At 37.0% G+C, this 72,089-nt stretch overlaps 4 protein-coding genes across 9 annotated transcripts; 3 read left to right on the forward strand and 1 right to left on the reverse strand.

Annotated features, from left to right (window-relative positions):
* Positions 1-9,933: 9,933 nt before the first annotated feature.
* Positions 9,934-16,222, forward strand: LOC104238717 (COP1-interacting protein 7-like). Of its 6 annotated transcripts, none has more exons than XM_009793173.2 (11): positions 9,934-10,023; positions 10,558-10,655; positions 11,054-11,239; positions 11,338-11,449; positions 11,540-11,573; positions 11,897-11,937; positions 12,051-12,085; positions 12,161-12,313; positions 13,010-15,453; positions 15,656-15,733; positions 15,848-16,222. In XM_009793173.2, exons 2-11 carry the CDS (start codon positions 10,585-10,587, stop codon positions 15,913-15,915), a joined length of 3,222 nt encoding a protein of 1,073 aa, XP_009791475.1. In that variant the 5' UTR covers positions 9,934-10,023; positions 10,558-10,584; the 3' UTR covers positions 15,916-16,222. The 6 variants fall into 6 exon arrangements, with proteins under 6 accessions (XP_009791475.1, XP_009791479.1, XP_009791480.1 ...); XM_009793177.2 differs by having other exon boundaries at positions 15,659-15,733; XM_009793178.2 differs by having other exon boundaries at positions 11,900-11,937.
* Positions 16,223-18,142: 1,920 nt separating this feature from the next.
* On the forward strand, positions 18,143-23,868 carry LOC104238718 (ATP synthase subunit delta', mitochondrial-like). Its single transcript, XM_009793179.2, has 2 exons — positions 18,143-18,539; positions 23,112-23,868. Exons 1-2 carry the CDS (start codon positions 18,282-18,284, stop codon positions 23,454-23,456), a joined length of 603 nt encoding a protein of 200 aa, XP_009791481.1. The 5' UTR covers positions 18,143-18,281; the 3' UTR covers positions 23,457-23,868.
* An 8,663-nt stretch (positions 23,869-32,531) lies between these two features.
* Positions 32,532-33,382, forward strand: LOC138868955 (uncharacterized). Its single transcript, XM_070146536.1, has 3 exons — positions 32,532-32,738; positions 32,939-32,988; positions 33,127-33,382. The coding sequence occupies exons 1-3, from the start codon at positions 32,532-32,534 to the stop codon at positions 33,380-33,382; spliced, it is 513 nt and encodes a 170-aa protein (XP_070002637.1).
* Positions 33,383-44,471: 11,089 nt separating this feature from the next.
* On the reverse strand, positions 44,472-47,505 carry LOC104238719 (superoxide dismutase [Fe], chloroplastic). Its single transcript, XM_009793180.2, has 9 exons — positions 47,291-47,505; positions 47,165-47,211; positions 47,013-47,081; positions 45,971-46,159; positions 45,376-45,547; positions 45,194-45,267; positions 45,058-45,084; positions 44,897-44,920; positions 44,472-44,808 (listed from the first exon to the last, which is right to left on the reverse strand). The coding sequence occupies exons 1-9, from the start codon at positions 47,352-47,354 to the stop codon at positions 44,719-44,721; spliced, it is 756 nt and encodes a 251-aa protein (XP_009791482.1). The 5' UTR covers positions 47,355-47,505; the 3' UTR covers positions 44,472-44,718.
* Positions 47,506-72,089: the final 24,584 nt, after the last annotated feature.

The following is a 72,089-nucleotide window of genomic DNA, read 5'->3' on the forward strand; positions in this document are numbered from 1 at the left end:
ATAAAAATATGTCGCATTTGCATTTTATATTTAATATAGTTTGTTTTACAAAATGCAAAAATCATAAAAATAATGTACGTTGCATTTTTAGCATTTAATGTCCAAATTGTGTGATTTTATCATTAATCGCTATTTAATTGTGTGTTAATTGTTATTAAGAGTTAATTAGTATTTCCAGATAATTTTGGGTTTTATAATTTAATCTTAGCATTTTAGCTTTATTATTTAAGAAATTGAATAAAAAGAAAAGAACAAAAATAGAAGAAGACCGGATTGGGCCTTTTCTTCAATTTTAAACCACATGCCCAAAGATACCCAACCTTCCCCTACGACCCGGTCCATTTCAAACCGGGTCAACCCCGTCCATAACCCCAATGACCCAACCCCTTTCTTCGTTTTTTATTTTTTTCATTTCCCTAACCTAAAAACCCTAACCATCTGCCCCCTCCCTCTTCTTCTTCTCCAAACCAACCCCAAGCTCCCATGGCTGCCCCTTCCCCTCCGTTCACCACTGTCCAGCCCCTCTCCCCGTCGCTGGTCGACCAACCACAGCAGCCATCGACAACCAACAACATGGTTGCTACTCCTTCTTCTTCAACGTTCAGCTCCTTCCTCCGCTCACCACTGCCCAAATCACCATCATCTTCTTCTTCGTTCCATGAATGTCGCCTCCATCGACCAACCAGTCCACCAGCTCCACTGTCCCGTCCAGCAGCTCGTCCAAACAACCAGTTTCATCTCCATCGTCGTCTTTTCCGATCCCGTCGAGCTCCATGTTCAGCAGTAGCAGCTGCTGCTGCTTCACCGCCTCCATAGCTGCCCTCCTCCATCGAGCTCCAGCTAGGCGATGCAGTAACCGCCCTCCCGTCGTTGTTGCTGCCTTCTGCTACGTCCAACCATGGACGACCACCAAAACAGCCACTGCTTCATCTTCAAACGACACCAAACGACCATCTTCTTCGATCGTCCGTTCGTGGTCATCTTCGGCGTCGAGTTATTTTGGTACGATAATTGTTTCCGGGCAGATTTGTTTTCGTTCGAGTTCATCGTCGTTCTGATCCGGTTAGTTGGTTTAACAAATTCATGTTTATCGTTTTTTTATTTTCTTCAGTATGTTTCATTTTTTCTTGTTTATTTTTAGGTAGAAATTGTTAGTTTAATTATAATGTTGTTAGATTTAAGTTGAAGTTCAATTAATTATTTCTTCAGTTTGTTTTTATTAATTTAAAAGGATTTAGTTTTAATATAGAAATATGTTAGTTTGATAACTTGAATCCTTCGTCTTGACTGTAATATTGTTAGATTTAGTTTGAGGTTCAATTGGTTATTTAATTTAGTGATTTGAATCTGTTTATTTGTTCCGTTTAAGCTTAATTTGAATTTAAGCTCAATGATTTGAATATACTTGTTTGTTATTGTTGCTGAATTTGAAAGTAGATTTGTTGTTTAAAAATATTGTTCAGTCAAAATAATTCCAGTTATTTTTTTGTTGTTCATCATTTAGTTTGAATTTGTTGATTGAATTCGATTAGGAATTGGTTATAGCGGCTATATTTTGGTTAAAATTGATAAGATGAATTGGTTATAGCTGATGGGGGTAGAATGGTCAATTGCAGTATTTTCAGGGGTAAAATGGTAATTTCAGTAATTTTAGAGGGGTATTCTTGGAATTAAAAATTTGAACAATTATTTAATAGGAGTGCTCTGTCCACTAAGTATTCGATAATATTAAAATAATATTAAAATAATACGTAGTGGGGGACAAGACATAATGGTGGAGAATTTTTACATTGTTTAATATAGTGGGGGACAAAGCATGCGGTAGTGGGGCAATAAGTGATGTGTTAATACATTGTTTAATATAGTGGGGATAAAACATTAGGTAGTGGGAAATTAAAGGGGGATGGGTAGAAGATAGTGGGATTTAATTTTAAAATGCTGAAAGTTGGTAATAAATAGAGGGGCTGGATATTGAGAAAAGGAAAAAAAAATCCGAAAATAGAGAGGGGATTCCGAAAATATTGAGAGAAAAGAGGAGATTTTCAGAATATTAAGAGAGATTGGAGAACAGATTATGGAAGGAACTTTGAGAAAATAAAAACATTCTGGAAATAAAAGGAGAGAGTAGTATACATCCGATATACACTCTGAATACACCCGATATACACTTTGAATACACTCGATATACAATTTGCATACACTAGATATACAGAGGGGTCAAGATTTAAGGGTTAAACATTAACTGGTCTTTCAATCTAAAAAGATTCACTTTGTTTCTGCCCATTGATTGTTGTTGGTGTTTCAGGATTTTCATTTGATTTGTTTCCTTGAGTTTGGTTGGTTATTTGCTACTACTTCAGTGGTTGTTGCTGGATTTCTGCTCGGTTTTTTAAATCTGTTGCTGGGTGTTGTTGTTGTTGTTGTATGTTACTGCATTTCTGCTGATCTTCCTCTTCTTTTGCTTCCAATATCAGGTACACAACTGACACGCTGGTTACTGTAAACTGAAACATGAAGCATGAATATGAAATGAAGAGTTGAAGTTCTGAATTTATCTTAGTTATGTTCTGAATTTTATTTGTATATATACATTATTTAGCTTCCTCTAATCAGAATCATGTAGTTGTTTAATATATATAATGGAACATCTGACAGTAGCTTAGCGGACGAACTGTCTATGTATTGCCTAAAAAATAAATAAATGGTGTAGTAACTTTGTCCAGTTAGTTCGTTATTGTTGGATGATTATCATGTCTCAAAAAGCATGTTAGCTGATTTAGACTATTCTTAAACATTCAACAGTTAGCTCATTAAACGAATAGACCATTTCGGAACTTGTAGGAATATTGTTTAGCTAAATACTATTGGTTAATTTCAGCATGTAAATGATCTATGATTAAAATTAGATTGCCAAGTTTTTTTTTTAATTTGACAAACTGTGAGCATGCCTAGTATAATGTAACTAGGTAGTAACATGTGAATGAGATAGCCCAGGTCCAGTTTTGTGCCATACACGTTGGGCCTGGATCCACGTTGGTCAACGAGCTGTCCATATTGTGTTTACATTCTGATTTAACAAATTGCATTCGGAATCCGACTATAACAACTCGTAAGCATGTAAATAAATTAGGATCTTTTATCTTTCATTTTTAGAGACAAATTTAATAGAAAAATGTAGGCACTTTAGGATTATCTTTTAAAAATAATGAATGAGACGAGCCTCGACAAACAAGAATACACAAATTGCGGGGCCCTCAACGGATAGTTATTTCGAATGCTTAGATTTCGAGACAGGCCGCATAGCGAACTTTATGGCTTTTCTAAAAAAATAACAACGCGTTAGTCTTTAGGCGCGTATTTAATAATGTTATTTTCCTAAACTCGGGTGCACATTTATGTGACTCAAATCCAAATCTCAACGAAGTTGGAACATATCAAAAATTGCGGGTACATTTATGTGGCGCAATTCGAGATGCATTCTCACGACGTTGCAATTCTTTGAATAAATAATAACAAAGCGGTAAACAGTTAAAATTTGCACGTAGGTTCATAATTGTATAAAATCAGATAATCAAGCCGAATATGACAGTTGAGCGACCGTGCTAGAACCACGGAACTCGGGAATGCCTAACACCTTCTCCCGGGTTAACAGAATTCCTTATCCGGATTTCTGGTGCGCAGACTGTTAAACAGAGTCATTCTTTTCCTCGATTCGGGATTCAACCGGTGACTTGGGACACCATAAATCTCCCAAGTGGCGACTCTGAAATAAATAAATAAATCCCGTTTCGATTGTCCTTTAATTGGAAAAAACTCCCTGCCGCGTTCCTTTGCGGCGACGCGGGCGAAAAAGGAGGTGTGACACCACCCATTTGGAAAAGTAGTCAGTTAAAACTAAAAGGAAACGTGTCTTACCTCGCCCCACTGGGAGGGGTTCGACGATGTCCATTCCCCATTTGATGAACGACCATGGCGAAGTGACAGAGTGGAGGAGTTTGCCCGCTTGATGTATCATAGGTGTATACTTTTGGCACTGCTCGCATCTCTTGACATAATCTGTGGCTTCCTTTTTCATAGTGGGCCAGTAATACCCTGCCTGAATGATGCATCTGACGAGGGCTTGGTTGCCTCTATGGGCACCACAGTGAGCCTCGTGTACTTCTTCGAGCATGCGCCTTGTTTGACTCGGCCCTATGCATTTTTCCAAGGGGCCACCGAATGTTCTCTTGTACAGGTCGTGATTTATGAGGCTGTACCTGGCCGCCTACATTCGACGATTTTTGGCTTCCTTTTTGTCTTATGAGAGTGTTCCCTCCTGCAAATATGTCACGATGTGGTTGCGCCAGTCCTAAGTCAAATTTATGGAATGTACCTCGAGTTGGTCTATTGACGAGTGGAGGAGGATGACCACGTTTTCTTTAGTTATATTTTTGGTGGCGGCTGCTAGTTTGGAGAGGCCATCCGCCTCAATGTTTTGAGCTCAGGGTATCTGGTCGAGTCGTCATTCATCAAATTCTGGCAGTAGTTTGTGAATTTCTGCCTGATACTTTTGTAGCCTTTGCTCTTTGATTTGGAAAGTCCTTGTAACTTGGTTGACGATGAGTTGTGAGTTGCATATGAGGACGACTCGTCGTGCTGCATATTTGAGAGCTAGCTTTAACCTTGCAATTACGGTCTCATACTCGGCCTCATTATTAGTCATATCACGACACCGTATGGATTGGCGAATAACTTCCCCTATTGGGACCTCGAGTACGAGTCCCAATCCAGACCCCGATGCATTGGATGCACCGTTGGTGTAAAGGACCCAGAGGTTGGGTTGCCCAGAGGAAGTATGAGAAGCTTCCTGCTCGACCTCAGGCATTATTTTGGCACTGAAATCGGTGATGAAGTCGGCGTACCTGCGATTTTATCATTGTTCGTGGCTGATAAGTTATATCATGCTCGCTCAGTTCTATGGCCCACTTGGACAATCTTCCCGACAATTCGGGTTTATGCAGGATGCTCCGTAGGGAGAAAGTCGTCACTACCGATATTGGGTGGCACTAAAAATAGGGTCTAAGCTTTCGTGTAGCTATAACCAATGCTAAGGCCAATTTTTCGAGGTGGGGGTTCCTCGTTTCAGCGTCGACCAGTGTTTTGCTAATATAATAAATTGGGATTGCGTACCTTTATTCTCGCGGACCAGCACCGCACTTACCGTGACTTCTGAGACGGCCAAATATACTAAGAGGAACTCGCCGGGCTTTACTTTGGCAAGTAGTGGGGCGAGGATAGGTACGCTTTTAGTTATTTCAAGGCATCGATGCATTCTGAGTTCCACTGGAGCCCGTTGTCTTTTTTCATCACGTTGAAGAATTTGTGGCATCTGTCGAATGACCGCGAGATGAATCTTGATAGAGTGGCTATACGGCCAGTCAGTTTTTGCACCTGTTTCTTGCTGGTCAACACCTCAAGTATCCCTTCAATGGCTTTGATTTGATCTGGATTGACCTCATGCCTCTTTGTGATACCAAGAAACCGAGAAATTTGCCCGAGGTTATGCTGAAGGCGCATTTTTCGAGGTTTAGTTTCATGTTGTACCGCCTCAGTATACAGAAGGCTTCTTTCAGGTGATCGATGTGGTCTTCTTTTCTTTTTGATTTAACCAACATGTCATCGATGTAAATTTCCATTATTTTGCTGAGTTGATCTTTGAAAATCTTGGTGACCAACCTTTGGTACGTTGTGCCCGCATTCTTCAACCCGAACGACATGACTATGTAGTAGTACATTCCCTAATGAGTGATGAAAGTAGTTTTCTCTTGGTCCTCTTCCTCCATAAGGATTTGGTTGTAACCCGAGTAGGCGTCCAAGAAGCTTAGCAACTCGTGTCCTGTTGTTGCGTCGATGAGCTGGTCGATGTGCGGCAATGGGAAGGAGTCTTTTGGGCATGCCTTGTTTAGGTCTATGAAATCTACGCACATCCGCCGTTTCATATTTTTCTTTTTTACTATGAATACGTTGGCGACCCATTAGGGGTATTTTGATTCTCGTGGAACCGTTGACGAGGAGCTTATCCACTTCGTCACTTACGGCCTTGTTGATTGCAACATTGAATTTCCTTCTTATTTGCCGTATTGGCGGATAGAGTGGGTCGACGTTCAACTTATGAGTGGCCACGTCTTTCGGGATACCCGACATATCTGCATGGAAGAAAGCAAACAGATCGGTGTGGTCAATTAAAAACTTGTGAAATTTACCTAGTTTTGAGAGCTTATGTCCAATATAAGCCTTTTTGCTACTTCGTTGTTGTTTAGTTGGAAGGGATCGAGATCTTCTACCATTTAATTAGCCGCTTCCACGATGTCGGGGTCCTTGATGACGTCTGTTTGTACGTCGAGTCCGGTCCTCGACTGTGGAAATTGCTATGCCTCTGCGTTTGTTCCCTTCATCTATTGGGTGTGCGTACAATCTTGGGCAATACGATAGCATTCTTGGGCAGTGCGTTGTTTGCCCCGGATACTGAATATTCCCCATGGAGTAGAGAACTTGATTACTTGATAGAGGATTGATGAGATGGCCCTCATGGAGTGTATTCATGGCCGCCCTATGATGGTGTTGTAAGTTGTGTCTTGGTTAATGACATGGAATGTTGTTTCCAGGGTGATGCCCCCGACCAGAACGGGTAGCGTTATCTCCCTAGAAGTTTGCTCAACTGTATTGTTAAAACCTATTAGTGTTATGCAACACGGTATTATCTTGTCCTCGAGTCTCATTTTTGCGAGGACTTGAGGGTGGATAATACACATGCCGCTTTCGTCGTCTACCATTATTCTTCTTACATCACTGTCTAAAATACATAAAGCAATAACAAGAGCATCGAAATGAGGGAAAGTTAAACTGTCGGTATCCGACTTATCGAAGATGATACTGTCTCCGAGGTCATCGTACCGTTCGTGTGTGATCGACCATTTCAGTTTATGCGTAGTCGTGAACTTCACATGGTTAATCGTTGCTTCATCGCCTCCACCGATGATCATTTGGATGGTGCAAGCGGGAAAGGGTGGCTTTGGAGGTCCTTGGTATGGTTCGCGTCCGTGGGCAAAGTTGGCTCGTCCATGATCGCTCATCAATTCCCTCAGGTGGCCATGGTTTAACATTCTCACTACCTCTTGTCGCAGACTTATGCAATCCTCGGTTTTGTGACCCCGTTCCTGGTGAAATTCACAGAGGACGTTCTACTTCTGAGTATTTGGGTCGGACTTCATCTTTTGTGGCCATTTCACCTTCGTGCCGAGCTTCTCTAGTGCGTACACTATTAATGAAGAGGAAACACAAAAATTGTGAGCGGATAAGAGTGTAGGCATACCTCTTTCATTTCGTTGAGTCCCTATGTGCGGCATGGACGACCCTTCCGTATGTCGAGGAGGTGGTGGGACGGCTGTTCTGACGTAGGGCTGATTCTTTCTCGGCTGAGACGAGGCCCCGACTGATCCCTTCAACCGTCGTTACGACAATCTTTTCTCAATTCTGCTTGAACTAACATCAGCCGTTGGGTCGGACCGTTAAGGTCGTCCTCATCGGCTCTCACCTCAGTGCAATATGCATTGTGGATTTCTTCCCAAGTAGTGGGAGGGTATTTCATGAGCCCGCTTAATAGTTTTTTGGTTGCTCTCGATCCGTCCCTGCTCAACCCGTTCTAGAAGGCCGCTGCCGCCATCCCTTCTGATACATTTGGTAGGCTCTTCTCACCCTATTAAACTGGGCGAGGAAGTCCCTGAGTCCCTCGCCAGGCTATTTCCTAATGGCGAATATGTCATTCACCCTGGCTTCCGCCTTCTTAGCCCATGCATGGGCGGTGACAAACTTGTCGGCCATTTCCTCGAACGTTTCTATTGACCGTGTTGGCAGTTGTGAATACCAGGTTAGGGCTCCCCCTGTTAGGGTTTCACCAAACTTTTTCAGTAGCACCAATGGTACTTGCTCCTTTGAAAGATTGTTGCCTTTCACCGCTGTAGCGTAGTGGATGATATGATCTTCTGGGTCTATAGTACCGTCGTATATCTTCAGGTATGGTAAAATTTTGAAGGTTTTGGGAATGGCGTGTGGAGCCACTTCTTCGCTGTACAGTTGTTCGACGAATCGATCAATATCTCATTCTGGTAGTAACTTTGGGGCGTCTGGTGTCTTGTCGACCCTTTCTTGGTGTTCTTTCATCTGGTCGCGGAGCGCTTTGTTTTGTTTTTCATTTCTTCCATTTTCTTTAGGACGGCTGCGAGCGCATCATTACCTGCATCCACAGTGGGTTAAGTGTTACCTGTTTGAGGAAGGGGCTGCTCGCCAGTAGTTATTACGATATCTGCTTGCGCGATGTTTTCGTTCTCCCTTTGAGCAGGTCTGTCGAGTATATTGTTTAGAGTGATTGTCAGCCATTCTTCTAGTAGTTTCTTCACTGCTAGTGGTGCTTCTTCAGTTGTGGATGTGGAGTCTCCCTTTTCGCGTGAAGCCGTCATGCTTTCATGAGAGGGAGGTGAAATACTTCGCCCCGGCGTAACCTTTGGTGTCACATTCTCGTCGTCTCCCCTGCCATCTTCGTTGATGGTGTTCAAAATGTTGATAGTGACGCTTGCTATAGCTTTCAGTCTCGCATCTCCTTTTCCTGCCATCGTTAGTTTGTGCAAACGTGGAAGAGATGCCTTTTTTTTATGATCTAGAAAGAACTATAGTTTTAACTAAAACTTCCCCACAGACGGCGCCAAATTGTTTGAGCAAATAAATGCTAAACCAATTAGTAATAAGTTAATGGAGGTGAATCTCAGTTGAACTTAATAAATCCTAGATCAAATAGAACAAAACTCTCTTATAACGAGTAGAGTTTAGGAGCATTAAAAAGTGAACTTAATATGCTATGATTGACGAAATATGTAATAAATGCAAGAAATGACAAGGGTTATAGTGTAAAGGAATTGTCACCCAATGATTGTATGATTGGGTATTTCCTTTCTCTGATGACGTGGAAAAGTAAGCAGTCAATATGTGTATGGGATCTTGAGATTTATGAATAAAGGTTGAACAACATGTGCTTGAATAAAATGAATAAGACAACTCTTTCGTATATTCTTCGCTCAACTTTACTATATCTCTTAGTTCTCAAAAAGGCAGATCCCACTTTCTTTTCTATCTTTTACTATTTATAAGGGATATTCCCCAAAAAATCCTAAAAAGTACAACATAAAGAATATCCAATGAAATATTCTTTAGGCTTACTTCTGAATTTAAGTTATCGTTACTGTCTTATCTTAGCTGCCCGCTTCTAGTGTCGACTTTATGAGGACGACCTTTAGTCGTTATGTCATGGTCGACCTCATCTTTTGTCTTGCTAATTCTTTGTCGTGGTTACTAAATTTGGACCTATACAGTAATGTAATGGGATTTTGCTTTGTTTCTTTCTTTTTAACACAACACATTAAGGATTACACTTGCCACTAATACAAAAATTACTAACCCACAAGCAGAAGGGAAGGAAAAGGTAATAACAACAAAATCACATCACAAAAACAATATGAAGACGAGAGGAGCACTCAGTAATTTAATAATCAAACTAAGTTTGAAAAAAATCAATAAAGAAATAGGAGTAGTAGTAGTAGAGAAACGTGACATCACGAGCCTATAAGTTCGGTGCAATAATAAACACATCAACATACATTGACTGCTTTCTTTGTCTTTCATTCTTTTGTACTAATAAAAGATCACTATCCTTTTTGCACTTTCAGAAAACGTTTGGTAGCAAATTAAATCTAATAATTCGAATTTTGAATTAATTAATCATAATTTTGTAGTAATTCCTAGTTTAAAAACAATGATATGCGTTTTGATTTGGTGCAAATGCTTAATATTTTCAAATCAACACACACACTACTGTTCCTCAGCTAACAGCTTTACCCTTTTTATCTTCTCCCTCGCACTCAAAGTATGTATACATGAGAATTGAGATGTTCATCAAATTTATAAAATCTTTCTTCTGTCCTCTGCTCATTTTCTGTAAGTTACTTTCTTTCAATTCACCTGCATTTTACATTTTACACACACACACACACAAGAATATTACTTATATGAGTTCATGCATATAGAACAATGTTTGACATTTGACTTCTTATGCATAAGGTGGTCCTTTTGCTGTACAATTGCCAAGTTTGGATTTTTATTTTAATTGGTAGATCTGATTTTGAATGTGGGTTGGTGGGGTCTTCATTGTGTTACCTCAATTCCGGTTTACTTACCTTTCACTGAATTTGATTTTGCTCTGCTTGTTTGGTTGTTTAAGAAATAGTTTAGGCAATCTTGCTTAAATTTTAGTTCCCTTAAACAATATTATCTTCTCTTCTGAAAATCTTGATCAGGTTATGTGTTGATTCGACAGCTATTTTTTTGTTGTTGTTCTTGATAATTAAATGAATTCTTGATAGAAGTCAATGTATGTTAGATAAGTTTCTATTTAATGCAAGTGATGAATTTTCTGTCAGATTATAGAGAATTGTTATATTGGGATAATGTAATTTAGTTTTGTATCACCAGGTTGAGTACTACTTTTGAGAAATCAAAATGGAGGGAGGTGTAGATGCTGATGTTTTGCTTGAGTATGTTGAATTTCAGATTTTTCCAAGCCGGGGCAGGTTAGACTTCTGTTTTCTATTAAACTATTTTCAATCATGTTACAGTATAGTAGTAGTTCTTTATCTGACCAAAATGTCATAGGGTCCTTCATTGACCTTTGTTTCCTTCTTGTCTTCTTCTGGTTCTTGCAATTACATCTTTAAGTGGTTTGATCAATCTTTCACTCATTGTATTCTTTGGTCAAAAACTCAAAATAAAGTGTGGATAAGATCTTAAGGCTGACAATTTATTGGCCAAGTACAACTAACTAAATTGACCTGTTGTGGTCGTATATAGAGTTACTTTGGATCACAAATGAGCTTGTTCAACTAACAAAAATGATTAATGAACTCGACATGGATGCTAATTTGGATCACAAATGAGCTTGTTCAACAATTTTTTGAGAATGTTGACGCAGGTATGAGGCACGTACGTGCTATGACAAAAAGGTAGAGGCAGCATCCTCTGGGCTTCTGGAGCAATTAGTGCTGCATTCTCCCAAAATCAAATCTTTGCACTACAAAGGATCAGATTCCAGTTTCAAATTTAAACCTCTGGGAAATCTTAGTGATGCTAAATGGTTTACGAAATCCACATTAATCAGGTTTTAGTCAGACAGCATCATTTGCTTCAAACTAATTCTTTATTAGTTCTAAGTGTTCATATTCTCACACTGCAATTCCCTTCTTTTTTTCCCCCAAGATTTCTTCGTATTATCAGTTCATCAGATATAATCGATGTGGCCAAGGCGATGGTAAATGAAATATCACAGCTTGAAGATGCTCGGAAGTTTCACGTTTCTTTATATTCAAAGGTGCTTTATTTTTTTAACATCCTTTTGCCCCTTCAGTTATTTCATAGAAACATGTGACAAGCAGAATACTAAGCTCCTTTACTCTTTTAGGGTCCCCAAAATCATGTCGGGAATAGGGAAACAGGTTAGTTTTACTAAACTTATAGCAATTTTTACTTCTTTTTTTTAATTATTATTATTATTATTATTATTATTACTTTGTTTTGTACATTATTCGCCTGAGATGAGTTTATATGAAGTAACATGGTGAGTAAGGAATCATATAGCCCACCTCAACTTGTTTAGGACTGAGGTTTAGTTGTTGTTGTTGTTGTTATCCTTTTTCGCTTTGAATTATGTCTAGACTAGTTGGACTATGTTGGCTATGCAATCTACCCTTCATAGAATGTCCCACAAAAGAAAAAAGAACCGCAGAGCACGTTACATCCTTCTTTCTCTTATTTTCAGCAGGCAGCAACTACTCAAATAGTGCGGCATCAACAGTTGATGTAATTTGATCTCTCCCTGTTCCTGAGTCATCTTTTTTTTTTCTTTCTCAGAAATTATTGCTTATAGATGATTATATGATGTGAAGCTAACATGATTACTGATTTCTATCCAGGCTGATGATCACCCTTCTTCATCAGATGCCTCCAAGTATGTCCTTGAGACTCTTGAAATTTTAAATTCTGTAATTATTCTAGCATCTCCTAAAATCCTCACGGTTAACAGGAATGAATTGTTGCGCGCAATGGACTTGAGGCTCGCTGCACTAACAGGAGAATTGGCTGCTATTTTTGACAAAGTTGTTGGCACCAAATGCTCTTTTGAGGATATCACTAACATAGAAAAGTTCTCCTACTATTTTGGAGCTGTTGACTTAAGGTAAGCTACTGGATACGAAAGGCGCCTGAAGCCAGAAGGGTTTTCTTTTTACCTATAACAAAATTATGTAGTAATTTTAATGTTCTATCACCATTTCTTTTCATTTCTATAAACTTTTTAGTTTGCTGTTCTACTTTGAGTGATCATATTAGGGAAGAAACTATTACCCTTCGATTCAATGGTCAACTAACAGAACTTAATAGTAAGAGGAAATTTGGAAGTGAAGTGCTCCAATGGTGAAGGGGTATTTTTGAATTGTCAATGTGTTGATCGGAGGTCTTCCCAACCTGTTCTAGTGACAGAGACTCATTTGGTTGAGAGGATAGACTCCCTTTGTAGAATTAAGGCGACTTAGCTACCCTTGCTCATACAAGGAAATTCCATCTTGAAGACCTTTAGTGCTTCTTAGTTTGACCAGTTTAGATTGGAGATTGTTTCTGCACAAATGTTCGTTAAGGAGAGACTGCAAAATTCTTCCTCCAAACTCTTCTGAAATAATGTGGGAGAGGGGGAAGAGTTCACTTGCTTGGGGCAATAGGACCTTGGAATGAAAAATTGAAGCAATGGATGTATTTCTTTTATATGCAGTTTAATTTGTAAATAGGCTCCTTCCACCTATCAATGAGCTGAAATTGAATATTCTCGAACCGAAATATGTGCAACTGGTAATGACCGATGATGTGCTGTCCATTTTAGGAACTGTCTGCAGAAGATTGTTGCATTGCAGCAGGAAAACATAACTGGTGCTTTTCTTGCTAAAGAACCATCTCTGTCTAACAACGATGTCAGGACTGAGAAAATTGGTCCAGAAGAGAGGGATTGTAAGACATCGAGAGCATCACAGTCAGATACAGCTGTGAAGTATAGAGCCTCGCCTGCAAAAGCTGCTCAGCTTGAGAGGCAAATTTCATCAGCAAGTGAGCAGGAACAGCCAGTGGTGGAAAGGAGTCGGACTCTTATAAGATCTGCATCACCAAGGAGGTCTGCATCTCCAATGCAAAGAGTCCAAATTGGGCGCTCTGGATCACGAAGATCCACTGCTTTAACAATAAAGAGTCTGAATTTCTTTCCTGCCAGGGAAAGGTCATTCTCTCATAAAGATGAATCTGCAAGCGATAATGATGACGGGGAAGAATGTGAGAAAACCTCAAAAAAATCTGAGAACAATGTACAAAGAATAAGCGTGCAAGATGCAATTAATCTTTTTGAAAGCAAACAGAGAGGTCAAACAGTAGATTTTCAGAAGACAAAGTCATCATTGAATGTCTCAGTTGCTAATAAAGCAGTATTGAGAAGATGGAGTTCAGGGGTGTGTGAACGTGCTAACCCTGTAAATGTTGCTTCTCGTGATCCAGTAGCTTCCTTAGCTGCCAATAAATTGGAAGATCATGAAATCGAGAGTGCTTCAGAAATGAATCCAGAGTCTCACCCAACTCCAGAAAGCTATGATGCTGAGGCTGCTGACAATGATTGCAAATCAAACACACCTCAAGAAAGAGCATCTAGTCCTGAGGAAAAGAGAGAGGAGTCTCTCCCTAACCAGTGTGAAGAAACAAGTGAGAAATTAAATGCCTCAGTTGAATGGACTCGAAAAAAGGAAGCAGAACTAAACCAATTGCTGATGAAAATGATGGAAACCAAGCGTACCAAATACCAGAACCTGGCACCTAGTGATTGCAAACTCCAACGTCTTTCCAACGAGTGTAGAGGTGGTTTCTATGATCATTACAAAGAAAAGAGGGATGAGAAACTTCGTGGTGAAACTACCAGGAAGCAAGGAGAGAAGAAAAAGCAAATTAAAGCACTACAGCAAAATCTTCATGAGAGAAAAGAGGAGATGGTCTCAAGAAATGCAACTAATGATAATAAAAAATCAAGTATAAAGAGAACACAGAAAGCAGTGAAGAACTTGTCTGAACCTGCCAATCCCAAAAGTAGAACTCCTAAATCTGCAGTCGTAAAGAAAGTTCCATTGAAACCTTCAACGTTGCCAGCAACCCGCAAGTCATGGTCATCTGCACCTTCACCAAGAGCTGCAGGGATATCACCTGCTAAAAGTCCTGCAGGTCCTACACCTACCCGCAGAATATCACAGCCGGTGCCAACCGCTACAAAGGTTGAGAGATTACAACCAAAGACCGTGAGAGAAACACAGCATGATACCAAAAAGAGCGTTAAAGGTGTAAGTGAAAAGAAGTTAGAAACTGTGACAAAAACTAGCAAACCTAGAAGATCCAAAGTTCAGCCTGCTTCTGAAGATTCTGCTTCCTCAGCGAAACCTAAGCTTAGCAAGGTGACAAAGAGAAGTAGCGTGGTGCCTCTGGAATCAAAGGAGCCAAAGCCTTTTCTTCGTAAGGGCTCAGGCACTGGATCTGGTCTTAGTCCAGTGAGAAAGGTTAAAGTTTCATCTCAGCCTGAAGAGTGTGTGGCGGACACTGTAGATTTAGTTCAAATGGAAGAGGAAGAGATGGCTTCTGTTTCATTTGATCCTGTTAATCAACTGCAGGATAGGGGTCTTGAAGATTTAGAAGTCCATGAAGATAAAGACTCTGAAGCTCAGGCAAAACCCCCCCAGATATGTGAAAACACAGAAAGGTTTGATAAGGTTACTCCAAATGACACGGATGATTTTGGACTGATTGAAGATTCTACAACAAAAACAAAGGTTGAAGGAGAACCAAACATCTCACCTAGTGCCTGGGTGGAAATAGAGGAACACGAGGATCAGTCCATTCCAAGTAATGGTGATTTCTGTAATAATGGATCTCTGGATGATGTTGTACCTGTAAGAGTCTCAAGTCCACGAGTTCGTCATTCTCTTTCTCAAATGCTGCTCGAAGACAACAGTGAAACTGACGTTATTGACTGGGGTAGTGCTGAGAATCCTCCAACCATGGTCTATCAGAAGGATACTCCTAAAGGTTTTAAGCGTCTTCTGAAGTTTGCTCGGAAGAGTAAGAACGATGCAAATTCAACTGGTTTTTTAAGCCCCTCTGTATTTTCTGAAGGAGAGGATGATTCAGAGGATTCTAAGATTCTCACTAAGAGAAGTTCTGACAATCTAGTTAAGAAGGCTACACGTCATGCAAAAAATGCTGGGCAACAGAAGTCGGCATCATCTGAAGTCTACGAGCTATCTGGTATTTTGTTCTTGCTTCACATCAATTGTTTTTTCAAGCCCCTCTGTCTTTTCTAATTGACTGTTTAAGTTGTCTGTTAATTTTAGTCATTGCACATATGCAAGTGTTAAAATGCTTTCAGATGGACTGTGGTTCATTTTGTTATGGATTTTTTGTGCATTATCCTAATTTGATAAACCTAAATGAACATTCTTGTTTGCAGCAGCAAATGGTATAGGCAGATTTTCTGCTCAGAAATTGCAAGAAAGCCATATCTCAGTTTCGGTGACTACAACAAAAGGTTACAACTTTTTTCTATTCCAGTTTGACTTACTTTCTTGCCATAACTTGTAACATTACATGATAATGATGCGTATGTTCTTTGTCCTTAATGTTTTGGTACTTTATGTTTCAGCAACAAGATCATTCTTCTCTCTTTCAGCATTGAAGGGGAGCAAACAGAATGATGCCAAACTTCGATGAGATAAATAGTGTGATTAAAAGTTGAAACTTGTAATGTGTTGCTTCTGAACATGGATAGTTTCTTTAGCTTTTTTTGCTTTTCTTGATCTTGAGCACAACTAGAGATACTTCAGTTACTTGGCCCGGGTGAGGAGAGGGGGTTAGGGGACAAGACCTAATAGAATGTATTGTCTCGTGCACATTGTAGATTCGCTGTTACAAACATATTTTCTTTTATAGTTTAAGTCCAACATTTGGTTTGTGATTTGAACACAGAAGAGTCTCTTGTTTATATTGCAAAAAAATATTACTTAAAATTTCCAGATTACATTTTTTCATTTAAATCACGCTTGGTTGTAGATTCTTTTTGGGTTAAATTCACCTTGAAAGAAGCTGATCTTGAACTTTTAACCTTTGAAGCGGGGCACCTGATCAATGGGCAAACCAAAAGTCAAAAATTTTGCCCAATAGAACAAAACTTGTTAAACTTGAAATTTTGCCTAATAGAACAAAACTTGTTAAACTTGAAATTTTGCCTATTGGTCAAGTAGCTGCTCAAAGGTCAAAAGTTCTAACATCAGAGTCATTTGTGAACTTAACCTGGGGGATTTGGCATATAGTAGCTTACAGTTATTCTCTCTTCTAATGGTTCAACCATCATCCTAGGAATATACCTCATCAAAATTATTTTCCTTAACAATAGCAAAAAATATTTAAAACCCTCCTCTCTCTTCTCTCAAAGCAACCATCATCCTAGAAATTAGGTTCCATTTCTTTCAGTAGTATCTGAAAAAATTTCCAAATATTTTTTAATTATTTTTCTAATTTTTTATCTGTATGTTCAAATATATATAATACAATAATAATTATATTATTTGTATATCACAGTGTATAACATCATAATAATGTTTATATCAAAAAAGTATGTTAAAATTTTATTTTTCTTCTTTGTATAACACATTTAAGATTGAAAACTCAAGTTTAAGACGACTCCACATGTGTATCTCCTATTGTATCCCGTGTATATCTCTATGTATATCAGCGATATCTCATGTATATCATGTGTATCTGTATATATCCATGAAAATTTGTGTTATATATACGATATACAATGTGATATACACAGGTGTCCTAAAAAAATTGTGTTGTATACACAATATACAAAGTGATATACACAGACGTCCTTAAAAGCCTGTGTGTGATATACACTGACGTACACGATATACAACGTGATATATACATGTCGCAGTTGGATTTTTAGGTCTGTTTTTTTTTTTTTACTTAAAACTAGTCTAAATCACTTCTAATCTTGCTCAAATTTTATATATAGCCTCATTTAGGTATTTTCAACCAATTTCAAGTACACCCACTCGTTTAATCTAAAAAAAAAAAAAAAAACAAAGTTGAAATGTATTTTTCTCTCTAGTTTTTACTTTTGATTTTCTCTGATGTGAGATCAACTTTACCTTTTCACTCTACTGATTTTTTACATAATCTGCAAGAATTTTTGCTAAACCATGAGAGCGAAAGAGAAGAAATAGAATACCACCTGAGGTAGTGAAAAAGAAGAGAAGTGAGCGGCGAAGAGGGGGAGGGAGAGGGGGAAGCACACGGTTTGGGTGCCAAATTGTTTGAGAGGGTATATAAGAGAGTAGTTTTTTTAGGATTTGGCTATATAATACCAATTGTTTGGGGTTGTCTACTTGTCTTTGCCAAACCTACTATAAGGCTAAAAAATAGCACGATATAACCAGTTTTCGGATTGGTTATTCAAAAATAGCCACCTTTTACCAAGTCAATGAAAAATAGCCACTATTTTTCTGCAATAGAGACCGGTTCAGCATAATATACTGGAGATTGGAGCACCGGTGTTCCAAACTCCAGTATATTATGCTGGACTGGTATACTTACTGGAACTCCAGTATATTATGCTGAAGTTCTAGTGTACTTATGCTGGAACTCCATCATATTATGCTGGAGTTCCAGCAAGTATAAGTATATGCTGGAGTTCAAGTATACTTATGCTGGAACTCCAGCATAATATACTGGCGTATTTTTCGGGTTTTGAACAGTGTTTTTGCTCAGATTTATCTTTATATAAAAAGTGACTAAATTTCGATTACTTTTGAAACTGGACTATTTTTGAACGACTAGTTGTAAATCTGGCTAATTTTGAATTTCTCCCTGTTTTCACCTAGTGCCATTTTATCCTTAACGTGTATAAATGGCCCATATCAACTTGGGCCTGTGATGCCCTTTACACTTTCCCAATTTCATACAAACTACCAGCTAAAACCGGTAAACTCCACTACCAGGTCCCTCCTTCCCAATCTCCGACCAGATTTTGCAATTGCCGCCCATCTCCATCTCCGCTTCCTAATCTGGCGATGCTTCGACACGGTTCACGACTCGTATCTAGGGCCACCACGATGAGGTGGCGCCGTCCATTTTCGACCGACCTGGCGGCGGAAGCCCCTGTAGATTCCAACTTCCTGGAGGCATGGAGGAAAGCAATTCCCAACGTAGAACCACCAAAGACTCCATCTGCGTTCATGGCCACTAGGCCCGCAACTCCATCATCCATTCCCTCAAAGCTTACAGTCAACTTCGTCCTTCCTTACTCTTCTGAACTCTCCAGTAAAGAGGTTGACTCCTAATTCCCTTTTAAAAATTTCCAATTTTTTTGACTCCTAATTTGAGCATTAATTAATACGGAGGATTTATATAGCTGACTAATTTAGGATTGAGGTTTAGTTGATTGATAGATGGATTAGTGTTGGTTCTCCCTACGGAAATGTGAAACACTAATACTGATGTCCGGAGATTTATTATTTTAATTTGACTTGTTTATGGTCTCTAGACTGTACCTGGACATATTTAACTTTTAGCTTTTTCTTACCAACGTTTTGGATTATTTTCTCTGTTTGCTTGATTATTTGGACAACGACAGAGCTTATATCTGACTTATCAATAGTCCTTTTCTATTTTTTCCTCTGATCAAAATCTATTCTTTCATCCCTACCATGTCTTGAAATAGAAATGTGGATTGGTAGTCTTTACTATTTTGGAGCTAAGGAGATGATCATAGCTTAAAGTTACGTAATTAGAAATGAGATTCCCTGGATAGGTTGACTTAGCTACTGATGCAGTAATAACATAGACAGCAGTCATAGCATTTTTTGAAGCGTAATTTCCATAGTTTCTAACATTTTTAGGTCTCTTTGCATGCTAGATTTGATCTTTTCTTTTGTCCTCGTTCTGTATTTTGTGCCTTTTTTTTTCTTTCTTTTTGCCTGCCCCTTGATCTCCTTTCTTTATTTGGGTTTGGGGTTATATTCTAGACTGCTGTTCACGCTTAGGAAGCTGAGTGAGGCAGCAAAGAGAGAATAGATTAGATGACAGAGACATATAACCTTTAGTGTAATCAATATTGACGATGCATTATCAATTATTTTATATACTCTTAGGTAATTTTTTTTTTTTGGTTGATGGCTGAGTTTTATTGCTATTGGTGTTTTAAATTTAATGCTCAGCACTAAATGTTAACTATCTTTGCATTTCAGTAGATAATTTATAAGTCATAAACTTGTATGCTGTCCCACTGCATGCGACTTTCTTTTGGACGTCCCAAAATGTTTACGATGTTACAATAATTGATATTTTATACAAACTTTTGAAGAATTCAAGTTCATTAAACTATACAAGTTTTAAGCTTTGTTGTAATGCATCTCTATTAAACAAAATTTTCAACTGCTACCTCAAGACTTTTTTTTTTAGAAGGTAACATATCCGGTATATTGATTACCTTCAGCACGAAGCTTGTGCTGGGAGCCAGAAAGGATGTTTAATGGAAAGAGTTGTAGAGTCGATTCTAAATCATCACTGTGGTCTGTTTTACACCAAAAATAACAACAACAACAACAACAGCGCAACAAAATCCCACTAGTAGGGTTTGGGTAGGGTAGAGTGTACGCAGACTTTAACCCTACTCCGGAGAGTTAGAGAGGCTGTTTCCGGGAGACCCTCGGCTTAGAGACAAGATCAGTAACAACAATAGAACCAGAAAATATATTAGCATCGTAAGAGAACACATAAATGGGAGGGCGATAATAATAATGATAATAATAATATATATATAAAAAGGTGAAACACAACAAAAACTGCTAGCAATCCTAGATAAAACATTATCAGACTAGCCGGTACAACGAGGAAAAATGCTTGACTACCCCCTATCCTACAACCCTAATGCTTGACCTCCACACTTTCCTATCAAGGACCATGTCCTCGGAAATCTGGAATCGCGCTATGTCCTCCTCCTAGTTTGAAAGAGAAAAAGAGTGAAGATGTGCAAAAAAAGATAACTCCTAACTAACCAGTCAAGTGAAAGGAGCCCGGTTACCCCATCTTCTGGAAAGCACTCTTTGAGCATGCTGAGAGAATGATTGACACTCACATCTCTTTCATTAGGATCGGGTTCTTGGATCAATAGAATTGGAAGAGGAGGATTAATCGAATATATAAGATAAACAAGTCAGGGATGAAGAAAAGAGGGAAGAAAGAATATAGTAATATTTACCTTTCCCAACTCTCAGAAATGGAGAAGGAATAAAAAATCATCTCCCCAATACTTCTTAGGCCAAAAACAAAAAGAAGAATTGCATTCTTCTTGATCTTCTGAAATATTATGTCTACCATCACTAATATAATACATTGTCAAATTTATATCTTAAATTATGTGCTTATTCAAACCTTGTCACTTAAAATGGGATGAAGTACTAAGCATCTACCTTGAAGGTCAAGTAGCTCATGATTTAGAGATGTTACATAAATTCAATTTTTTTTAGAAAAGCTTAACATGGTCGTAATTATGAAGATCCTTGAATTCGTTTGAGGATTCTTGGGATAGATAAGTTCTGCTACCATTTCACAATTCTGAATTGTTTCTAACTTCACATTTGGTGAATTGGCTGTGACAGTAATACAAGCTATATAATCACTAACACATACGATAAGATCACGATCTTATCTATTAAAGGTGAACAAATAAGGATCATGGAGTCCATGCTTAATATACTGAGCATACCTCTTGTTTTTCAGCTTGGCACTTGCTCATGAGTTTTTAGAAATATTTCTCCCTTCCCCTTTCACTCTGTCCATACTTTCACCAACCATAGCTTGGCGTGACAAAATTTAGGGAAGCTTGGTGTATGAGTTCTGTTCCGTAATGCTGTTGACTGCTTCTTTGGTCACTAAAAACATCTAATTATACTTCCTCTGTCATAAATATTTAATACCTTCAATTTTCAAGCTCATGGTATACTAAGGTTTGTCATGCGTGTCTACTAAGGTTTGTCATGCGTGTCTACATCTTACTGCTAAAAATAATGGAGTTTCAGCAAACATTTTACAGATTTGGCTTAACAGTCATTGAGTCTAAAGAAATGTTAAGAAATTCTTAGTTGGAGCTCCATTATTCGGTCTTGCATTTGTAGTATCGATTGCCATCTTGAAAATTCAAATGGGGTGACAAAGCTGTGGTACAGAATTAATTCATGATAGGTAAGCTAAAGTAGGGATGTTGGGAGGGACGAAGAGAGTTACAGATCCAGCCAGTCACTGCCGTAGTTGCACTCTTCCAAGTCCCCACTATTATGAGCCAAATTACTCTTCTAGGTAGTTCTCTCATTTGACTGCAGGCTCCTCAGTTTTGTTACCAAATATTTATCCTGAACAATCTCTTGTTCAGCCGTGTCTAGGAACGGGTTGGGGGTCTAGGCATTCAGAGATTAGCGATGGTTAATCGAGCTCTTTTGCAAGATGGATGAGGGATCTGCATGCGAGGAGGATTCTCTTTGGAAGAAGGTGCTTATTATGAAGTATGATTGCAGTCTAGAATGGTGGCGGAGATGTTGGCAAGATGGATGCTAGAAAAAAACAGATATGGGAGACTGTCCGTCTATTGGTCCATGTATCTTTTGATTAATATGGAGAGATGCATAAAAAAACTTTTGATGAGATTGAGGGTTAATACTAAAAGTCCAAAATACTCTCTTTCTCCGTTTTTTTTTCTTTTTTTTTTTTGTGTGTAAAGAAGAAATTCCATATTGTATAAAAAATGGCTTAGATTCCTAGGGTGCATAAGGCCTGCTTATAGTCAATATCTTTTATTAAAACCATCTTGGTCTACATAGAAAAAAAAAAGGAAAAAAAGAAAGAGAAGGAAAGCAGCTAGAGTAAGGAGCTTTCTTGCACAATATTCCCTCTAGTTGGTCTCACTTGACCAATTTGGAGTTTCAAGAAAAGAATTTAAATCCAGTCTCACATAGGAGTTAGTTTGAAACAGTTTTAAAATATCTGTAATTGACATGTGAGAAGGTTAGGGAAGTAAAGTAAGTTGGGGATGCTGCAATGGGAAGTGGGTCGAGAGAACTGGTGCTAAGGAAGTAGCTTCTCTTGATAAATTTGATATTCAGGGATCAATTGGATTGAAGGAAAATCTTTAGTAAATAAATTTAAGGTCCATGAAAGTTGTATACTTGAAACTTCTTATATTTTCATGTTGTATAATAATTGCTTTAAGCAGAAATCAGGGGGAAGTGTCCTTTTGAGGGGATGATTAGGTTGTTGGCAATCATCTATTCTTGGGTAAAGCGACTGACAATCTACATTTTCATTCGTATAATTTGGATTTTCTGTTGTGTCTTTTTAATTCCTTCGAGTGTTAGCATTCTACTCGAGAAAGACTTTGTGCAAGAGTGGTTTCAAAATAATAACAAATTTGGTGACTTTTCTACTTATTGTTATGCTACGAAGAATCACCAAATCAGTCTCTAAATGTTAAGTTCATTTCTGACTTTAGAGGAACATCAGTTTTTTTTCTTTTCTCAAAAGCATCTCTTTCATAGCTTTTGTGATAAACTCCGCAACAGTCACCATCAGCTCGGAAATTTGGTGCCATTATATACTTGGTTTTCAATTAGGCATATTTTGCTTAGGTGGTTATTTTCACAGATTAGTTGTTAACATATCGGAGCAGCTGACTTTAGCCCCCATTAAGTTTCAGATTAAATACTGGAACCAACCTGAATCAGAGTAAATTTGTGATCCAATGTCTCAACATGTGTCAAGGATGTGAGAAAGCTTGTGTCAGATTTAATATATGCTTATGTGCATAGACCTCAAGCTTGGTAATTCATCCTTTTAGCATTATATTCCAGGTTGACATGGTTATAATCCCCTCAACTACGGGACAGATGGGTGTCTTGCCTGGGCATGTGGCAACAATTGCTGAGCTGAAGCCCGGTGTCCTATCAGTTCATGAAGGCAACGATGTCTCCAAGTATTTTGTGAGTGGTGGGTTTGCATTTGTTCATGCAAATTCTTTTGCAGATATAATTGCTATTGAAGCCGTACCACTTGACCGCGTTGATCCCAATTTGGTTCAGAAGGGCCTGACTGAATTTACCCAAAAGTTAAGCACTGCATCAAGTGATGTAGAGAAAGCTGAAGCCCAGATTGGCGTTGATGTACATAGTGCGCTCAATGCTGCACTTACTGGCTAAACAAGCTGAGGTTTATGTTTGTCCTTGTTCAGCATACTTTCTCCTTCTTTCTGCCTGCTTGATTGTACCCTTTTGTATAAGCTTCTGGAAGAGGTATGGTACCTGTTTTATGCCTTGCATCACCTGAATAAATATGCCCGAGACAAGATACCCTTCATAGGCGTGGTTTGTCGCCGTAATCCTGAACTGCAGTTACGAGAATAGGTTTAGTCGAAATTGTTCAGTGGCACATTTCTGCTTGGGATGTCGTCTTTGCATTGCTTCCCAGTTCTCTTGCCGTCATAATTGTGTTAATTCATTTTTGTGTAGACGAAAAATGGGCTACTTCCTCACAGATTGAAGCTTAAAAGAACCTTTGGAAACATATATTTTACTACCTAATAAATGCCGTAGAGCAATAAATGTTCTTTAACTTTGTCTACCCAAGTCTCAGTTTGGTCATTCATGGGGCTTTCTTTTGCCAAGAATTAAGAGTAGATAATTCACTTGCTCAAAACACGCGGCTTTTGGACCTACCTAACACTTCCACAATCACCAACTACTATTAGCGACTCCTCCAAGTCCGACCTAATTGATTCATGAGGCTTGAATTAGATATAAGATCTTCATATTCCAGGTATGTAATACTCAAGAAAAAATGACACTGTATAGCCGCTGTAAAAAAAATAGTTGAAAAAATGTATAAATTTTTTGTGTATATATATATATATTGTATGTTAAATACAAAAATTATACAAATTATATATACTTTTTCGGCTACCGGATGTAAATAGTAGACACTGCCCCAATAAACCATCCCATATATATGGGCTTAAAATAAAGTAAAAATTGCACGGGGCGCCCTATTTGGTCGCCCCTATTTAATCTATACCTATCTTTTTTAAAAACTTTTAATTTTTACCCACTTTTTAAACAATTCCAGCCCCTTTTCTCCTTCTTTCTTCTGCTGCTGTTGGTGCTGCTGTGAAACTTTAGTTCATGGGATGATTGCCATAAGTATGTTTATCAGATTATTTTTAAAAAAATTATAAATAATTACGTAAGTTAGTAGACAATAATTTGTGAATATTTTCACGTACGGGAAGTTTAAGGTTACACTTAGTGATTCTTTTCATGATAATTCTGTTCTTTTCATGTTTATTGTTTTCAAAATTTATGATGTAGATACTGTTAGCAATTTGATTATTTATCTAGTAGGTTAGAAAGCTTTTTCAAAAACTTCAGCTTATATAGTGCTGAAGTTTTTACAAATGAACTAAATAACTTCAGCATCTTCTGCTGAAGTTTTTGAAAAAGTTTTATGACAAAACCAATGAATTCAGGACAAAAAAACTTCAACTTATTTAGTGCTGAAGTTTTTATAAATGAACTAAATAACTTCAACATCTTTTGCTGAAGTTTTTGAAAAAGCTTAATGACAAAACTAATGAATCCAGGACAAAAAAACTTCAGCTTATTTAGTGCAATTACAAACAAAAATTTCAGCAAATAGAGAACAAAACTTCAGCTACTATGCTTAAGTTCAGTAATTACAAACAAAAACTTCAGCAAATAAGCTTAAGTTCAGCATTTACAAACAAAAATTTCAGCACACTTGGTTCAACAATTTTTGCTACTTCAGGCCCGTCTACTAGAATGCTGAAGTTTTGCGTGATTGTCTTTGCTACTTCAGCCCCGTATGCTAAAGTTACGTGAAAAAGTGGGTACGCTTGCAATTTTTATTTGCAAAGCGAGCACAAGTTAAAACGTGACCAAAAAATCGGGTATAGATGCAAATTCCCATAAAATAAACACTAGGAAAAGCTGAGGACAAAAGTATGGGCTACCTATATTTAATTTAAGGGATTTTTTTATTTCTATACACTATTGGAAACTTTATTACCCTAAATGTTCATGTTTAGTAAATTATCCTACCTATACAAGTTTTGTTTACAAAATATATACATTCCACCTTAAAAGGCTCCCAATCCATTATTAGTGTCTTCAATTAAGGGATTTAGTTGCACCATTTTCCTTTGTTTTTTTTCTCTCTTCTCTTTCCATATTTTTCCTCCGCCTTAAAATACAGTAATCTTCCTATACGACCCAGTTATATACATTGCTTATTAGCTCACGATTTACTCATTTCTTCGAAAATGGATGAGAATCATGTTTTTTACTCATCAGAAATCTGATAAGATTCTCAGTGAGCCCAAAAGCTTTGAGGTTATCTTTATTCCACTTTTATTATAGTTTTGCGGACAGGCACTTGCCAAAACCAAAATCCAACAAAGCAGCACCTCCTCCTTTACCCGAGGTGTCCTATGCAGTTGGTCTATGGTCCCAAATCCCCTATGACTACAGATTGAAGAGTAGATCTTAAAAATGAAACTTTTATTCATAGGAAAGACAAAACAAAGAGCGTATATAATATTTGTTGGTCATTTCACCTCTGGTCTGGGTTGTCAATGGTTCGGTTCGGCCGATTATTTTATAAAATTTATATCATTTTAGTTTTTCGGTTATTTTATTATGTATAACCAAAATTAGATTTTTCGAAACTGTCCCAATCATGTCGGTTTCACTTCGGTATCGGTACGGTTCGGTTAATGTTCGGCAATTTTTTAAATGTCATATAAAATTCACCAGTAAAAATAGAATGCAATAACGTACGTTCTTTTATAGGACTTAGCGAATCTCTCTAAACATTTTTACTGTTTAAAGGATAATGAATTAAAAAAACATGAAAGATGGCTAGAGTATAGATACACAACTATTCGACACCAACGTAAAAGAAACCAAGTAAAAGCAAAGAAAATATAAATCACACGAGTGGAAAGATATTAACCAAGTTGGGACTCAAGAATAAAGTCTATATTAAATATTTAAAAAGATAAATCTAAATTATATAAAAGGAAACATATTCAAACATTGTAGTTTGTTACTCATAATCGTTAGAATACTTTGTGTCTTGCTAATAAAGATACTTGAAATAGCTTAGTTTAAGTATAAGTAGCAGAATAGGTTTTAGGAATAAGTATTTTGAGTTTAATTACTTATTGGCTTGTAACAGTTTTCATAATTCCAAGATCCAATGAAAAATTTAATACTTTATTAGTTTTAAACTTACTATATGAATATATTTTTCACATGTAAAATTTATTCGGTACGGTTCGATTTTTTTCGGTTTATTTTTATAAAATAAAAAACCTACCCTAATTATCGGTACGGTTATAGATTTATATAAAAACATACGATCTCTTTAAAAAAACCTAAAAATGGTAATGGCAGTAGCTGCGTAGCATATCCAAGAATGCCTCTGCATGTGAATATGAGCAGAGCTGAGATAGTCGCTCGTGGCCGTCCTTCAATTAAGAAAGTCCATACTATGTATTTCATTTGCATCCCTACAAAGACCTATGAGCAAAAACAATGATCTCATTCTCCTGTTCTCTACTATGTCAAATCACGTAAAACAATGAATTTTGGCAAATTATATAACAGAACCAGGAAAAATGATTTCAATGCATAAAGCAATCCACTTAGTTTCTCCTAATTAAATTCCAAAGGTTACAGTAATTGAACATAAAAATGCAGACACATTATACATTCAGTAACAAACCACATACCATGTTAAATTGTGTGATCATTTCATCTACAAATATACGCGTAGAACATGCGTACATACCGTGTTAAGGCAACAAAGCAAATTCGGGAGATGACTGAATCTGAGAGGCGGAGAGCGGAGAGGAGGCATTGCGAACGAGTAAAATAATCAAAGAAATTGAGTGAAAAGTCAAAGGAAGCATTCAGAATGATTCTGCTAATGCATGCTGTCCAGGCCAACCTGAACAACGTAGAAGGCTATTACCATTTCACAGTGTGGACAGGGCCAGTGGGATCGTAAATTTTATAACCAAGGGTAGAATCGAAGAGATCTTACATCTCATGTAACTACTGAAATATAGTGGCAGTTTTGTCTGTTGAACTTATGTTACTGCCATGGTTGTAACAGAAATTTTTGTGATGTAATCAATTATTCCCAAGTTTGAAAAAGAAAAAAGGAAACCCAATTGCTCCTCTTGATTGGTAACATCAATTTCTTTTGTCTTATTGCGTCGTATGACTATGATTAAGGTTGCTTGGGTGCTTTGGTTAGTGCACAGCAGTGTACGTCGACCAAGACACCTTTGCCAAACCCTCTATCACCTCATAGTTATATACAACTATAATATAATACCACTTAAATATAATTTTTATACAAATTTTATATAATATATCTTTTGTATATTTTGTATCTAATTTATACATAGTAAAAATAAATTTCATACAACTAATTACATATTATACAATTTATCTATAACTTATTTACAACTTTCACACGTTATTTCTACCTAGTTAAATACAACTATAATAACATACAACTTAAATTCAAATTGACTACAATATGTCTTTTGTATATTTTGTATTTGATTTATATATAGTAAAAACAAATTTCATACAACAAATTATATATTATACAACTTATCTACAAATTATCCACTATTTTCATATATTATTAATTTCTACACAATTATATACAACTACAATATCATACAACTTAAATATAATTTTTATACAATGTTGTTCAACTTTCATACAATAGTTAAAATAAATAAAAGAAAAATATATAAACAACATAATACAATTTTTCTACAATTTTACTACAATTTCGAGTTTCAATATGAAATTCAGCCAAAACCAAGTCTAATCTTCACCAAAACCCCTCAAAATTGAGATATAAACTCCAAACCATATTCCCAATTATTTGCAACAACACCCAATCCAACACAAATAATGATTTTTGAAAACCCAAATTCGAATTCAAAGCTTCAAAGCTTTTTAATGGCTGTCAATAGTGGAATTGTTGTGCTCTTTTCCTTTGCTTTACATTACTGAAATTTGGGATTGAGAGATAGAGAGAGACGTAGAGAGAATTCTCAATTCTTTGCAATAACATCCAATCCAAACAAACAATGTTTTTTGAAAACCCAAATTCAAATTCAAAGCTTCAAAGCTTTTTAATGGTTGTCAATGGTGGAATTACTGCTCTCTTGTGCAAGATACGTGGGGAGGGGGTGAGATATGGAGAGAGAAACGTGGGGGAGTGGAAGATATGTTAGAGTAATTAATTATTATTATTAATTCCCTTAAAATGTACATAAATGGTAATTGAGTATATAAAATGTAATTATAGTAAAAATTGAGTATGGAGGGTAATATAATTTCATATAGTGTATAAGAATGTAAAAATTCAATTTATTTAATCTACGACTAATTTGAATCACTCAGGAATGTCCTCAATTAGCATTGAGAAACAAAACTGCACGACAAGAAAGAACAATGTGAAGTTTTTCCTAACTCTGTAGCCCCTGGGGGATAAATACAGACGTCTTTGTACCGATCCCTCAGACTCTACTAAGCTTGTCCGTGAGTTGTGAGACCTATGTAACCTAGAGCTCTGATACCAACTTGTCATGACCCGAATTTTCCACCCTCGAGAGTCGTGATGACGCCTACTAATGAGAGCTAGGCAAGCCAACTCTTAACTACTTTTATCTTTTATAAATGATTTCTTTTATCAAATATTAGTAATAGCATAAAAAAGACTGAATTAAATAAATATGCGGAAGACTTAATTTAAAGTGACTGAATGTAAATGCGGCATCCAACATAAATCTCTACCCAAGAACTGGTGTCACATTACTCACAAACTTCTAAGAATACTGAATACAATCGTCTGAAAGAAAATAATAAATTGTTTGTCTCGAATACAATGAGATAACAGACTAAAATAATAGATAGAGGAGACGCCGGGTCTGCGGACGCCTGCAAGGCTACCTCGGTGTCTCACTAGTCTGACTGCTCACACCCGTGCTACTGTTGCTGCTGTCCGAAACCTGTATCTGTGCAAAAGAGCACAGAGTGTAGTATCAGCACAACCGACCCCATGTGCTAGTAAGTGCCTAGCCTAACCCCGACGAAGTAGTGACGAGGCTAGGACCAGACAAACAAATAAACATGTGCAGTTCAAGTGTATATATATATATATATATATATATATATATATATATATATATATATATATATATATAGACAACAAAGGAAGTACTGGAAGCAAACAATCAATGTGGGAGGGGAAACATGCTGTGGGAAGGTAACATTTTCAAATAGAAATATTCAATAAAAGAAGGAGACAACAAAGTCATAATATCAATAAGTATCAAAAGGAATCAACAATTTGCACGGCATCACCCTTCGTGCTTTTACTCTCTTCCTCACCCAAGCAATATATAAAATAAAACTGTACACGGCATCACCCTTCGTGCTTTTACTCTCTTTCCTCACAATATAATCAATAGATATCAGTACGGAATGGCACATCGTACGACATGACATCACCCTTCGTGCTTTACACGCTTTCCTCACCATATCAAACAATACACGGCATCACCCTTCGTGCTTTATCACTCTTCCTCACCCAAACAATAATCACAGATAAGGGGCAAGGAAGTAAACTGGATAATAATCGGGATTCCAATAAGGTCACAACAATTAACAATAAAATTCCCAGCAAGGAATATATCAATAATTCCACAATTATCTCGGCAAGGGAATAATTCAATAATTCTTTCTCTTTCTTTCATTTCTTACTTAGTAATTCATTTTATAACTTAAGCCAACACTTCTCAAATATTAAATATCACCATTTCTTTCACATGCACTTCACAACATATAGTAGTCATCATTTAATCAGGGAAGATATAACCAAATTCGAACATTCGCGATATAAGGACTTATGGTCATGCTAGACACCAACGTATAGATACTCGTCACCATGCCTATACGTCGTACTCGACAAATAGCAAGTAGCAATTAAGACTCAGCTCCTATTCCCTCAAGCTAAGGTTAGACCAAACACTTACCTCGCTTTGCAACCAATTCAAAATTCCAACAAGCCTTTGCCTTGCGAATTCGTGTCCGAAATTCTCAAATGTAGTCATAAATAATTCGATTAAGTCAATAAAAATTATATAAATTAATTCCATATGAAATTCTACATTTTCCATTTAAAATCCGAAATTGCACTAAAAATTCGCCCGTGGGGCCCACGTCTCGGAACCCGACAAAAATTACGGAATATGAAACCTCATCCAACCACGAGTCCAACCATACCAATTTTACCAAAATCCGACATCAACTCGACCCTCAAATCTTCAAATTAAACCAAGAGAGTTTTCAAGATTTTCCCAACTAAAATCACCAATTAAATGCCAAAACTAGTAATAGATTCGGGTAATCTAACCAAAATTAAGTTAAGAACACTTATCCCGTTGTTTTCTCTGAAAATATCCCGAAAATCGCCTCTCCCCGAGCTCCAATTTGCTAAAAATGGAGAATGGGAGAAGTTACATTCTGCCCAGAATGTTTTCGGGGTTACTGTTCACGCGTTTTTACTGTTCACGGGGATATTGTTCATGGCTACTGTTCACAGGGTACTATTCATGGTTACTGTTCACGGGTACTATTTCTGCAATTTTCCTAAGTCCGAAATCATTCCGAGACACCTCCGAAACACTCCAGAGCCCTCGGGGCTCCTAACCAAACACATACACTAACTCAACAACATCCTACGAACTTAACCGTGCGATCAAATCGCCAAAATAACGTCATATACCACGAATTAAGCTTTAAAATCCAAGAATTCTTTCAAATTTCATAAAATATCAAATTTTCCATTTTGAGTCTGAAACACGTCAAACGACGTCTGTTTTCAACCAAACTTTACAGAAAGTGCTTAAACTATATATAAGACCTGTATCGGGCACCAGAACCAAAATACGGGCCCGGTACCATCACTTTCTAATCAAATTTCATTTCCATTTTCCTTAAATATTTTCAGAAAATAATTTTACCCAAAAATTCATTTCTCGGGCCTGGGACCTCGGAATTCGATTCCGGGCATACGCCCAAGTCCCATATTTTCCTACGGACCTCCCGGGACCATCAAATCATAAGTCCGGGTCCGTTTACCCAAAATATTGACCGAAGTCAAATTTATTCATTTTAATATCAAAACTTAGCAAATTTTCACAGAATTTCATATTTGAGCTTTCGGCTACGCGCCCGGACTGCGCCCACAAATCGAGGCGACTGTAAATGAGGTTTTCAAGGCCTCGGAAGCTCGGAATAGATAATAAAATAGGTGATGACCCTTTGGGTCGTCACAGACTGACTCCTACAACAAATTACCAAAATATTTTTATATTCTTGAGAAAACGTATCCTGGTTCAGTAGTTAAATTGAAGAAGACAACAGATGAATGCTTCTTATATGCATTTGTTGCTCTTTGTACATCAATAAGTGATTGGGAATATTGTATACCAGTAGTGGTGGTTGATGGGACATTCTTAAAGATAGCCTACAGAGGGATTATGCTGACAGCAAGCACAATAGATGCAGCAGGTAAAATTGTAGTTATTTTGTAGGCAGTTTATAAATTGTAGATACATTGAAGATATTTTGTATATATATATATATATATATATATATATATATATATATATATATATATCGTAGTTTATATGTATTTGTGTTTTCATATGCATTTTCAAATCTGACAGTTAATTACTTTTTTACTAATAATGTGTAGGTACAATATGGCCTTTGGCATATGCTGTGGTTGATTTGGAAAACGACGCATCGTGGAAGTGGTTTTTAAAGCAATTCAAGCAAGCATATGGTGAAAGAACTTCAATGTGTGTTGTTTCAGATAGGAATGAGAGTATCCTGAAGGCAATATCAATTGTCTATCCAGGCGTGCCACACTACTCTTTCGTGTGGCATATTTGGACAAATATAAGGGCAAAGTTCAAGAAGGGTCATCTACAATTAAATGAATTGTACTTTGCTACAACTGTGTCATACACTCTGGATGAATTTAATGAAAGGATGTCGAAGATTGAAGAGATAGACCCGCGTGTTAAATCATACCTCTATGATATTGGCTATCATAGATGGTCAAGAGTATAAGCAACGGTGAATAGAACTTGGACTATGACATCAAACATTGCCGAGTCGTTGAATGCTGTAACAAAAGAGGCAAGAGAGCTGCCAATATTTGACCTATTAGAGTATATGAGGACACTTCTTGAACGTTGGATGAAAGAGAAGTTATTGAAGGTAAAGGGTACTTTCACATACCTTGGGTACAAATTCAACAAAGAAATGGAGAAAAACAGTACATTATCTCAGAAACTTAGGGTAAGATCTATTTATTTGGTGCAAAAAATTAATTAAGTAATACACATTGTTTTCAGATTGTAGATAAATTGTAGAGAAATTATAGTTAATTTGTAGATTGTAGATTGTAGATAATTTGTAGATATAATTGTAGATACATTGTAGATAATCTATTTTTATGATTGTAAATATTTTTCTTTCTGTTTGTTATGTAATTGTAGGTGAGGGCTTCAACAGATCATATTCATACTGTGATAGATGGTGTGAAGCGGTACATTGTGTGTCTTAAAAGCTAGAAATGTAGTTGTGGCCAGTTCCAACTTGATGAACTTCCATGTCCGCATGCTTTGGCGGCTCTAAGGCATAGGAATGAAACTTATGAAAACTATTGCTCTCCGTATTACACAAGGGAGAGCCTGCTACGTACATATGAAATACCAGTAAATCCCTTTCCTGATGAAAACAAATGGAATGTGACACAACATATATCCGATGAAGTAGTAAATCCACCTACGGGAGAGAAAAAGCAGCCAGGAAGACCTCAAAAGGAAAGATACAAAACATATGATGAACTAAAGTCAAAGAAGTACAAGGTATCATGTAGCAACTGTGGAGGTGAAGGGCATAACAAAAGATCTTGCAAGAATGCACCCAAAAAGAAATAAATATCGTGTAGTTAGAATAGTATTTCAAAAATAATTGTTAGTGTGTTCAAGTTAACAAAATTTTGTGTGTAATCGTTTAAGTTTTGAAAGATCATAATGTAGTTAACTTCAATTTGTTTATATGTTTGTTAACATGTTTTTCTGTATTGTGTCAATCATCTACCTCCATTTTTTACATTTTGTACATAGCAGTTAATATTTATTATCTACAATATAACTATAAGTTAAAAAAAATTACTGTAACTTGAACTGACAATTATATACAGAAAGTAAATACAACTGAAGGTATTCCCTACAAATTATATACATATTCAACTATAAAATTATATACAATCTCAACATTCAGTGTTTCCAGATTGTAGATAATTTGAAGTTCTTTTGTAGATAATTTGTATTCTAACAACATAATAACTACTTTTAAGATAATGAAGAACAAGTGCTGTAAATATTAAACAACTGGAGATAAAACCACCAAGTTAATTTCAAGTGAACTACTAAACTTGATAGAAATTAACAAAACAAAAAGTCTGCTACAATAAAACACAAAAGAAATGTTCAGAAAGTTGTGTACTATACTTCTCCTACAAACTAGCATCAACTAAATTACATAGACATGACACTACTTCTTCTTTCTTTGGACTCTTGTTTTCTCATTCAATGCAGGTGCACCCTTCCTCCTTGCTAGTCTGTCTGTAACCTCACTTTCACTGATTGACCCATCTTCCTGCTTCTTTGTAGCATAGTCCCATAGGAGCGCTCCATAGCGTCTACGATGTTGGTCAATATTAGAAAGGTCTTTTACGGGAATTGACAAATCTCGCTTCCCATAGAAACCAGTGCATGAAAAATACAAAGGGATAATAACAGAAAACTTTGCGACACAGGATTCAACAACATGATGGTTGTGTGAAGAGACCATGGAATCGTACGCATAAAGTTGCCTGTCTGCAATGTCGAAAATAACCAATACCCAATGAAATTTTTCTTTAATATTGACGGGCATGATGACATAGTCAACTTCATCCCATGCAACATTGGCAAGTAGTCTATACCCCAAAATATATTCTGCAACAACATCTTGGGGTTTAACAACCGAATACTTCTCTTGTGGAGGTGAATTTATGAACTTTTCATAAATTTGTTCTATCCTGGTCTTGAACACACAATCCGTTGTGGTAAACCTGGTCTTGTTATTGGGGCCATACTTGTCTCTTTTCCTCAAGTAATACATTATTACATTAATGTGTTGCACCCAAAAATAGTTGGCATATAAACAACAACTCAGCTTTAAATAATCTACATGAAACCTATATTATAACTACAATTAACTACAAAAACATAAACAAAAAGTATCTACAATGATGTCTAAAAACAGCTCTACAATTTAAACAAATTACCTATAATTTACCTACAGTAAATGTACAATTTACCTACAGTTTAAGTACCTAATCTATAAATAACTACAATTTACCTACAATTACTGGGCAAACACGTAACACATCATCTACAATCATGTCTACATTATATCTACATTTTATACTACAATTAATTTTGTAATGTTCTACATAAACTACAAAATAACTACAACTACACTACAAACAGTAAATACATCAATAAAACTATTCTGTCCACAAAATACATATTATACTATAAATAATCTTCAAATATATGATATATAACATGAATCCTAAATATTAATTACACTACATACAAGAAAGACAATATTTACAATCATGTCTACATCATATCTACACTTTATACTACAAGTCATCTTCATATATTATCTACAAAACAGAAGACAAAATATCTACAAATCATAACTTGGGAATAGACTCATTGATACTTACCGAGTCATTGAGGACTTGTCCGGGGTGAGCCAGTGAAAAGAACCATTCCTTCTTATCAACCTTTTCCACTCCAAGGTCTAACCAAAGCTTAATTTGGTTATCCTTTATGGAAAACGGAGCCTTCCAACTGTAACAACAAATAAATGACAAAAAAAATTGTAGATTGAATTAGATATGTAAAAGATAAATGTTGAAATGAAAGTGTCAAATTATGCATTCATACCTATTTGAACCTTTGTCGCTAGACTGGTATAACCACTTGTTGAAGTTTTCTAAAACATCCGGATCTACATTTTCACCAATAACAGTAGTAAAAGGGTGCTTGAGGTAGAAAATTTTCGGTCCAAACGAGATGTTGCCCTTGTTCTCCTCAGATGCATAGGTGTTGCATCATCTTGTATGGGCTCGCCAAACATAACCAACTGGGATAAGTTGTCGGGCAACTCAAAATCATCTAGTGTGACCCCATTCTTCTCAACTCCTGATCCTTCTGAATCACCTAGATCCCCACACTGTGCATCTGCACCTTCATTGTCATGTTCCTCAATGACCTGTTTTGACTGAGCTGCTACTGTCACTTTGTGAATTGGGGACTGTGGATTGATATCTTCTGTAACTGTAACACAATTCATATCAATTTTAACAAGAATGTTAAAATTTATAAACAATTAAAAAATATCTTTGAGTGACAGTATGATACCTGCTTTGTCTTCATCAGCTACAACTTGAAAATGTGTATATAAATTACCATGTGCTGGAAGTTTTTCTTGACCAACTGCACCTTCAACATGTTCTATTTTATAATTAAAAATGGTAAATAATACTGGATAATGGTGGCTTGAAAGGCGTAGCATATGTGTAGCAAAATTGTAGATATTTTGTGGATAAGTGTAGATATGTTAATTATACACTGACACAAATTGTAGATATTTTGTAGATACCTATTTTGCTGGTGCTTTCCTGCACTTGTTCCCCAATATTGAACTGAAAATGCTGATTGTTCAAGTCTTTTTGTTGGTCATTGTTTTTTGTTGAACTGCCAGCAAAATAAATGTTTTATGTTAGTTTATATATATTTTTCATTGTCTAAATTATTTTGCTATAAAAATAAAAGTCAGATCTTACCTTTGCATCATCTTGCACATTTCTAATGTTTATCATTTGCAAAATAGACTGCACAGAATCATTTATAAACACTTGAAGGCTATCGAGTTCTACAAAGACAGCTTTCCTAAAATCTTCAAGCTTTTTATCAACCTACAAGTTAAAATATAGTAAGTTGTTAACTTCATAATATGTCCTAACATACAATGCAAAAACATATGCAATTATATAAAGATACATATCAAAATTTACAAATTTGTAGATATTTGGTAGACAGTTTATGAAATGTAGATATATTGTAGATAAAATGTAGATATATTGTAGTTTATACGTATTACCTGCTCAATTTCTTCTTCTAATTTACTGATCTTCTCGGCAATAGACTCCTTGTCATCTTCTCCATTTGTTTGTTTGGGTTCCAACGTAGGAGGATCAGCATTGGGAACCTCAGATGTTTGTTCACCTTCTTGAACTTTGTACTCAATTTTGTCGGGCAAAATCAGCACTGCAATCTCTTCTCCAGATTCAACTATGTTGGTAAACTGAATGAGGAAAAATAAATTAGTTTGATCAAGGCAGAAAATGTAGAATACTTCTAGATATGTTGAAGGTAAATGTATAATCGTAATAAAGGAAACTATACCTTTATCCACCCAGGCTTTATCATCTTCTCTTCAAAGGCAGCTAACCAAATCTGCCCCTTAGTAGCTGACCATCTTAGTATGCGAGGTATTAAGTTAGAACACCTTGTAGCTAGATCAGTGCTGACAATAGAGCAACACTCATAAAGCCATACTTGAAATGCTAGTGAGCATCCCCGTATGAGATAGCAATGTACATACGGATTTAGTCTGTGCCTAACAGATTCTATCATTTGGGTGAAAAATTTAATACCCCATGTGTATGACTCATACTGCCCAGATTCTACCAAATAGAATCTAAAGTGATCTACAAAAGAAACATGATCTTTATCCGAAGGACAAATGAAAAATTCTAAAAGATAAAGGATGCACAACTTCACCGCATCCTCATCGTTTACCCAGGATCTAGTGGTTACTATCTGTTTCAAATAAAACTTCTCCACTCTTAATTTGTTAGGAAAATAACTGCTCATTATTTTGCTAACATAAGTGGGAGTATAACCAAAATCAGTAACTTGGGTAAAATATCTTAGACCATTAATTAATGCAAACTCACGCAATCCAAAATTTAATGTTTCACCCTTTAACTGTACAGAAAAATATGATTCATTGGATTTAGTCAATTCATACTTCATCAGAAGATGAATGGCTTAGTTTTGCATGCATATGGTGGGAAGAGACAGTAAGTATCCAGAACACGTCTTTTTGAAAAGATTCAAACCATTTGAGGATAGAAGCTCTTTAATCTGGCTAGGAATGCTAGAATCACACAAAGTGTGGAATCTAAGCACCCCATAATCAATATTATGTGGGGCAAAAAATTGTCTATTCTGCGCAAATAATAAATTAATTCACATTAATAAAATGTATAAAAAGGATAAATTCATCTATATTTTATCTACAACATAACTACAAATGATTACATAATATCTACAATTTGAAGCATTTTCTACAAAAAGGCAGCAACAAAAGATAACTACAATTCTATTTCAAATATTACAAGTTACCTAACAGTATAACTACAAAAAAACTACAAAATATCTAAAACTATAAAAGCAGAACATCACAACTACAAATAATCTTCAAAATTAAGACAATTAATCTACACTTGTCTAAAACACGTACAACACAGATTTAACAACATAACTACAAATGATTACATAATATATACAATTTAAAGCATTTTCTACAAAAAGGCAGCAACGAAAGATAACTACAATTTTGCTTCAAATAGTACAAGTTACCTAACAGTATAACTACAAAAAACTACAAAATATCTAAAACTATAAAGGCAGAACATCACAACTACAAATAATCTTCAAAATTAAGACAATTAATCTACAATTTTCTAAAACACGTAGAACACAGATTTTACCATCCTAAACCAAACAAAAAAATTAGAAACGAAACTAATAAATGTTTACCTTTGCCAATGATTGGTTCCGAACAATTTTAGGGTATTTTTTTGAATGTTTCTTCATTTTTAGATTTTTCGAACCAGGAGACACCTTTGCTTTCTTTCCTGTTTGAAGATTAGGGACCTCTTCTACAAAGTCGTCGTCTATAGAAATCTCTTTTCCTTTTCGTTTGACTTGTTTTACTGGTGTAGAAGTTTCTCCAGCATCTACATTGTGTTTTTGTTTGGTTCTCATCTCGGCTCTGATTTGTTGGACAGAGGCGGCCCAACGGCAAGGCAACTCAAGCAATTGCTTGAGGCCCCATATTCATGGGGGGCCCAAAATTTTCTAATATAATAGCTGCATATGAAATTTTATTTAATTTTTTTAGTATATCAAAGAAAAAGTTCATTTTTTCATGAAAAAGGGAAAATAAGAGATAATTTGGTAATAGAAATAGTTACTTTTGGGATTCACCCCTAAACTTTACGTGTGAATATTTTTTTTTTGCCTCCTTAATATATTTTCATCATTATCATCAGAGGGCCTATATCACTTTAATTACTTTTTATTTCCTTACTTATAAGTTACAAGTTCACTATCACATAAAATATTTTGTCAAGTGAGACAGCAAAAATTAATTGCAACTTTTTTTAGTCAAGCTTTCGAGATATTGCACCAAATATATTGAAGCACCAAAAATAATATCAATTTATCTATGATTAATGTTTGTTAAACCAGGTTCAATTGTTCTGTACTTTTCTTATTATTTTGCATATAGAATTTGTTATTTTTTTTGATGTTTTTTGTTTGTAAGTATATGTATCATATTTTTATTTATTTATTAGAATTTTAATATGTCAACAAGATAATATGAATTTACGTATTAAAAATACCAAAAAAAGAATTGAAACTTTAATACAATCCCAAAACACTAGAAATTTTTTACATCTCAAACACTAGAAAAATAAATTCTAAATAAAATTTTACTAACTGAGCTTTTTAATACCAAAAAACTTAGGACCCCTCGTTGAAGTTTGACTTTAGGCCCCAAACACCGTGGAGCCGCCCCTGCTGTAGGGGAGAGGAACTATGTGTCACGCCCCCAAACTGACCCGGTCGCGATGACGTCTCTCGTGAAGACAAGTCCAGCCGACACAACACTCACCTTAACCCTTTAAGCATTAAGAGTCATTTTTAAGTCTTTAAATTAAACAATGTTTCATAATAAAATCCTGGAATAACAGTGCGGAATAAAATACCAGCCCGACATCGGGGTGTCACTAGTCATGAGCAACTATCAAGGTCTGAATACAACAAAAGTCTAAAAATGTACTAAATACAGTAACAACAATGAGGGGAAGGAAGCGGTGTTGCGAACGTCATGCAACCACATTGCTAATTCTGATGACTCCGTGGCTGAGCTATCAACACCCGCTACCGGGTTCCGATATACCTGAATCTGCACACGAGGTGCAGGGAGTAATGTGAGTACTCCAACCCAGTAAGTAATAAGAGTAAATAAAGGCTGAGCAGTAGGAAACAATGAATCCACATTTACGCTGGGTTCAATAAACACAACAGGCTTTCAAATCATAATACGAGTCAATCTTCCCTTTTAAAATCCAGCTTTTAGTAAAAATCATCTTTGAAATACCTTCCAACAGTTTCAGTAGGGGTTCAATACCATTTAAAATAATAATAAAGATTAAAGTCATAATCGGCCCCTCGGGCAAAGTATAATTCGTAAAACAGCCCCTCGGGCAAACAGTAATCACAAACACTTCATAACTTGAAAATCTCAGTGGAAATAACCAATGTCAAATCAGTGATTAATTTCTGAACATCTTATAAACCCCAGTTTAAATAAAAGTTGTTTTAAAACATTTGTGCAACTTTTCGATAGAGGCTCAATATAAAGATGAGTGAAAACAGTCAATAAATCAACATATTCGATAGAAACTCATTTTAAGAGGAGTGAAGTCCATAAGTTCATAAACAGACCTCTCAGGCAAAACACCACTCATATGCATGTATATATTTATCACCCCTCGGGATAGCCTTTCTGTCACTCGTGACTCAACTCTTACCAATCAGTACTCGTACTTAGCATTCACGCTCAATTGGTACCATATAGTAACTGCTGCGGCGTGCAGCCCGATCCGTATATCTCTCACAATAACTGAAATCAAAGTAATTGTTGCGGCGTGCAGCCCGATCCATGCATCGCTGTGGCACACAGCCCGATCCATATAAATAGTCGACTGCGCTCACTGGGGGTGTGCAGACTCCGGAGGGGCTCCTACAGCCCAAGCGCTATATTGTTGCGGCGCGCAGCCCGATCCATATAAGTATCGCTGCGACGTGCAACCCGATCCATATCCATATATATACATTGTTGCGGCGTGCAGCCCAATCCATAGATATATAATCCTCACAACTAGGCCCCCGGCCTCTCTCAGTCATTAACCTCACCATCAGACTCTCAGTCTATCTCAGTCATCAATCTCACAATCAGACCCTCGGTCTATCTCAGTAAAAAGGGAACTCAGCCCAAAACAATTTCCACATGTTAAGAATATAGTGATAAAGCTAGATTTGAGCAATAAATAGGTAAAATATGACTGAGAATATGCTTTCAAACAAATAGAGTGAGGAAAGATAGTAAAAATGCCCCTAAGAGTCTCAACAAGTCGGCACAAGGCCCCAAACATGGCATACAACCCAAAAATATAATAATGCCAAATAATTAACTATCAAATACGCATTAAAATATTCGTTCGGTATGGACTAGGTCACAATCCTCAGCGGTGCTCTACCCCACGCTCGTTATCTAGCGTGCAAGTCACCTCAAAGTAACACAACGACGTATAATCCGGGGTTTCAAACCCTCACGACAGTATTTACAATCATTACTTATCTCGAACCGGCTAATCCTCTAGCTCGCAATGCCTTTGTCTCTCAAATCGACCTCCGAATGCCTCGAATCTAGCCACAATAATTCGATTCCGTTAATAAAAATTATAGGAATTAATTCCATATGAAATTCTACATTTTCCATTAAAAATCCGAAATTGCACTTAAAATTCGCCCGTGGGGCCCACATCTCGGAACCCGATAACAATTACGGAATACGAAACCTCATCCAACCACGAGTCCAACCATACCAATTTTACTAAAATCTGACATCAACTCGACCCTCAAATCTTCAAATTAAACCAAGAGAGTTTTCAAGATTTTTCCAACTAAAATTACCAATTAATGCCAAAACTAGTAATAGATTCGGGTAATCTAACCAAAATTAAGTTAAGAACACTTACCCCGTTGTTTTCTCTGAAAATCTCCCGAAAATCGCCTCTCCCCGAGCTCCAATTTGGTAAAAATAGAAAATGGGACGAATCTTATTTTCCAGAACTTAACATTCTGTCGGGTACTGTTCACGACTGTTTGCGGGGTACTGTTCATGGGGGTGCGGTCACTGTTCACACGTGCGAAAAATGCAGAAACTGCCCAGAAAATTGCAGCAGCTTTTCTTTTCACTAAAAAGGCTCTAACTCCATCATACGAACTCAGAATTTGATGATTCTTGTTCCTATGAGTCACAAATAATAATACAAATATAGCCCTTCAGTCGAAACTCAATTCAGAGCTCATTTGCTCAGTTCAATACCCATTTCGCTCGTTAAACAATTAACTCATGTTTCGTGTCAAAAACCCAATCGCGACTTGATGAAATTAGACCAAACTTTCCAGATCAGTCTTATAATTCATTATCAAAATTCCGGAAGTCTCGAAATCAAATTTCGATCTCTAGAACTAAAAATGGATCTTTGGATCATTACATGCTTATGCTCAAAACGACAAAATCTTCCAAAAACTCTTCCAAAATTTATTCGAGACTCATGGGACCCCGACCAAACATGCCAACACACCCCATAACATAATTCAAACTTGTTTCAACCTTCGGAACGCTCAAAACAACATCAAAATATCAAATCACTCTCGGATTCAAGCCTAAGAATTCCAAAACTTCCGAAATCCGAATTCGATCAAAAAGTCGACCAAACGACGTCAAAATGACCTGAAATTTTGCACACACATCAAAAATGACATAACGAAGCTACAACAACTCTCGGAATTCCATTCTAACCCTCGGATCAAAATCTCACCTATCAACCGGAATTCGCCAAAATATTAACTTTGCCAATTCAAGCCAAATCCTTCCACGGACTTCCAAAATGCATTTCAATCGCGCTCCTAAGTCATAAATCACTCAACGAAGCTATCCAAATCATAAAATTTCCGATCCGAACTCATATACAAATAAGTCAACTCTTAGTCAAACCTTTCAAATTCAAAGCTTTTAACTGAGACTGTTCCTTCAAATTCATTCCGATTTTTCCTGAAAACCAAAACCAACGATCTACATCAGTCATAATACGTTACACGAGGCAAGTCATGCCCGGGAACTGGCGATCAAAGTGCAAAAGTTCAAAACGACCGGTCGGGTCGTTACACTATGAGTAGTCTCTGCAATTGCATGTGGAGATTTGCCTTGCTTTTTGGGTGATTTTGGGGATAAAACACCCAAATCAAAGGAGGGTATATCAGCTACTGCTGATTTTAGGACTCTTTTTCGAAGCTTTGTTGTTCTTCATTGATGAACTTCAACTGGAGTAAAATGGGGAACCAATTTGTTTGAAGGGTTTCGTCAATTTTCTGTGATTTTAGAGGGAGATTGGGTGGTTTCAGAAGATGGAAAATGGTAAAAAGAACGTGGGTATGAGTAAAAAGAACGTGGGTACGGGGCTTAGGGGTTAGGAGAGAGAAAGTAAGGGATGAGTGGAGATACTGGAATTAAACGGAAATCCTTTAATTAAGGAGTAAAAAACATCTTATTAATTATACCATTAATTAATTATGGTATAGAAATGATAATTTGATATATTAAGTGTAATTAAGTCAAACCTTAAATATTGAGGGTAAAAAGGTTTCCTATGTGGCATAGGAATATAAAAATTCCTTAATTATATCCTTAATTAATTATGGTATAGAAATAGTAATTTGGTATACTAAATATAATTAAGTCAAACCTTAAACATTAAGGGTAAAAATGTTTCACGCATGGGATAGCAACACAAAAATTACTTTTCTAAAGGCCACCCATAACAACCTAATCTCCACCACTGTCACTCATCCGCCCTCACTGCCGGTCCAATTCAGAATATCATCACTGCACACACTAGTCAATTTTAAGAACAATCAACCCAATCAACAAACAACACCAAAAATTTTGATTCATCAAATTGCGTCTTACTCTATAAGCATGCATCTCCATTATTGCTCTATTTTGCAGCTTCTAAACTACGACAAAATAAAGACAGAAGATTTTTTTTTTCTCTAACAACAAATTTGGGCAAAATAAATACGTCAATGACTGATTTTCTCCAAATTCTATCCAATATTTTTCGACTTTTCTAGATTCGGCTCACCATCTTCTTCAACTTCGCCATCTTCTTTCAACCCAGATATCAAATTTTTTTGTTTGTTATAGCAAAAAAATTTCAAAAACAAAAATGATTTATCCAACTGTCAATTTTAGATTTGATTCCCGACGAGTGAGGGGTTCTGTCGAAAGCAGAAGAAGAACACGTGTGTGTGTGGGGGGGGGGGGAGGATGACCAGCGACACAGGGGATTTAAAGAGGAAAATAACCGGCGACATGCTGGGAGTGGAGAAGATGAACGGCGACGAGTAAGGGATCCAGCGGCCAGATTGCTTTTTCTGGGTTTTTTTCATAGGTTATATTTCCACGCAAGCGGCATTTGAGCTTCACACATTTTTATTGGGACTAAATTTTTGGTGTTTAACCCTTCACACTTTGATTTGAGTTGAAGTGTTCAATAGGTTATAAGCTTAGATAAGGTGTCAAAATGGAAACTGAAACCAAGTTTAAGGGGCTGTCTAGGTATTTGGCCTTTTTCTAATCATAGAAAAACTTCAGTCGGGTCTTATATCATTCTAATTCTAAAATTAGAACATCAAAGTGCAATAGACTTATTTTTATTCATGTCCTTGCATTGTTGTCCCACACCTCAAATTGATTCATTTTTCCCTGGCCATTAACAGCTGCTAAAAAACAGAAATAATACTGTCCTCCAAATACAGAACATCAATTGACCCTCTTGTAAAGTGCACATAATAAGACATTTAAATTCTCAACTGAGAAACAAGAATAGCAGGATTGAAAATAGTGTCTCTTTAACAAAAATCATTCTGCCTCAAATATTTACTCTCGTGCCTGCTATATTTAACTCTTCCTCCTTCATGTCTTCTCGCTAAGCAGCTCAAGCTGTTGCTGCTTTAAGCCTAGAACTGACTGCTTCCCACGACGCGAGCTTCTCCATAAAGATGGATATGTAGTCAGGCCGCCGGTTCTACAAGCAAAAGATGGTAGTGCTACCGTTAAGAGAGTTCAAACATATGTCTTGAGGAAAATATTTTAGTTTCATCAGCTAGGCTTACCTGAAAGTCCAGATAGTAGGCATGCTGCAATGTCAAACACAAAAGTAAAAGAATAAGACATCACTTCCTAAATCATTTCAACCCCCCGCCTTCCAAAGGGAGACAGAAAAAAAAAACCCAAATTCAAATAGATTTAAGACAAGTGAGCTTGTGCGGCTTACCTCCCAAACGTCTATGGTGAGGAGCGGCTGCAACCAAAACCACAGTTGTGAGATTTCCACTATAATATTAACTACTAGGTACGTAAGATAAAATCCCCATGAACAAAAGAAACAGAGAAGCACATGCTATACTCACTGTGTAACCCAAAACAAGAGGATTTTCAGCATTAGGAGTTTTCACCAAGGCAAGCTTTTTCTCCTCAGGTTTGTCTACAAAGTAAGCAACAAATGCATCACTTTTCAGCTATTTGGCTCAATTTAAACAAAAGGGTTACACAGACACATAGATATGCAGATCAAAGGCAAAGAATTTCTCACACGCGAGCCAGGCCCAACCAGAGCCAAATTGTGTTGCCGCAGCTGCCTTAAATTCTTTAACAAATGCATCATAGGAACCAAAGTCTCTGTTGATTAGTTCTAATAATTCACCAGATGGCTCTCCTCCTCCGTTGGGCTTCATTGATTCCCAGAAAAACTGATGATTCCAGGCCTGTAATGCGAAAGAAGATATAATAGGACTCAGCAAGTCGGCGCTTGACATGTAAAAATAGCCAAAAGTGCATAAACCACAGTTATAGTCCTGTGTATAACAAGTCAGTCTATTGCATAAACCAACAGACTGAGTTGTTATAGTCAATGCCTTACTTTGATAGCTTAAAACTGTGCATTACAAGCAAATACAGCAATCAAATCTTAAGTTTCCGTCAAAGACTTGGAGCATATAGAAATGAAATATTAGACTCTTGTAAAGAAACTTCTTTTATGGCTATACCAAAACGATTCAGAAATCATTGATAAGGTACTTGATTGTATATAACCAAAACCTCTTTACTGGGCAAGTAAATTAACCACTTGGGAAGCCTCTCAAGTGGTTAAACAAAAAAGGAGGGGAAGGGGAGAAGTGTAGCTTTACCTGAGCAGCATTGTTGAATGCTGGGAGGGGAGCACCTTTGTTATATGTAACAAGTATTATGTCTTCTAGTGTCTTTCCATCTAGTTCTGTTCCGTCTATTTGCTTGTTTAAGTTGTCGACATAAGCCCTGTGATGCTTCCCCCAGTGGAATTCAAATGTTCTACTACTCATATGAGGCTCCAAAGCATCCTATGTCATATTCAGAGGTCGAATATATTAGTGTATGAAGAAGACAGACCGAACTAACAGAGAAGCCGGCAGAAGAGGGAGAAACAAAGAGGGGGAGGGGGAGGGGGAGTTTTTACATTATTAACAAATTGTAAAATTTGCATCCTTCTACAAATCATTAGCGAGTAACAACAACAACAACAACTACTACTACTACTACTACTATTACTACTAAACTGCTCCAAAAAGTGAAAAATGAATCCTAAGAGGCCTTAATATGCATGTCTCAGTCAAATACATCAAATGAATCAGGATTTGAGAACAATATTACTTTGAAATGACTTTCTTAAATATCTATAAGCATTAAGTGATATAAATATGATATTCATCTTAGAGGAAAACTATGATATGCAATGGAACTTCTTCACACCCTACACTAAAACTGAAAATATATGATAGGAGAGTTTCATGCTGGAGAGACAAACCTACCCAAAATGAGGAGCAATAAATTGGCATCATTTAGGCCACAACGAAAACCATTTTCCTTTGAGGGATCTTAAATCCCAAAAGTTGAGATCTAGTATCATCTAATTGGATTATATGGATTTAGGAATAGAGTCCATCATTTTACATCATTAAGGTCACTATGCTTCTAATTATAAATGCTTACTCGGGAACAAGGTTTAGTTAAAAATTTTGGAACACATAATACAACAATTATAACAACGCCTCAATCTCAAAATAGTTGCCGTGGCCCGTGAGCTATTTAAATTTTCTATATCAATTCTGCTCGACCTATTTCATTACAACACCCAAACAATTAAGAACATATGAACTCAAAAAAAAGAAAGGTGTATGAAGTTTGAAAAATTACCATGGGATAAGGAGGAGGCTGGAGTTCAAATTTAGCTGTTATTGTGCCAGAACCAGCTTTTCTTGCAAACTGTTTTCACCGTAAACTTTATTAGTCAAAGAAAAGACAATTATTATTGGCTATGTCATCTAAAATATATACGCCAGAAATACCTTTTGAGTTCTCAATTGTAGGCTCTGATGAGATGACCCATGAAATCCTGCATCATTGATAAATAAAACATCAAACTACTGCATTTAAGGGTGAGAAAAGGTAGAAAAAAGGAATAAAAAGTTGACCTAGGCGGGGAAGAAAAGCAGAGCTCAGTGAATTAGCAGAAGCAGTGGTAGCGGCCATCATCATCACTTCTGACTTCTGATTTTGTTTACTGAAAGTTAGCGAAGATGGAGTTCTCTAGATTTTGCTTTTGTGGGATGTAAAATGTTGGCTCTTTCAATGATTTCAACGTGTCGACATTATGAGTTATGCAATTTCATAAATTATGTGGTGCCACATTCAATTGTGTAGTACACTCTAGTCTGTGTAGTACACACTTCCACCAGTCCTATTAAGACAATTCCTTTTTAAACAAATTGTGTCAGATAATGAGGTGCATCTAGCTAAAATATGATAATAATATGAATATTTTTTCCCTGTGATTAGAGAATATGTCACGCGAAAATATTTCTTATTTTACTATATAATATAATAGTGTAAGAAATAATTTTTTGTTTACTCGTAAAACAATACAGTTGAATTTATATGTGGTTTATAGACAAACGAACCGATTTGATCCCAAAATGATAAATAAATTAAATAAGAATATAAGATTTAGCGTGAAATCAAGATAAGACAGTAAATAGTTTGGCTCCGGGAGCAGAGCTTCCGAAAGCAGAAATAACGATATTAAGAAGCAAGAAAATAAAGTGTTATTGAGCTTTGAATACTATATAGTATAAATTTGTTAGAAAATCTGTATCGCTACAATGGTTGTTGGAATCCTTATTTACAGTGGCACCTAGATAACAACGTCCTAGGATCAAGCCCCTCTTAAATGATAATTATGGGGGCATTGAATAATGTGTAACGGCAGACTATGAATGTCACATTCTCTATAACTGATTATTGTATTTAATACTGCAGAACACTCTTTATTGAATTTTGTCGGGTGACTGGTATTCACCTATCATGAGTAACATTCCCTTTGCGGGCTTCCCGATGCCAGCCGAGACTGCTGCCCCTGATCTTCACTTTCACCTGTCTTGCTTTTCATTTATTTCTTGTTCCACGTGTCACTCTATTACATGAGCATTTAATATGAACCAATTTTATCATATACAGATAGTCCCCCTACTTTCCTGTAGTACATCCCTGTGTCATCGGGAAGTTGGTAAAAATACCTTTCTTGGTGGAAAATTTACTGACTCCCTCTGAAAAGTTTCTGACGCTTGATTAGACGCATGTATCTCCCCATTTAATGCCCCGAACACGCGTCATCCCACGATTCAGCAATACTTTCACTGGTTCTCAAGGTAGTCATGGCCACGATTTTAGCCGCCTATTCCTTTACTTATACGCTTCCATCTTGTTCTCTTACACTTCATAATTTTTCAAACTCTCTCAAACTTTCTTTACTCCGCTCACCTTTACTTTTAACCTCCTTCTTCAAAGAAATACTTCTTCCTTCTGCTAATTATGGCCTCATCTTCTAGAAACTCTAGTTCTTCAAAGAACAAAGAAAACACCGATGATACTGCTCCTTCTACGGTGAGCACCATTATCCCAGAAGGCTTACTACAACTAAGGACTTCGAAGAGAAGTACCTCACTGCTAATCCCTACATATGGGTTGTAGGTGTATATCCTTGTTCTATCCATCATTTCAGCATCCCAGCTGTGAAGGAAGACTGGTTGTCAAGATTTGAACATCATCGTTGCTGACCTAGCGAAGCGGGTGACCTTCTCCAAGAAGGGTTTTACGTACATTTACACTTACCTCTTCACTTTGAGCCCGTTTTCATTGAGCAGGGGGCTTGATTCCGTTATCTTGGAGTTTTGCTTCCGTTACCAAGTCTGCTTGGCACAGGCGAGCCCTTCTGTATTACGGACATGTGATAAGTGAGCCCGAGTATTATGGCTCGATGGGTACCCTATGTGGATTGATGTGATGGGATCGGGTTGCACGCACACAACGGTACAATGATGAAATGTGACTCTTTATTCCTATTTCGTGTATTTTGATTTCACCTTATTGAAGATAGTTCATAGTAAAATGCTAAAATTTCCCTGTCTTCTTAACTTGCTTAGTAGTCTTCTTATTTAGTTTTTTTACTATTATCTGTCATGTCTGAATTACTAATTATTGGTGCACGGAATCGGGTTGTGTGAGGCTCCATATGATTATTGTTGGCACTTATCGGTGGGGCTGCTTGTATTGGTTGAGATGAGGTTTCCAGACCAGAGATTTGCACTATTCTATTGGGATGAGGGAGGTTTGGAAGAATAATACTATATGTTGTTGAGGATTTGGACAATGGCCCTAGTCGGGCGAGTGAGTTTCTTGGCTTAATGATCAGATAAGTGTTTAAGCGGTTATGCGTGTTTCGTTTATCATTGGTAGGGTATGAAGGTTTTGAACGAGGTTCTAACCGATAAGAGGTTTGCTACCGGCACCGGATTTGTTTATGGGCAGTAATGGTGGTCATTAGTTCCTACTGTGAGTGCCGAATTAATGGGGTATCTCATTTGATTACATCCTGGGTTATGGTTATGACTAGATACAGCTTGTTCAGGCTTATACAATGCGCAGATGAGGGATTCGGGTCTCATAATGAATTCTGGATGATAGAGATTGGGTTCTAAGATTTAAGGACCAAGGTTGAAGTAATAATCTCTAGTTATGTTGTGTTGGCGGGCTTATATGGAGCAGGTTGACGTGGGATCACCCTCAGGTTTATGCTTAGTAAGGTTACACCATGATTTGATAGCTTCAGAATGACTCCTGGCACGTTCGAGGATGAACATATGTTTAAGTGGTAGAGGATGTAACGACCCGACTGGTCGTTTTGAGCATTTGCACTTCGCTCGGTAGTTTACGGGCGTGAGTAGCTCTGTATGATGTATTTTGACGCTCGATAGTTTACGGGTGTGAGTAGCTCTATATGATGTATTTTGACTTATGTGAATTGTCGGTGTCACACCTCCTTTTTACCTACACCCCCGAAAAGGGGTATAAGGGAGTTTTTCCAATTTAAGGACAGTCGAAACAGGATTTAATTATTAAAAGATTCAGAGTCGCCACTTGGGAAATTTATGGCATCCCAAGTCACCGGTTCAAATCCCGAATTGAGGAAGTTGACTCTATTTACGGTCTGCTAATACAGAAATCGGGGTAAGAAATTCTGTTAACCCGGGAGAAGGTGTTAGGCAGTCTCGAGTTCCGTGGTTCTAGCACGGTCGCTCAAACTATTACAATTGGCCTATTATCCGATTTATTACATGTTTTAAACCTATTGTGCATTTTTTAAACTCATTAACCGCTTTTGATTATTTTAGGAAGATTCAACGTTATTTAAAACATGCCTTGAACCACGCCACATGAAATCTACCCGCGGCTCGCGACACGTTCTATTTAACGTTGTTGGAAATTAGAGTCGGGTCACATGAAATGCACACCCGGATTTATAACATGTTTATTTCTATTATCATTATTCAAAATTATGGTAGGGTCACATGAAATGCACACCCGAGTTTAATTAATGACTACGTCACGACTACCGTACCCGTAGCCTACGTATAAGAAACAAAAGCTAGACTTTTGCCATCAGAGACACCAAATTGTAAAGTGTAAAGCTAGGCAAGTAGAAACACTACTAATACAATTTGGTTCATTTGTCAAATCATGATTAGAGAGCAATTGATGAACCAAGAGATGCAAATAGCCAAATAGGATCAGAAACTATAAGATTAGGAATAAGCTATACATGAACATGCGATATCAGCAAATTTATCATTTGATGAATTGTCATAATATTTCGCATTGTATTTGTTTTTTGGTTATAATCTATTTCGTTGATTGCAAGGAAGACAACTCACAGCGGGATGCCAACACTTATTTTTAAAGCAAAGGACTATTACGGTATTAGGCATTTTACAAAAATAGATCACCAAACATAAAAGAACAAAAATTAAAATCTGGATTAGAAACGTATAACCAAGAAGCACGTTTACCCATAAATTGCCAGAACTAATAATTGAGCTTGCAACATTCCCTTGATTTATGCGCAAAATTGAGATTAACACTAAAAGTCATAAGCAAAACTAGCAATGAGTTTCAGTATATTCAGCTAGAAAAATTACAAAAAATATATATAACTAACAGAACCCATTTTCCAAGCTAATTAGCCGGAACAATAAGTCAGCAACACACAAGAACTATTTTGTTTTAAAACAAAATAATAATTCTACAAAATAATCCATTATCTTGAATTGCCTGGAAAGAAAAAAAAAACAGAGCAACTTACTTGTTCTATTCCAATGGAATATGCTTCTGCTCGCAATTCTCAAATGAGAAAACTGTCGCCTTCAATATTAATTTGACTAAGAACGGAACCAACGAACGGACCACCTATCGACCGCAAAATTACATCGACGACTTCGACGAAACTCAAGCTCGAAATTGCTGCTGCGTTATGTGAAAAAGTGGACTATTTTTGAAGAGGGGTGAGGTGTTGTGGAAAAATGGCTGTTGGAATTTAAGGATTTAGGTCCATGGCCTGAAGATAATAATGGGAAAAGCTAGGAGAAGAAGAATCATGGAAAGATGACGGTCCAAATATGGAGATAGGGTAGAGGCGTTAGGTTCAAAATGGGGGAATTCGGCCGACTTCGATCAACAAAATGAATCTGCCATTTTTGTCCAACTTTGAGCTCAAATGCCATTTTCGCAGCTGTTGCTTCTTTCTTTTCTTTTTGTTTAGAGTGTGTAGCTTTTTTTTTTTGGTGAAGGAGCAACAACTTTTTTTGGTGAAGATCAAGGGGAAACGTCTATGGTTTTTTGTTGAAAGGTCTGTTTTGTGCTTTTCGTGATCTAGAAGAAAAGTCCCCCTAGCTCTTTTTTGTTGTATTTTCACTGAAGAAACGACGGATTCTATATTTTTGGGTCTACCTATATTTAGGTGTTAGGTACTATTATATAGGGGTGAGGATTAGGTTAGGGGTATGGGCCTAGGACTTATGGGCTAGGGAATGAGGCCAAAAACTAAAAAAAAAATAGACTACAAGATTTATATAGACGGGATAAACCAATCTAAAAGTAATTCCTCCTTCTAAAATTATGTACAATTATAATACAAAAATATAAAGCTAATCTTAATTAATTAAACTAAACTATAAATCATAAAACTATTTTTTGTGTTTTCAAGATTATATAAAAATAAGGATAAGGTACTATTTTGTATATTTTTTTTATTTAAATTTACGAAAGATACGTAAACTAAAATATTTTTTATAATTTTTATTTTTGTGACAAAATAAAGTAAAAGAGTCAAAATTAGCTGAAATAGCGATATTAAGCATAAACTAAATATTTACATGCTAAAATGGGTAAAATTTCGAGGAGGGTCAAAAATCACATGTCTACAGCTGCCCCTCTTTGACTGGAAACACGAATAGTTTTCAGAAAAAGAACGACTGGACAAATTTTTTGACCCGACCCTTATTTAGGGAAACCGAAAGCTAAAAGAAAGGAAAATATGACCGAGCTCTGGTATCTGAGCTGCCCACATATCCTTGGATATAAATGAATCTTGCACGTGTAGTTCAGAAGTAAAAATAGTGATGGAGTATACTGAGGTGGAGAGCCGGTCGAGGTGCCGTTCCGCTGAGGTTCCGGTCCGTGGTCCCGTTATTAAATCAAAACCAAAAATGAAAAAGACTAACTAAGCCTATCAGCTACGAGTTACAAGATTCCTATCTATTAGTCTTCTGAAGCTTGATCTTGAGTCTTGAATGGTTCTTCATGCAGACTTTGATCTGAATCTTGATGCTTGTTAGCCGCAAGTGTTGGTTCAATCTTCTTTAGCTTTTCAAACCAAGACGGGACATGCAGGGCTTGTGACCTCAGCCTTGTCTTGAGCAGCTCACATCTTTCATTAACTTCTGCATTTGGATTCATTTCTTGTCTTTCTTTTTGTTCTTTTTTTATTTTTTATTTTTTTATTCTGGATTGTGACTAACTTCTGTTGATCATCTTGGACTGCTGACTCGCATTCTTGATGTGAGCTTCTTTTGTTGCTGACCTGAATTGCATTCTGAATTGAATTCCCTTTTTTTCCAGGTGGGCGCCTGATTGCTGAACTTGAACCGTCTTCTCCTGTTATTTGACATTGTTTTCCCTTGCACCTTGAACCATTTTTCCTTGAAACTTGAACTGTCTTCCTTCGAAACTGCTTTCCCTTGAAACTGGAGTTGTCTTCCTTCGAAACTGCTTTTCCTTGAAACTTGAGTTGTCTTCCTTCGAAAATGCCTTCCCTTGAAACTTGAGTTGTCTTCCCTTGTTCTCCAGGTGGGCGCCTGATTGTTGAACTTGACTTGTCTTCCTTCGAAACTTGAACCGTTTTCCCTTGTTCTCCAGGTGGGCGCCTGATTGCTGAAACTTTCTGTGTTCCCTTATTTTCCATGTGGGTGCCTGCAACCAAAACCAACAAAACAAACAAAATTTTCTGGCCCAATTTGCACTAGGAAGATTTGTGAGTTGTTAGCAATATTGTAAACCACTTATACTATTGATGCAATGATGAGAGTAAACTAAAGAATAGACTAGGAGAATTATAAACTAAGCTGGACTAAAGTAAAGACTGACCCTATTCTCCATGCGGGGCCCCTGATTTCAAGAAAACTAAACATTGATAACTTAAGAAAACTAACAATTGACCCCTTTTTTTTCAAACTTCCCACTTCTTCTTTTTTAAAATTATTGTCCTAGGAGAAAATTCGTCGGACTAGGTTTTCTATCTTAGGAGAAAAATTCATCAGACTAAGATGTTTATCCTAGGAGAAAATTATCAGACTAGTTCCTTTTTTCTCTTTTTTTTGGGTATCTTAGGAGAAAGATTCATCAGACTAAGATTTTGATCCTAGGAGAAAGTTCATCAGACTAGGTTTCTTTTTCGGTATCTTAGGAGAAAGATTCATCAGACTAAGATTTTGATCCTAGGAGAAAGTTAATTAGACTAGGTTTATTTTTTTGGTATCTTAGGAGAAAGATTCATCAGACTAAGATTTTGATCCTAAGAGAAAATTCATCAGACTAGGTCACTTTTTTTTAGTATCTTAGGAGAAAGATTCATCAGACTAAGATTTCTATCCTAGGAGAAAGTTCATCAGACTAGATTTTCTATCTTAGGAGAAAAATTCATCAGACTAAGATTTTGATCCTAGGAGAAAAGTCATCAGACTAGGTCTTCTAATTTATTATCTTAGGAGAAAGATTCATCCGACTAAGATTTTGATCCTAGGAAAAAATTCATCAGACTAGATCTTCTATCTTAGGAGAAAAATTCATTAGACTAAGATTGTGATCCTAGGATAAAGTTCATCAGACTAGGTTTTCTATCTTAGGAGAAAAATTCATCAGACTAAGATTTTGATCCTAGGAGAAAGTTCATCAGACTAGGTCTCTTTTTCGGTATCTTAGGAGAAAGATTCATCAGACTAAGATTTTGATCCTAGAAGAAAATTCATCAGACTAGGTCACTTTTTTTTTGGTATCTTAGGAGAAAGATTCATCATACTAAGATTTTGATCCTAGGAGAAAATTCATCAGACTAGGTCACTTTTTTTTTTGATATCTTAGGAGAAAGATTCATCAGACTAAGATTTTGATCCTAGGAGAAAATTCATCAGACTAGGTTTTCTATCTTAGGAGAAAATTCGCCAGACTAAGATTTTTATTCCAGGAGACAGTTCATCAGACTACGTCTTCTTATCTTAGGAGAAAAATTCATTAGACTAAGATTTTTATTGGAAGAAAAATCCATCAGACTAGGACTTTTTATCCTAGGAGGAAAAATGTGAAGATCAATGGCAAGATTTTATGCATCATAGCAAAACAAATAAAGTCAAAGTTTTGAGAAACTTCCCTTTGTCGGCTCTTCTCTTCTTCTCTTTTTCTTCTTCATTTTTTTGAACCACTTTCCTTGCACTCTTTGTTCCTGTTTCAACAAAGAAAAATTTGTCAGTTTTGAAAATGGTGGTCAGTTTGTGGCCTTGAGTCTTAGACAGCTTGGTTTCTGCTCAATCAGCTTGAGTCGGTCTCAAAAGACTTTTGTTCTACACCAACTCTGATTGTTTCACACCAGTACCATTTGTATTTGCAGTTCAAACAACCTTATCCCAATTGGAGATCTCTGCTTAGGTGAAATTTTCCGATATCTTGAATGACTCTCTGCTTTTGAGCAACTTGTCTGTTAGAGAGAATCACCAGTTATCTTTGCTTGCGCCAAGTAGGCTGACAAGAGTCTTTTTGGGGAAGCCTTTGTATGAATCCTCAAGGTATATTGACAGAAACAACTTAGTGCTGGCCAAATTTGCTTTATGCAATCGAAAAGTTGGTAGCAGATTTTGAAATCTTTTCTTGCTTGTTTTGACAAGGACTGACTCAGAGGGAAGGACACAAATGATGCAAAGAAATAATATTAACAAGAAATGTCCGTGTCGGGAAGGATAGTAGGAAGGGTTTTTTTCTCTCTTTTTTCTTTTTTTTTTCAATAACTAGCCTTAATGATCATGACATGCATTTTGGACTCAACGTCCTGATCTATCAAACTAATCCAATCTTCCCTTTTACCGTTCTTATAACCTTTGAAGTCGGGCTGTCAATTCTTTGCATTAGCTTCATGACTCATTTTCAACTAGTGGTGCCCCGAGGAGTTTTCACCAACAAGTCTCTCTCATCTATTCATCTCTGCTTACCGTCGCCTTATTGTGCCCGTGAGGGTTTTCACTAATAAGACTCTCTCATTTTTCTTTTTCTTTTTCTTTCTCTCTTTTTTATGAGCAACTCGACGATGTTCTAAGTTGGGTGAAAATTGTTGCTCATTGCATGCGTCTCTTGGCATTCTTAAAGGCATATTAGGAGGTCTTTATTTGGAAGATTTTTGGATAGGATTGGAAAGAAAGGTCGGCATGAAGGCTCAAAATAAACTCAAAATGATGGGTTGTAGACTTACAACTCTTGGAATCAACTCTTTCAAAAATAAAATAAAATCTTTGCCCCAGTTTCAGATGCTGGGGATTTTTGGATTTTTCTATTTTTTCTACTTTTTTTTTTTTTTTTTAAATTCTTATTTGGTTGGATCGAACTGTGAGGCTGTCTACATATCCTTATTTTAAAGGAATCATGTCTAACGTAGTTGAAACATCTGGCCTAAACTATTTTTCATCTTTCTTTCTGTTTCTCTTTTCCTTTTTCCTTTTTTTCTCTTTTTTTTCCTTTTCTTTTTTTTCTCTTTTTTATTTTTTTTGTTTGCCCCAACTTCTATTTTTGAGGGCATGGACCTTTGACAATTCTTTTTTTTTCTTTTTTCTCTGAACTTTCTAAGAATTGCTCCAGTTTGTACTCTTGCGACATGATTTTTTTTGACTCTAAACTTGATTCCAAAAGAGGGTAGTCAAAGAAAAATAACACATGCTCAAAAGGGGTAGCAAAGGATATAAAGTGTTTAGGTAGCAGAAAAAGGGCCTCCCAACCTCAAGAACATCAAACATGATATCTTTTCGTGATCACAACATTGACGAACATGTTTGTCTTCTTGGTGTGCCGTGGTCACAAGACATTTTTTCATCCCTTAGTGACAAACTTTCCAACAAACATCAATTGATTAAACATCCTCAAACCCGATCTTCACAATGATTTGAAGGTGAATTTTACTCGACCTTAGTTCCAAAGTATTCCAACTCTTTCTTCATCCTCAAAAGTATTTTTTTTAGTTATCGAATTCCAGATTAAATCAGTTCCTAAGATCTGGCCAAAATTTCCGCATGCATGTCATGTCATTAGAACTAGCGAGAAAAGAACTAGGAACAGAATGACACAAAAAGATAAACTATATTTTATTGAGTAAAAGATAAAAGGGTTTTACAACTAAACAAGCAACCTAAAATACGAGTTACAACCCTAAAATAACCCGAATAACGAAAATAGCAACAGAACAGACAGACAAGACTCACACAAACAGAATGGAGGGATAGAAGGCTTTGACTCAATAAAACAAATAAAATCTGGATCACAACCCTGAAATTACCTAGATAATAGAAAAAACATCAAAATAAGCTACCAAGATTCCTTCCCGGTGAGGAGGGAATGACTTTTCAATTGCTAGGCTTGATATTTAGCCACAAATTTTCTCATCAGAATCAGCAAAGCCTTCTCCAATTTCAAAATCATTAACTTCAGTTAGCAAATTCCCGAGAGGATTCTCATACTCCATGTCACCAGGCATCATTCCCACAAAGTGTGCATCATGATGTGCAGGTAAAGTATTCTGTGCGATATTCTGGGTGTCACTGTCTTGGATCACAATCAGGTTTTCCTGGATCATCCTTTCTATTTCTCTTTTCAAATCCCGACAGCTTTCAACATTGTGCCCCTGACATTGGAATGGTATTCACACCTTTTAGAAGGGTTAAAGCTTCTTGCACGTGGGTCCACATGATTTGGAGGAATAGATGCAATCATGTCATAATGCTTTAACTTCTCAAATAAGCTTGCATAAGACTCTCCTATTGGTGTAAAGTTATCTTTCAACCTTTGTTCCCCTTTATACCTCTGGCTTGGATGTGGGTTATAGGGCACCTGAAAATTTTGTGGAGGCTGCTGGAGATTTCGTGATGCTCGTGTTCGTCTTCTGGGGTGTTTTGGTGGCTAGACAACATACTGAGGTGGAGCGACAGAGTATTGAGGGCTCTGAGGTGGATAATACTGCTCAGGGGAGTCATGGAAAACTTGAGGAGGCTGCTCATACCTTTGAGATATTCTCCTGGGACCTCTTCTCGACCCTGATGTCATCATGATTTCTTCAACCTTCTCATTTGTGTCGCTAAAATTATCAGATTCAACCCAGACATCCTGAGTTGCGGCTTTAAAAATTGCTTGACTTATAATTTTGCCTGTCTTAAGACCATTCTCCCATTTTGATTGCTTCCGAGAAGGATTTGCCAACTGCGGACATCATGTTTTGAAAGTAATCTGGCTCTTGCGCTTGAAGGAAGACAGTGATTAGCTCGTGGTCATCCATGGGTGGCTTAACTACCGTACCCGTAGCCTACGTATTAAAGAAACAAAAGCTAGACCTTTGCCATCAGAGACACCAAATTGTAAAGTGTAAAGCTAGGCAAGTAGAAACACTACTAATACAATTTGGTTCATTCGTCAAATCATGATTAGAGAGCAATTGATGAACCAAGAGATGCAAATAGCCAAATAGGATCAGAAACTATAAGATTAGGAATAAGCTATACATGAACATGCGATATCAGCAAATTTATCATTTGATGAATTGTCATAATATTTCGCATTGTATTTGTTTTCTGGTTATAATCTATTTCGTTGATTGCAAGGAAGACAACTCACAACGGGATGCTAGCACTAATTTTTAAAGCAAAGGACTATTACGGTATTAGGCATTTACAAAAATAGACCACCAAACATAAAAGAACAAAAATTAAAATCTGGATTAGAAACGTGTAACCAAGAAGTACGTTTACCCATAAATTGCCAGAACTAATAATTGAGCTTGCAACATTCCCTTGATTTATACGCAAAATTGAGATTAACACTAAAAGTCATAAGCAAAACTAGCAATGGGTTTCAGTATATTCAGCTAGAAAAATTACCAAAAAATATATAACTAACAGAACCCATTTTCCAAGTTAATTAGCCGCAACAATCAGTCAACAACAAACAAGAACTATTTTTTTTAAAACAAAATAATAATTCTACAAAATAATCCATTATCTTGAATTTCCTGGAAAGAAAAAAAAATAGAGCAACTTACTTGTTCTATTCCAATGGAATATGCTTCTGCTCGCAATTCTCAAATGAGAAAACTGTCACCTTCAATATTAATTTGACTAAGAACGGAACTAACGAACGGACCACCTATCGACCGCGAAATTACATCGGCGACTTCGACGAAACTCAAGCTCGAAACTGCTGCTGCGTAATGTGAAAAAGTGGACTATTTTTGAAGAGGGGTGAGATGTTGTGGAAAAATGGCTGCAGGAATTTAAGGATTTAGGTCCATGGCCTGAAGATGATAATGGGAAAAGCTAGGAGAAGAAGAATCATGGAAGGATGACGGTCCAAATATAGAGATAGGGCAGAGGCGTTAGGTTCAAAATGGGGGAATTCGGCCGACTTCGATCAACAAAATGAATCTGCCATTTTATGTCCAACTTTGAGCTCAAATGCCATTTTCGCAGCTGCTGCTTCTTTCTTTTCTTTTTGTTTAGAGTGTGTAGCTTTTTTTTTTTTTTTGGTGAAGGAGCAACAACTTTTTTTGGTGAAGATCAAGGGGAAGCGTCTATGGTTTTTTGTTGAAAGGTCTGATTTGTGCTTTTCGTGATCTAGAAGAAAAGTCCCCCTAGCTCTTTTTTGTTGTACTTTCACTGAAGAAACGGCGGATTCTATATTTTTGGGTCTACCTATATTTAGGTGTTAGGTACTATTATATAAGGGTAGGGATTAGGTTAGGGGTATGGGCCTAGGACTTATGGGCTAGGGAATGGGGCCAAAGACTAAAAAAATGGATTACAAGATTTATATAGAAGGGATAAACCAACCTAAAACTAATTCCTCCTTCTAAAATTATGTACAATTATAATACAAAAATATAAAGCTAATCTTAATTAATTAAACTAAACTATAAATCATAAAACTATTTTTTGTGTTTTCAAGATTATATAAAAATAAGGATAAGGTACTATTTTGTATATTTTTTTTATTTAAATTTACGAAAGATACGTAAACTAAAATATTTTTTATAATTTTTATTTTTGTGACAAAATAAAGTAAAAGAGTCAAAATTAGCTGAAATAGCGATATTAGGCCTAAACTAAATATTTACATGCTAAAATGGGTGAAATTTCGGGGAGGGTCAAAAATCACATGTCTACAGTCGGTTTTGATTTTCAGGTTATTCGGGACTGATTTGGAAGAATGATTCTCAACTAGGGAGCTTTAAATTTGAAAGAGTTGACCGAGTTTGACTTTTTAGTATTTGACCTTGGATTGTAATTTTAACGATTGTTAGCTTCATCGGGTGATTTTGGAATTAGGAGCGTGTCTGAGTTGTGATTTGGAGGTCTGTAGTTGAATTTGGCTCGAAATGGCGAAAGTTGGAGTTTTTTGGAAAGTTTGACCGATAGTGGACTTTTTGATATTGGGATCGAATTTCAATTTCGGAAGTTGGAGCAGGCCCGTAATGTCAAATGTGACTTATGTGCAAAATTGGAGGTCAATCGGACGTGATTTGATGAGTCTCGGCATCAGTTGTGGAAGTTTGAAGTTTCAAGTTCATTGATTTTTGGATTGAGGTGTGATTCGTCATTTCGATATTGTTATGTGTGTTTTGAGGCCTCGAGTAAGTCCGTATTAAGTTATGGGACTTGTTGGTATGTTTGAACGTGGTCCCGAGGAGCTCGGGTGAGTTTCGGATAGGTTTGGTTGTGTTGCGCTCGTTTTTTTATGTTTCGACGTTGTTTCTTCAAGCATAAATGGTACTACATTAAGAAAATGAGCTCCAATTTCTATTTTTATTAACGCATTAGATTCGTATCATAATTACAAAGTCATAGCAAAAGGAATCAACCAATTTGGACATTGTACGAGGAGTTTATGATCATTTTATTAAGAATTAGGTAGCCAGGTTTTTATATTAATTACGAAATTGCCACTGACTTCATATTTAAAAATCTACACTATTTTCAAATATTGAAACTAGCATATCTCCTTCAATATATGGTCAAATGGAGTAATTCAAAAGTCAAACTTGACTAAAATTTTACAAGGAATACATTGGAGGAATCAAAAGCGAGTTTCGAGATCAATTGGCAGATGAAACGAGGCAGAACGATGTTAAAACGAGGGTTTTGTTCATTTAATATATTTTGAGTTTGGGAGCTCAGAATTGGACAATGTTTGAGGCAATTTTCACCATATGAATTGGAGTAAGTGTTCTCTACTTTATTTTGTTTATATTCCATGAATCTATCTTTGATTTTAGCTTTTGGTTGATGAATTTTAAAGTGGAATTTGGGGGTTTTGGCCTAAAGTTTCATAATATGAATTTTTGAGTTTTGAACATCGATTTGGAGTCGGAATTGAGAGAAACTAGTATGGTTGGACTCGTAATTGAATGGGTTATCGAATTTTATGAGTTTTGTCGGGTTCCGAGGTGTGGACCCAGTGTGAGTTTTGGCCGGATTTGGGATTTGATTTAGGATTTAATATTTATCATTTGGAATTGTTTCCTTGGGATTTAATTGTTGTATTTGAGTTGCTTTTGGCAGGTTTTGAGCCGTTCAGAGGTCACTATGCGCGTGATGGCATTTTTGGAGCATCGCTTGGCTTGCTCGGTATTGTAATTGGCTTGTTCGAGGTAAGTATCTTGCCTAACTTTGTTGAGGAAATTTTTCCTCCTATTTGACATTGTTTGCTATATGTGGGGGTGATACATATATGAGGTGACGAGCGTATATGTATGTTCCGGGGTTAATCATGCTCGGGGTAGATTATGTTATAATTATGTCTTGTAGAACTACGTGACATTCTTGATTCATGCCTCACTTGACTTCTAGATATTAAGAACATAGTATTAAATATTAGAAATCAGGACTTAGCCTATTATAACTTGATCAAATTTGATGGTATTATGATAATACATCGATGTGTCTAATTCGGTCATCCCTATGCGTAATCATTAATACATTTCTACAGGCGATCTTCTTGAGATACTAGATTCTATACTTGTGTTGTGGATCATTTGTGAGATTTGTGAAAGTATTTGAATAATACAGTTCTTGAGGGTTTATTTAACCATTATTGGCTTGGAAAGTTGTGATTGGAATTTGTTTGGAATATCCGATAAAAAAACTCCCCTTGATGTTATATATGATTCTTGGCTTGTTTGTCATTGATATACATATGCTTGGTAAGGAAGAGTGTAAAACACGATGGGTGATGTCATGCCATTGTTTGTACATTATCATATGAGGGAGAGTGTAAAGCACGAAGGGTGATGTCGTGCCATATTATTGAGGGTAAAAGCACAAAGGGTGATGTCGTGCAATGTTATATAAGTGTAAAGTACGACGGGTAATGTCGTGCCATGTTATGAGAGTGTAAAGCATTAAGGATGATGTCGTGTCATTTTATCTATATTGTTATGCTTTTATATCATCATGAGGTCATGTTGCGATGGGTGTTTCCGTGTAGGAGAGGATGATGGACATGCATTATGTTGTGATATCTGTTTTCCTGTGTGTATGTTTATATTTTTACCTTGAGCTGTTATTGTCCCAATCTCAGATCTGATGTGCCTTGTTGCTATTATTCTGTCATTTATCTCTGTATCAATTGTTGTTGTGTAGCTCATATCTTCTGCTTGTTTAACTTGCAAATATCATGCCTATTTTCTTGCTTTTATAATTACACTCATGTTGTATCTATTTTGTTGCACTTGGTACAAGCCTTATACCATGTTAGTCATACATGCTTCTACTTGTTAACTTGTAAAGATCATGTGTTTTCTTCTTATTTGTTATATTTGTATTTAGGTCTCCATCATGCTACTTAGTTGGAGTTGATATTCCTTGTTTCCGATTGCTGTCATCACTCACATGCTTTCTGCCTAGTATTTTACTATTGCCCACATGTATATCCTCATTCATTATAGCTACTTGTGTATTTCCTACTTTGTAATTCCTATTATCGGTATTTCTGTCATCTGGTTGATTCTTCTATACGTAAATTCAGTGAGGATGAGATAAAAGTACGAAGGGTGTTGCCGTGCAATTGACTTGATATATGAGTACATTCCTCATGCTAGGAAAGTTAAGAATTGACGGTTGTGATTTATTGGTTTCATTCTAAGGAAAGGATTGGTCGAGGTATTCGAAGATGACAAATTGTGATCTTTGTTAACACTCGGTTATTGTTTTGCGTATCCGTTTTATGTATTCATCTCTATTATATCGTAGTATAGTTCTATTGCTGATTTACGGTGCAGGTTTTATCAGAAAATATCTTTAACAAAAAAAATCATTGTCACTACTTCGACGAGGTTAGACAAAATACTTACCTGTACATGGGGTCAGTTGTACTGGTACTACACTTCTGTACATTGCATACAGATTTTTGGAGCAGAGCTGCTAGTGATGTCAGGTGCTGACTCTAAAGATGCTCGTGCATTCCGGATATAGCTGCCATTTGTCCTTGATAGCTTAGATTTTTGGTAATTTGTTTATGTAAATTTCAAACAGATCATTTAATTATTTGTATCATCTTTGTAAATTCCAAGTGTATAGAAGCTCATAAGTCGTACTACCAGTTCTTGGGCCAACATGTAAATGTTCAGCTAATTCTTTACTATTTTCCTATAATCTCTTTTGGACTGTATTTTCTGTAAGTTGGCTTATCTAGCGGATCGAGTTAGGTGTCATCTAGTGGTTTTTGGGTCGTGACACTTAGGGATCTTTGTGTTATACTCAGCATGATTAGACTTCTTATCGATTTCTCGCTTGCCTGTTTGTCATGTGTAATTGTCATTCCCTAACTATGACTATGTCTAACCTTCAGGACTTAGACTCCTAGGTTTTAAAATCATTTTATGCAAATTGTGGATCATGCTCTATTCTGAACTCATTCTGTAAAGCTTGACATGTTCATCTCATATGTATCTAGTATGTTTACCCTGTTAACCCCAAATGACATGTCTCACTAACTCTCCTAGTGTTATGTATATCTTCATCATGCTATCACTTGCTTAATGATTTAACCTATGTTATCATTTACCATGTTTGAAATTAAGTCTATTGATTCTCCTAGTTTCCTATTCTTTACTTAGTTAATTCTATCACTCTTTCTTCTAAAATGCAAATATGCTTTCGTGTAAATCCTTTCATCTAGTCTCTATGGGAGTTGGTGGTAGTAGGTTTCATAATCGTTTAAGTGATTGCTATGTGTGGTTCGTTAGTTTATCTAATTAAGTTGTTAATTCGCAATTGTTGGGTAAGTAGGACTCTATCTGAGCTTGATATGGGTCCAAGTGTAGGCCTGAGCTATGCAATCGATACACTCCAATGTTTGAGCTGAGTTTGGGTCTTTGTCTGCTACTTGTGTGAGGAATGATCCCGTTGAAGGCCCAGGCAGTGCAGGGTTATCTCCTCTTGGGCATGCTCTATTTATTGGGATGTAGTCATTTCGATTCTGTAATATTTGAGCTTGTTTTGTTTTCTTTTATCTTTGGGCCTGTAATGATTTGTAAACAAATAATTGGGGAGTTAGTGAAATAGGGAAGCGGGTAAAATTTTAATTTCTGCCTAGATGGGTAGAAAACCTGTCCATAGGGTTTATGTGCTTCTCTTACTATTTGTTTGACATGCTTTAATTCTGTACACGCATAGAAACCATGCCTATAGGAGATCACACACTTCACTTAACTTGTCTAATAACCGTACACTATTCAAAGTATGTTGGTTTGAGTAAATGTTGTACTTGTTTCCATGTCTACTACTGTGTGCTATTGGACAGAATGTCTATTGGAATCAACACCAATAACTACTTGTTTAACTATTAGATAGCATGCCTATAGGATGTAACAATACATACCTTTGCTAAAGCTCATCTAGATACCATGACTATAGGGTTTTAACTAATTAATTAATTGATTGCTTCTATTGCTTTTATTATACGGCCCACCTAGATGACATGCCTATAGAAAAAAACATGATAAAATGGAGTTCAAATACCAATTATTAGACATCCTGCCTATAGGATAGTGTTACTCGCCTAGGAAGCATGTCTATAGAATCAAACACTGGTAATTATGAGCTTTCAAACTGTTTACTGCCTCATTGCACAAATAATTTAGAGATAATGCCTATATGGTTTGTAATGCATGTAGTTTGCCAAATTCGTTAATCTAAAATAGTAGCACTACCTGTACGACACTTGAAATCAGAATCACACCGAAGCCATATCTATAGGACTTAATGACTCTAATACGTCTTAATTCTAAAACTGTCTACTGCCTAATATAAGAATCTGCTCGCATGCATTTGTTGCTTATGTGCGGAGGCTAACTTGAGCCATTTATTGTCTTTATGTATAGTCCTATATGTTTTGAATGTGCACCTAGTTTTATCACTTTTTAGCACCGTAAGTAAAGTCTAGAACCACCCAAATAGTAGGTCCAAAGTCTCTTGGACCATAGGCATGGGATGGGTAGGGCATGCATAGGACACGATTTAGAATTGAATTAGAGCGCTTTATGTAAAAACTTTAACATAGTAATTGGGTAGTAGGAGATGCTAGTCTGTGCTCGCTGAATAATATGAGCTACCCCTACCCTAAGGGAGTTACGAAGTATTATTTATGTTGCATGAGGTGATCCTTTAAGTTAAAAAACTTAGGACCCCCTCTCTCTTTTTTATGTTTATTGTTTGCATTGTGTCTCTTGAACTTAGAATAATTAAGTTGTACCCAGTAACATTTAAAGACTTGTACCGATTTTCTTGTGTCGCTGAATAATATGAGCAACCCCTACCCTAAGGGAGTTAGAATATTGTTTGCATTGCGATTTTCTTTACACTTGTTTACATCATAATGGAACTTTTAAATCCCTTGTCTTCCCTCACTTACATGATCACATAAGAAAACTATAATCTAATAATCCCACATAGCGTAAATTTCGGTCAGGACCCACAATTGTGGACCTCGAAGAGTACCTAACACCTTCTCTTTGAGGTAATGTGAGCCCTTACCCGATTTTTGGTGGCATAGACTAATTAAATAGAGTTATTTGCAAATAGGTTCCCTAACACACCTCAAAATCGTTAGGTGGCAACTCTTCTCTTTTAATACCTATTTAAAAGAGTTGTCACATGTCGAAACCTGCTTTCGCGAGAATAAAAGGGCACGACAACAATGTCCATGGATGGATGGAGTGATTCGTTGTAATTTCCACTAGGGACATCATCCCGGTCACAACTCCATCCTTTCCTGAATCATGGAATCGTACTCGTAAGTTCAACGTTTGTCTTTCTTTCTGGTTACAGGTTGTCCTATGCTACTACTGATCCTTGTTCTTTCATTGTTTTAGCAATTCGGTGGATACCACCAAGGGTTGAAGTTTTGTACCAGTAGGTCCAGAAGATTTTGGACATCACTATGCATGAGACCCGCCGCTGGAAAGAACTGACCCTTAAATACGGGTGAAAGGTCAAAAATCATGGTAGGTTGAACTTATCTTGTTTTTACCTTACGTATAGGAAAACTGGATAACTTTTCTCTCTTGTTGAATTCAGGTCTTCCACATGGCTCTATTACCATCCCCGAGGAAGACGTTTTGGCTGATCCTGCTAATGCGACAAGGTTGCTATAGGAGGCTTTCACCCGAACGGGTGTTATAGATCATTCCTCCAGTGAAAGTGCTTCCTCTCGGAGTCCCCGACGGGAGAAAAGGCAATAAAAAAGGTGACGTTCCTCTACGACCGAGGGAAAAAATAAAAAGGCGAAGAGCGTCGCGCCCGAGCTAGCCGTAGACACTGTGGTGATCGATGATGATGGAGGAGCCAGTGATGAGAGGGCTTCTCTACATAGAAGATGACGACTTTCATCAGCTCAACAGAATGCTCAATCTGTTGAGCTAGTTACACCAACCGAGGATGACGTCCAGGCGCTCTAGGAGGGAGGAATGTGAGATAGTAAAAGATGCCAACTCTCACTTCTGAGTCCCAGTCGCTATTCCAGTACCGTGACGCTGGGTACCAGGTCTTTTCCATCTTCGGTTGATGGGCAACCAACAACTAGCACTACTTTCGCTGTAACTGCTTCTCAACCTATAACTCTATCAACTTTATCTCCTTCTTCATCACCAGCAATTTCTACATCATCTCCACCGGTTGCAATTTTCCGAGAGGAGGATGTCCCTATTCCCCAGTCCCCAGTTCATGAGAATTTATGACATAACTATTCGGTCCTAAGCTTGTTACCATGGCTATCGGATGACATTAGAAACAAGGCCTAAGCTTCCAAGCGACGACCACGAGAGCTAAGGCCAGTTTTAACAGATGCGGGTAGCGTATTTCCGCCCCCCATCAAAATTTTACTAACATAATAGATATGAGATTAAGTACCTTCATCCTCACGGACTAAAACGATACTTACCACTATCTCCGAAACCGCTAAGTAAATCAATAATTGTTCGCCTTCTTCCGATTTAGATAATAATAGAGGGCTTGATAAATACCTTTTCAAATATTTTAGAGCCAGCTGGTATTCTGGAGTCCATTCAAAGTTATTCTTCTTTTTGAGAAGTGAAAAGAAGCGATGACATTTTTTCGAAGACCGAGAAATGAATCTACTTAAAGCGGTCAGTCTTCCTATCAACCTTTTATGCTTGATAGCTGGTTAGAGATGTCCTCGATGGCTTTAACTTTATCAGGATTGAATTTTATCCCCCTTTGTGACATCAGGAAACCCAAGAACATTCTGGAACTGACCCCGAATGCGCACTTTTTGGGGTTAAGCTTCATGTTGTGCTTCCTTAGGATGTCAAAGGTTTCTTGCAGGTGTTTAAGATGATCACCTGCATTCAAAGACTTAAACATCATATCATCTATGTAAACTTCAATAATTTTTCCTATTTGTTTCTCAAATATTTTGTTTACAAGCCTCTAATAAGTGGCTCCAACATTCTTAATCCCGAAAAGCATCACATTATAGCAATAAGTGCCAAAGTTGGTTATGAACGAAGTTTTTTTCCTCATCCCCTGAGTTCATCTTGATTTGTTTGTAACCGGAGTAAGCATCGAGGAAATGCATCAACTTGTGACCGGCCGTCACATCAATCATTTGATCAATGTTTGGCAATGGGAACGAGTCTTTTGGGCACATTTATTTAGATCCTTATAATCTATGTACATGCAAAATTTATTATTTTTTTTGGAACTACCACTACGTTAGCAAACCAGTCAGGATACTTTACCTCTCGGATTGAACCGATCTCAAGCAAACAAGTTACCTTTTCTTTGATAAATTTTTTTCTGACCTCGACAATAAGGCATTTTTTCTGACTCACCGGAGGGATGTTAGGATCCAGGCTGAATTTGTGCACGACCACTTCTGGTGGGATACCTGTCATATCCGCATGTGACCACACAAAGCAGTCAGCATTAAATTTAAGAAATTAAATAAACCCTGACCCGAGCTCGGGATTGAGTCCTGTCCCTAAGTGGAATTTCCTCTCCAAGAACTTCTCAAACAATGCGACTTGCTCGAGCTCTTCCGCTATGGATTTGGTTGCGTCCTTCTCTTCTGGTATCTGAAAATATCTTGGTACCTGATAGGATTCCAATGACTCCTCTCCCTTGTTGACTTCGTTTTGCTCGGGAGCAGACACCGATTCCTGTAATTGCTATGCCGCATGCTCCTTTCTTTTGCAACTAGAAACTGAGATCGCATTCATCTCCCTTGCCTCCGGTTGTTCACCCTTTATCTGTTTAATTCCCCCAACATTGGAAATTTCAGGAGTTGATGGTATGTTAACGATAAAACCTTCATCTTGTGCAACCATGATCTCCTAAGAATGATATTGTAACTCATATCGCCATCTACTACTTCGAAAAGGGTTATCTTCATTACCCCTTTGCATTTGTAGGCAACAGGATTTCCCCTCGGGTTATTACACTTGCTAAATTGAACCCGTCGAGGAGCTTTGTGACCGGAATTATGCTTCTGGTTAGTTTGGCTTGTTCTAGCACTCTCTATTGGATAATGTTGATTAAACTTCCTGGGTCCACCAAAACACGTTTAATCATAAAATCTAAAACATTAAGAGAGATTATCAGGGCATCATTGTGTGGAAGTAGGAGTCAATCTGCATCCTCCTCCATGAAGGTGATGTCATCTTCAGTGATTTCTCGAAGTCTCTTTCTGGGTCACCAATACCTTTGTCTTTTTCGCTGCCGAAAAAGTTACACCATTAATCTCGCCCCCCTGAAAATCATGTTGATCGTCAGACGAGTGGGATCTTCTCCCGCTTTCGAGGGTTCCGCATTATCCCGATTGTAACCGTAAGTTTTCTTGACCCGGTCGCTTAAGAATTATTTGAGATGGCCATTTTTCAGCAACGTTGCCACCTCCTCCTGCAGATGTCGGCAGTCCCCAGTCCGGTGGCTGTTGGTCCCAAGGTACTTGCATCATAAATTAGGATCCCTCTGATAGGGATCAGTTCTCATTATCTTCGGGAACCATGCTTCCTTAATGTTCCTCATAGCCGACACTAACTCTACCACATTGACGTTAAAGTTATATTCGGATAACCTGGGGTAAGGGAGTCTCAAGAGCCCGATACCTCTTTGTCCTACAATATTTTGCTATTTCGGCCATGATCAGCTCTCTTATCGATAGCGAATCTATCTGCCAACCGAAAACCTTTGTCGCGCCCTTCGGCCCTTTCATAGGGCAAAAAGTGACCTCTAAAGGACCATCGATCTGTGTCAAAATCATCCTTCAATTTTGCTTATTCTTCTACCGGTCCCGAACCTTGGTTGATGCCGGGAAACTGAGCTGGTCATCTTCAATTCTTATCTTTGACTCGTACCCGTTATGAACATTCGCCCATGTTTTTTCTTGGAATTCAAGCAGACTTTCCTTCAATTTTTGAGAAGCGTCAGAACTTCTCGGATTCAGCCCTTTAGTAAATGTTTTAGTTGCCCATTCGTCCGGTACGACCGGTAACAACATCCTTTCTTTCTGGAATCTGATCATGAACTCCCGCAGCAATACGGATTTTCTTTGTGCAGTCTTGAATATGTCGACCTTTCGGGCCTGTACCTTCCTGGCCCCGGCATGGGCCTTGATAAAAAAATCCGCGAGCATCTAGAAGGAATCTATTGAGTTCCCGGGTAAAAGAGAATACCATATCAGGGCCCCTTTCGTAAAGGTCTCCCAAATTTCTTTAGTAGGACAGATTTAATCTCATGCGAAGATAAGTCGTTCCCCTTTTCTGCCGAATATCTAACTGGGTGTATTTCTTTGAATCCACTCCTATCAATATTGGCGGTGCACCCAGAATTTGATCCATTCGGACATTTATTCCCCTCATAAACCGCATGAGTTCGGCTTTATATGGGTCATTCTTATTGTTGTTACCGAATCTGCTACGTTTCTCTCGTCTCTATCAAAGACGACTTCACCCCCCCCGGATGTTGTTGTCAACCCTCGGAGTTACTTGGTTTGCGGAAGCACCGGGATGAACTGGACCTCATCCATTCGTGTTGTTGGAAGCACCCAACAATGTCTGCCTCAACTCCATCATGACCTGATCCTGCCGTGAGAGGTGGCCCATAATAGCCTTCTGTTTCTCCCTCTAGATTCTTACTATTTCAATGACGTGCTCGTCCTCAGCATCATCAGGAGTTGTCTCTTGAACATATCGTGGATATTTCCCATCATGGACCTGCGTGGCCTCATCCCCCTTGTTGCAGGTATCACTGATCGATTCTTCGTGCTTAGGTTGATTTCCTTGGGCCTCAATGTTATGTGCGACGTTGACATTGTTATATGCCATTTTTATGATTTTTTGCTAAGAACAAAGAATCAAACATGTTAGTAATAGATGCAAGGATCAATTCAATTACACAATTGTCTAAGCCTCACGGTGGACGCCAAACTATTTACTCGTAAAACATGACAGTTGAATGTATATGTGGTTATAGACAAGCGAATCAATTTGATCCCACTCTGTTTGTTAGAGCGACTTTGATGATCGAGCCGAGGATGATAAATAAATTAGATAAAAATGTAAGACTTAGCGTTGAAATCGAGATAAGACGGTAGAGAGCTTGGCTCCGAGAGCCGACTTGCGAAGGCAGTAATAATGATAGTAAGAAGCAAGAAAATAAAGTGTTATTGAGCTTTTAACAGTATATAGCATAAGTTTATCGGAAAATTCGTGTCGCTACAATGGTTGTTGGAATCTTTGTTTATAGTGGCACCTAGGGAACAAGGTCATATGATCAAGCCCCTCTTAAATGATAATTATGGGGGTCATAAAAATGTGTAATGGCAGGCTATGAATGTCATATTCTCTATAACGGATTATATTTTTAATACTATAGAATATTCTTCATTGAATGCTATCGGATGACAGGTATTTACCTGTCTTCATTAGTAACATTCCCTTGGGGGCTTCCCGGTGCCAGCCGAGACTGTTGCCCCCGGTCTTGACTTCCACCTGTCTTGCTTTCTATCTGTTTCTGATTTCACGTGTCACTCTATTACACGAGCATTTAATACAAACCGATTTTATCCTATACATTTTTTTAAAAGCAAGTAGTGGTTTAGTGGTCAGGGAATTGTTTTCCAAAACTAACCAGCGTCAAAGAAGTATTCAAATCCTTTACGCCAACTTCAAATGGTGGCCGAGGGGTCGGAAATGAATATACTTGTGTGATCGTACGGGTGCGGTAAGTCCAATTTGCTTTAAATAAAAACTAATGTTTCAGTCGTTTTAATTTTGTTTGGCCCTTTTAGGAGTACGAGGGTTAAATTAATTAATTTTCGGTGTAAATTTAGATGTTTCTTTAAAATTTTGAAATAAATTTATATATATAAAAATTACATAATTTTTTTTATAAATTATAATAGTTAATAATTCGAAATGTTTAATAATTATTTACTCAAAATATAATCAAAGAAAATCTTGGTTAATTTCTCAAATAGTAATAGATTCATTTTTTTTAACCAAAAAATATTCTGAAAGAATGGACTGATATATATATATATATATATATATATATATATATATATATA

The sequence above is a fragment of the Nicotiana sylvestris genome, chromosome 5, assembly GCF_000393655.2.
Source record: "Nicotiana sylvestris chromosome 5, ASM39365v2, whole genome shotgun sequence".
In the NCBI taxonomy this organism is placed as follows: domain Eukaryota; kingdom Viridiplantae; phylum Streptophyta; class Magnoliopsida; order Solanales; family Solanaceae; genus Nicotiana; species Nicotiana sylvestris.

Excerpts from the sequence above, each read along its gene's own strand:
- LOC104238717 (XM_009793173.2), top strand. The coding sequence starts at position 10,585 with ATGGAGGGAGGTGTAGATGCTGATGTTTTGCTTGAGTATGTTGAATTT. Across the intron at positions 15,454-15,655 it reads TGAAGTCTACGAGCTATCTG|CAGCAAATGGTATAGGCAGA; the intron begins GTATTTTGTTCT and ends TCTTGTTTGCAG. Across the intron at positions 15,734-15,847 it reads TTCGGTGACTACAACAAAAG|CAACAAGATCATTCTTCTCT; the intron begins GTTACAACTTTT and ends TTTATGTTTCAG.
- LOC104238718 (XM_009793179.2), top strand. The coding sequence starts at position 18,282 with ATGCTTCGACACGGTTCACGACTCGTATCTAGGGCCACCACGATGAGG. Across the intron at positions 18,540-23,111 it reads CTGAACTCTCCAGTAAAGAG|GTTGACATGGTTATAATCCC; the intron begins GTTGACTCCTAA and ends ATTATATTCCAG.
- LOC138868955 (XM_070146536.1), top strand. The coding sequence starts at position 32,532 with ATGACATCAAACATTGCCGAGTCGTTGAATGCTGTAACAAAAGAGGCA. Across the intron at positions 32,739-32,938 it reads CATTATCTCAGAAACTTAGG|GTGAGGGCTTCAACAGATCA; the intron begins GTAAGATCTATT and ends ATGTAATTGTAG. Across the intron at positions 32,989-33,126 it reads GTGATAGATGGTGTGAAGCG|GGAGAGCCTGCTACGTACAT; the intron begins GTACATTGTGTG and ends GTATTACACAAG.
- LOC104238719 (XM_009793180.2), bottom strand. The coding sequence starts at position 47,354 with ATGATGATGGCCGCTACCACTGCTTCTGCTAATTCACTGAGCTCTGCT. Across the intron at positions 47,082-47,164 it reads TACAATTGAGAACTCAAAAG|TTTGCAAGAAAAGCTGGTTC; the intron begins GTATTTCTGGCG and ends CGGTGAAAACAG. Across the intron at positions 44,921-45,057 it reads TCACCATAGACGTTTGGGAG|CATGCCTACTATCTGGACTT; the intron begins GTAAGCCGCACA and ends TTGACATTGCAG.